The 72,089-nt window shown below is 40.2% G+C and overlaps 1 long non-coding RNA gene across 1 annotated transcript; it reads right to left on the bottom strand.

Annotated features, from left to right (window-relative positions):
- Positions 1–46,704: 46,704 nt before the first annotated feature.
- On the bottom strand, positions 46,705–67,709 carry LOC120532135. Its single transcript, XR_005634214.1, has 3 exons — positions 67,646–67,709; positions 57,327–57,376; positions 46,705–46,748 (listed from the first exon to the last, which is right to left on the bottom strand). It is a non-coding gene; the product is annotated as an uncharacterized LOC120532135 (long non-coding RNA).
- Between the last annotated feature and the right edge of the window lie 4,380 nt (positions 67,710–72,089).

Here is a 72,089-nt window from a genome sequence, read left to right as displayed (position 1 = left end):
GCTTGTTTGTTTTGCAAGCAACTGAACTCTCTATTTGCAACTGAACAGCTCCACTCTCCTTTCTCCTCAATCCACTCTATAACAACAGTCTCCTGTTACCCTTTGCAAAAAACTCTTACAAATTCATCCATATCCAAGTTATTTGTTATGGACTTCTCATGGACCAAGATCACCAAATTCCTCTTTCTTTTATGTAACATGGTGCGATGATAGGGGGTTAGGACTCATGACAAAGTGGAGAAGGAACTCTCACACGATGCTGAAGACACACCAATTACCAGGGCTATAACATACAATTTATGCAACTCAGGAAAGGCTTCCTTGTACTCCTGCAGGAGTTTACACACAGTGGACAGGTTTGTTTCCTTTGAACGTTTTTTGAGCAGCATCTGTTTTGCCACAAGAACTTCATTTTTCAGACTTACAACATCTGCTACAGTGCCAGCCATCACAGCCAGAGGGTGCAACAGGGTGGGATCTAGAAATGCACTAGATTTGGGTGCAAGACTAGATATGGCTCTCATCAGGTCAATATTCTTGTGTGAAAATCTAGTTTCCATTTCTGAAATGGCCCTGTCAAGGATGTTGAGCAAGGATCTTTTCAGAGACTGATGGGGGTATATTGTAGGGTCACCAGAGTGTGTATGGCCCAAAGTTGAGAGCACAACACTTTGTCCCAGGTGTTTGCTTATTGTTCTCCTTCTCTTTGTTGGATGTGACTCATCCTCAGTAGGAGATGACACTCCCCAACATTCATCCTCACGGATGTTTTTTAATGAGTCCAGTGCTGCACTAACAACCTTAGAAGCACTGCACAGATCAACTGACTGAGACTGTAAAATAGCATTTGCTGGTTTCAAGACACCAAGCACCCAAACTAGGAACTTTCCAATCTCAAAGAAGTGATGCCTCTTAATTTGGCATAGCAGGCCTCATGCCTTGGTGCACAGGTCAACTGCAGCATCATCATCCTCTGTCATCTCAGATAGTATACTAAGGATTTGTTCTTGATTGTCCACAGTGCAACTTGTCACCTCATAGTGGCTTGTCCATCTGATCTCAAGCAGCCTTTTTAGACAAGGTGCATCATGTTTATTGAGCACATAGTGGTGGTGAAAAAAGTTGTAGAGTGAACTAGATAGGCTAAAAAATCTTTTTGCACACGGCTCACTCTGCATGGCATGCACAACCACTAAGTGCAGTTTGTGGTTGTAGCAGTGGATGTATGGGACATATCTGCCAAGCTTCTTTTGGAGCAGAGCTTGTACACCACTTCTAACCCCATCATAACATTGGCTAAGTATACTGTCAGCACTGTAGCCAACATCAGAAAGGTGTAACAGTATCTCAGAGGTGAGGTACTCTGCATCAAGTTGTTGCAAGTCGAGCAACCCAATAAGATGCTCCTCTGGCATGGAATTTCTAACAAACAGTATTATCACAGACACATTTTCCACATTGCACCTATCCCTGGTCCCATCACTTTTGAGGCAAAACCCTACAGAACATGTCGTAGAGCTGAGCGTAAATGGAGGAAAACTAAACTATCCATTATGAGATATTGAAGGTTAAAATAACAGAATACAATAACACAGTCCGCCTTGAGAGGCGCTGCTATTTCTCTAAAATTATAAACTAGACATTAAGCCTAGAAAAATAAAATTAAAAATAACGGGCGCTACAACAGTAGTGCATAAACATTTGTATGAACAGTCTATATTAAATGGCAAGGGACCTTGTATGTGGCTGTAATATGCGTCACTGTATTGTGTGCCTTTAATTTTCTCTTTCAGTAATACTGGTTTGTATTTCCATAAACTGCCTGTAATTTTCTCTGACAGTAATACAGTGGAACCTCGGTTCACGACCATAATTCGTTCCAAAACTCTGGTTGTAACCCGATTTGGTCGTGAACCGAAGGAATTTCCCCCATAGGATTGTATGTAAATACAATTAATCTGTTCCAGACCGTATGAACTGTATGTAAATATATATTTTTTAAGTTTTTAAGCACAAATATAGTTAACTATACCATAGAAAGCACAGCGTAATAGTAAACTAAATGTAAAAACATTGAATAACACTAAGAAAACCTTGAACAACAGAGAAAACTAACACTGCAAGAATTTGCGCTATAGCCTTATGACCCGCTCGCTAAAAAATCTTTTTAATGAGTTTTAAGCACAGGGGAAAAAATGAACATTTGAAAAATCTGTAATTTAATAAACAACCAAGAAAAGTAACATTGCAACAATGCACGCGCCTGTGTGTGTGTGTGTGTGTGTGTGTGTCTCTCTCTCGCGGGCCTGCGTGTGTGTCTCTCGCGTGTGTGTCTCTTAAGTGCGCGCCTCTATGTCTGTGTGTGTGTCTGTCTGTCTCTTGCCTGTGTGTGTGTGTGTGTGTGTCTGTCTGTCTGTCGCGCATGCCTGTGTGTGTGTGACTCGTGTGTGTGTGTGTATGTGTGTGTGTGTGACGCGTGCACGCCTGTGTGTGTGTGTGACTCGCGCACGCCTGTGTGTGTGCATGACTTGTGCGTGCCTGTGTGTGTGTGTGTGTGTGTGTGTGTGTGTGTGTGTGTGTGTGTGTGATGTGACTCGCACGCGCCTGTGTGTGTGTCTGTCTCTCTCTCTGCACAGGGAATGCACATGAAGAGACTGAACACGTGCTGTGTGGCCCCGCGCATCATCACTCTCAGAAGACACACACACGGACACTGCGCGCCTGTGTGTGTGTGTGTGACTTGCGCGTGCCTGTGTGTGTGCGTGACTCGTACGCGCCTGTGTGTGTGTGTGACTCACGCGCGCCTGTGTGTGTGTATCTGTCTCTCTCTCTGCACAGGGAATGCACAGGAAGAGACTGAACACATGCTGTGTGGCCCCGCGCATGCACACTACACCAGAAGACACACACACACGGACACTGGATGCACACAAGGGTTTTATTAAAGAGGATAACAATGCTAGTAAACCCAGAGTCTTATTTTCTACAATTGATCGGGTAACACAAAGGAATGCCCCCAGAATACTTCCAGTGAAACCTGTGAGGCTGTCGCTGTATTTTTCAATCAAAAATTTAATGATATTAGAGATAACAGTATATCTCCCCAACACTGCAGAACCTCCAAAGCCCCGGTACTCCATTATAAACAAATTAAATGCTTTCACCAGGATAGATTTACCTGAATTACATAGTATAATCTCTCAACTGAAACCCCTCCACCTGCGTCCTTGACCCAATACCAACAAGGTTTTTCAAAGAAATATCAGGCGTGCTAATTGACAATATTCTTGACATAGTAAATTCGTCATTAGATACGGGGGTCTTCCCAGACTGTCTTAAGACTGCTGTAGTTAAACCCCTGCTCAAGAAAAATAATCTCGACCCCTCTGCCTTTGAAAATTTTAGACCCATCTCTAACCTGCCCTTCTTAAGTAAAATTCAAGAGAAGGCAGTCATTATGCAGTTAAATGACCATCTCAATAAACATGCTATTCTTGATAAATTTCAGTCAGGTTTCAGAACAAATCACAGCACAGAAACTGCACTCGTTAAAGTAGTAAATGACTTGCGGGTAAATGCAGACAGAGGCCATTTATCTGTTCTCATCCTCTTAGATCTGAGTGCCGCATTTGACACCATTGATCACAATATTTTTAGAAATCACCTTAGTCAATGGGTGGGCCTCTCTGGCAGTATCTTAAATTGGTTTGAATCCTACCTTGCAGATAAAAAATTCTTTGTGAGTTGTGGTAATCAAATCTCAAAGACACATGATATCCGATATGGTGTTCCACAAGGCTCTATCCTGGGTCCGCTGCTGTTCTCAATCTATATGCTTCCGTAAGGTCAGATTATCTCAGGTTACAACGTGAGCTACCACAGCTATGCTGATGACACACAGCTGTACTTATCAATAGCACCTGATGACTCCGACTCTCTCGATTCACTAACACAAAGTCTTACTGGTATTTCTGAATGGATGAATAGTAATTTTCTCAAACTAAATAAAGAGAAAACTGAAATTTTAGTAATTGGCAATAATGGATTCAATGAGGTTATCAGAAATAAACTTTATGCATTAGGATTAAAAGTTAAGACGGAAGTAAAAAGCTTAGGGGTAACTGTTGACTGTAATCTGAATTTTAAATCGCATATTCATCAGATCACTAGGACAGCATTTTTTCACTTAAGAAACATAGCAAAAGTTAGACCTCTTATATCATTGAAAGATGCTGAGAAATTAATTCACGCTTTTGTTTTCAGTAGACTAGATTACTGTAACGCAGTATGTCTTATGTCTCAGGACTACCCAAAAAAGACATAAATCACTTGCAACAAGTGCAGAATGCAGCTGCTAGAATCCTAACTAGGAAAAGAAAATCCGAACACATTTCTCCAGTTTTGATGTCACTACACTGGTTACCTGTGTCATTCAGGATTGACTTTAAAATACTGCTTATGGTTTATAAAGCCTTAAATAATCTCGCTCCATCTTATATATCGGAATGTCTGACACCCTATATTCCAAATCGTAACCTTAGATCCTCAAATGAGTGTCTCCTTAGAATTCCAAAAGATAAAATTAAAAGAAGTGGTGAGGCGGCCTTCTGCTGTTATGCACCTAAAATCTGGAATAGCCTGCCAATAGGAATTCGCCAGGCAAATACAGTGGAGCACTTTAAAAAACTGCTGAAAACACATTACTTTAACATGGCCTTGTCATAACTTCACTTTAACTTAATACTGATACTCTGTATGTTCAATTCTTCATAATAACTATTCACAGTGGCTCCAAAATCCGTACTGACCCCTACTCTCTCTTCTGTTTCTTTTTCCGGTTTCTTTGTGGTGGTGGCGCAGACTCAAAGCATCATGATACTCCAACATTGATGGACTGAAAGCCAGAAGTCTACGTGACCATCATCATCGAGTCCTTCCGTGAGAACCCTAAATCCAAAGAGGACTGTTTCATTTATGTTAGGTAGATTGCCCAGAGGGGACTGGGCGGTCTCTTGGTCTGGAATCCCTACAGATTTTATTTTTTTTCTCCAGCCTCTGGAGTTTTTTTTTGTTTTTTTTCTGTCCAATCTGGCCATCGGACCTTACTTATTCTAAGTTAATTAATGTTGACTTATTTTATTTTTTATTGTGTCTTTTATTTTTCTATTCTTCATTTTGTAAAGCACTTTGAGCTACATTTTTTGTATGAAAATGTGCTATACAGTATAAATAAATGTTGTTGTTGTTACAGAATCAGCACTTTCATATTTTTTCCTGACCTCTCCAAGCACCATGTCAGCCAGTGTTTGGATAATTTCATTTTGGATGTCCTTACATGTGTATTTTGCATTTTATGGGACACCCTTAGCAATGCTTGCTAGCTTCTCATCCTTCTCTAAGGTATATTTCATCAGTTTTAGAAAAATACCTGAAGCAATGTCATCATCATTAACCGCTGCATCATGTCTCAAGGTATCTACAGTCCCACAGAGCCCCAACTCATTTATACAGAGAAGCCTTATAGCACTACCAATACTCTTGATATAGTAATGTTTTTTTTTCAAGTTGTGTTTTACCAACCAACATTGAATCCACAGTCTCCCCTCTGGCCTCTTAGCTTTTATGCTCAGTCCAGATGGTTGAAGCATGCACATAGTTGTGGCTGGACACATACCTCTGTAGCCTCTTGTCTTAATCAAGTGCTGCTTTACCAGTTAAGGTAAAAACTACATCCCTATCATTAACTGTGCTGCCATATTTCCTACATGGGAAACAGAAGCATGCATCCCTCACAACAGAGTACTCCAGCCATGGTCATGTGTGGTTACAGGCAGGATTGAATGATCTTAATGTTGTACCACCAAATAAACATTTGGGTAACTACCCAGTATTGGCTGGGATGGTGTATTACCATTTAACTCACTGGGTAGCTGAGCGGGTTGCTTTGGGGCAGCAATTGTTGGCAGAGGTACAGGAGAAGCAGTGCCTGTTGATGCCACAGGAGTAGAAATGCTAGTTGCTGTCTCTGATCATTACTACTGCTATTGGTACAGGCAGGAGCAGCGTCACACTTTTTAAAAGCTCGGGAAAAAAGATGCATCTCACAGCATTAACTTTCCCTTTGTGAACTGCTGGAAGCTGGGGAGGAAAGTAATTAAGCTTTACTAAAATCGCTGTGATTTCATCAGTATATGAAACGAGAAAACTTGAGTGCAGCGTTGAAAGCTGAGGCGGGGCTTTGTGTCGGGGTCTGATAGACAGACACAGATCCTCCATTCGGCTCTATGCAGCAGACAGGCTCACAGTTGGTGTTTGTGGGATCGAGAAAGAAACACTTCTCTACCAGACTGAAACTGTGAAAAGAACAACTAGTCCCTCATTGACTGCACAAATACAAATGTATTTTTTAGTTGTTGTTCATTATCTCACGAGTCGCTATGATTTTGACGACAGAGATTTGCTGCTTCCTCAAAGCCTCCCGCTGCTGTGCAGCCCTGCCTACTGAGAAACCTGACACCGGGTCATTTGTATACTAACAGTGATTGGATGTTTAGCTGGGGGGAGGGTGAGTGGGGGATCTCTGCCCAGTGCTGTGTGAGCTGCGGACAAACAGTGCACGCCGAGGGAAAGAGCGAACAAGAGGTGAAACCTATCATCTCATTTGTGCATTTTCCAGTGGATTTTTCAGCTACTGTAGTAAATCTTGTCCATATTCAGTTTGTGGGTTATCTATTATTTTCTTTCCCAACTTCTAAAAGTTTGATTTAGAAGGGGCAGGACGTTTGTTTAAGGGCATTGCGCCCCCCTTGCCCCAGCGTAGAGCCGGCCCCGTTCCCAGGTCCGGCATAAAAGGAACCCCATTGCCACACATGGACAAGACAGAGTCGGAAGGCAGCGGGCAAAACTAAACAGAGGTAAAGAAGAAGGAAGATCTAACAGTTTTTTGTTCATTGCATATACTGTAGGTTAGGAGCACACGCTGATACAGCGCATTGCTGCACCCACCACATGACAAACCAACTCAAGATCCCAGATTAAGATCTGAGTGCAGCCATACAACGGGTGACACCTCAGCACCACACTAGTTCAGATGGAACAGTGTGAGGTTTTTTATGGTGGCTGGAGTGCCAATTCTGCCACCAATCCCCAGGTTTGGCGGGGAGGGCCTACATGCAGGGCTTGATGGAAACTAACGTTATACCCAGAACGGGCATTGTATAAGTGTGACTTATTACTGGGAGGATTGTGAAGAGGTGCTTTGGAAGAATAAAATTCTTTATTTTATTCATTTACTGTGTGGCACTTTACTGTGTCTGTGGTTTGGGATTCTCTGGCGCCCCCTTGTGGTCACACCCTTTATGTACCTGCCTTGCTTGATGTATCTCGTTGATGGTGGTAATGTTTTAAATGGATTTAATTTGATTTCACATGGAGTGAGGCATTTTTATTTTTTAATTTTTTTTTGCACTTGGGCCTATCAGGTTCTAGTAATGACACTGCAGTATACCAGTGTGAACTGGTGGCTTTTACTAGGAGGAGATGGGTGTTGGGGAAGCAGTATAAGAGAGTGACAGAGGAAGTGTTGTGGTATAAATGAAAACACATAATGTTCTACTGAGACACTAAAGAGCAGATGACCCAACAAGGATACCTGATTGTTTCTTTCACAGTGACCTTGTCTTTAATTAACCCTGTGGGATTGCATAGAATAACTTTTAAGTAGTGTTGCTGTCATTTTGATGAGGCCAAGTGAAAAACGTCCATTTTGAACTTTATGTTCTGAAACTCGAAGGAGATGTCCTAAATTGCCCTTATGGATCCTTATTCTTCTCAGGTGTTTCCTGAAGCTTACAATTGTGTCTTTTTGCAAAAAGAAGAGGACAGTCTCTGAGATATCTGGAGTTCTCAATCCCTGTTTTACTGGTGTCTCCCGTAAACCAAGTTTTTTTTTTAAAGGTTTTATTAGGTTTCATTAGGTTTGTCCTATGTTTAAATTTTAAAATATGAAACTGCCTCCAGTAATTAATACTTTTTGTCTTTTTCTTATTCATGCCTGTTGAAGATCGACAGATTTTGATTTATATGATTGTATAAGCTCTGACAGATGTACTTTGATGTTACTTGTGTTCCATGTCATGCCATATGCTATAAGCAGCCCAGTGTTCAGATATGTACACATTTCTGGTGTTAGCATGATGAATGTCAGCAACATTCCTTCACAGTCCATACTATCTGAAGACAATGTCACTGTAGATTGTGTGTCAGACGCACCAAGGGTATAACTTCTCAGTGTGGAAGGTTTGAACTAAAAACAAAGAGCAGGCTATAGGAAAAAAGAAAGTTGTACACTGCAGTCTAGTATTCTGGCTTTGCTAAACATTTATGACATATTTTTATGCCAGAAATGCTGCTGGAGAAAAATTTAACTTTACTTACTGTATGTCCTTCATATTATTGACATTGTGACCAAAAGGGTAGCATACAGCTTTAAACTACTGTGGACTATAGAGGACGCTCTGCACACCAAACCGCAGACACAACTCTTCCACAAACTAATTCTATTCTAATAAAGTTCATGGCATTATTCATCTCAAAATGTGTATAATACTATTAATCCAGTGAAATGTCTGCTTTTTCCTTCCTTTCTCCTTCTCCTCCTTTCCAGGGGCCTCTGTGCGTATGCACAGAAATGTTGCGTAAGAACGTTTCCACATTCCAATCGCGATGTATAAAACCTAAACTTCGAGTAAAGCCTGTGATGATTATTCTTCTTCAAAAGAATGTTACACAACACAAAACAAAGTTTTGGGGACCGTCCCCATATATTGTCGTCCAGACAATTAAAGAAAGAATGATTCAAAGTCTCAAAAACAAAACAATGAACCGTTTTCTTGAGTCAAAATGGCGACTTTATACAGGAAAGGATTATGGGACAGGAAATGGTTGGCAAGAAGTGACGTTGAAAAAAGGAACCAGAAACAACGTCATCATGATGGGACGGAAGTGAGGTGGATTGATGGAGCCGGAAGTGACGTCATCATGGTTTTGGAATCCGGAAGTGGAGGAATTATTTTTCTTCAAGTTTTCTGTTGACCAAAAGAGATTCAGGTAAGTACCACGTGACAACCCTCTATCTCGTGATGTTTCACTCACCTTTAGGCTCTTTGACTGCCTCCTAATCGCACATGTGTGACAAGCCACACACATTTCCACGGTACCTCATACCCTGTCGTATGCAAGTTCTCTGTTCGGTTTTGCAGATTGGCGGCACCCAGCGTCAAAGCAGTACTACTGTTCCTGTGTGGTTTATCTTTCTTTTTCAGATCCACATCCCTGGCGCGGCTTTATAAATACACTGAAATTAACTGCATATTGTTTATTAGTTTAATGCATCTGATTGTAATTAACCAATAACAATATAATGGTCCACGGAATGGTCAAATTATTCCAAATACCATAACTGCTTTAGCGTTGTTACTCTCACTGGTTGTTACTCTCACTGCACCTTCTTTTACTTCTTTCAGCTGCTCCTGTTAGGGGTTGCCACAGCGGATCATCTTTTTCAATATTACTCTCACTGCACCACTCAGAGCAACTGATTGGAAAGAGAATTATCGGTGTACAGCATCAAGCACACGCGGCCTCAGCCATGCGTCCTATTTGAACTGCTCTCATACGACAAACTCTTCAAACCTTTCCTGTACGGACCTCGTGGTTCAGAAACAGTTTCATCCCAAGAGCTCTAAACGCACTCAATCAGTCCATCAACTGCTCCTTGTAGAACTGTTTGTACATATAAGTACAATCACCTCACTTTAAACTTGCACTACAACCACACGCTCATTCAGGAAGTGGTCCCCTGAGGCAGAGCAAGCTCTGAGAGACTGCTTTGGAACTACGGACTGGGATGTCCTGCTGGGATCTTATAGTGAGAACACTGAGGAGGTTGTTGACTGCACTACTGACTACATCAACTTCTGTATGGACATTGTAGTTGAAGTAAGAACAGTAAGCTGCTATGCTAACAACAAGCCATGGATTCCAAGTGACATCATCTTTTGAACCAGAAGAAAAGGGCTTTTAAAGGCAGTGATCAACATGAGCGCGTGCAGAAGGAACTTCGAATCCAGCTCAGGGCGGCGAAGGAGCAGTACAGGAGAAAGCTGGAGCAGAAGTTGCAGAATAACAGCATGAAGGAACTGTGGGATTGGCTGCAGCTCGAAGTGGGGTGCCACCATCGAGAGAGACGTGGAGATGAACAACTTTTTTAACAGGTTTGACCACCATAACCCACTCTCGCCTCAGAGTACTGCACCCTCCACCCATCCTTCTGCTGATACCAGCATAGGAGAGAGTTTTCCCCCACCCACAATTACAGCAGCCCAGGTAAGCAGAGAGCTGAGGAGACTTTGAGCCAGCAAAGCAGCGGGTCCAGATGGAGTATCGCCATGACTGCTGAAAGCCCGTGCATTGGAGCTGGGGAGTCCTCTACAGCGTATCTTCAACCTGAGCCTGGAACAGGGGAGAGTCCCGAGGCTTTGGAAAACATCTTGCATCACCCAAGTCCCAAAGGTATCACGCCCTAGTGAGCTTTATGACTTCCGGCCTGTCGTTCTGATGTTACATGTGATAAAGACCATAGAGCGGCTGCTGCTTCACCACCTGAGGCCACAGGTCCGCCATGCCCTCGACCCTCTGCAGTTGGCATACCAGGAGAAGGTGGGAATGGGATGCCATCATCTATATGCTACACCGATCCCTCTCCCACTTGGACAGAGGGTGCTGTAAGAATTATGTTTCTGGACTTCTCTAACGCCTTCAGCTCCATCCAACCTCTGCTCCTTAGGGACAAGTTGACAGAGATGGGAGTAGATTCATACCTGGTGGTTTGGATTGTGGACTATTTTACAGACAGACCTCAATATGTGTGTCTCGGGAACTGCAGGTCTGACATTGTGGTCAGCAACACAGGAGCGCCACAGGGGACTGTACTTTCTCCGGTCCTGTTAAGCCTATAAACATCGGACTTCCAATACAACTCGGAGTCCTGCCACGTGCAAAAGTTCGCTGATGACACTGCTATCGTGGGCTGCATCAGGAGTGGGCAGGAGGAGGATTATAGGAACCTAATCAAGGACTTTGTTAAATGGTGCAACTCAAACCACCTACACCTGAACACCAGCAAAACCAAGGAGCTGGTGGTGGATTTTAGGAGGACCAGGCCCCTCACGGACCCCGTGATCAACAGAGGTGACTGTGTGCAGAGAGTGAAGACCTATTAATAACTGGGAGTGCAGCTGGATGATAAATTGGACTGGACTGCCAATACTGATGCTCTGTGTAAGAAAGGTCAGAGCTGACTATACTTCCTTAGAAGGCTGGGGTCTTTCAACATCTGCAATAAGATGCTGCAGATGTTCTATAAGATGGTTGTGGCATGCGCCCTCTTCTTCATGGTGGTGTGCTGGGAAGGACAAACAGGTGAGGAAGTCAGGCTCTATTGTAGGCACAGAGCTGGACAGTTTGACATCCGTGGCAGAGCGACGGGCGCTGAGCAGGATCCTGTCAATCATGGAGAATCCACTACATCCACTGAACGGGATCATCTCCAGACAGAAGAGCAGCTTCAGCGACAGACTGCCATCACTGTCCTGCTCCACTGACAGACTGAGGAGATAATTCCTCCCCCACACTATGCGACTCTTCAATTCCACCCTGGGGATAAACGTTAACATTATACAAAATTATTGTCTGTTATACCTGCATTTTTATCACTGTTTAATTTAATATTGTTCTTTATCAGTGTGCTGCTGCTGGAGTATGTGAATTTCCCTTTGGGATTAATAAAATCTATCTATCTATCTATCTATCTATCTATCTATATTACAGAAAATTCTATGGACAGCGTGAAATTTTATTTTTACTGCAGGATATGAAGACATTATCTATGGACAGATATGCAATGATAAAAGCATCATGAATTACATATTGCAAAGTTACATGAGCCATGGTACACAATAATAAACACTATAGAGCAGAAGTACAATTGTGTTCATAAGAATTACTTACAAATGCTTTGAAATCATTTTTTTCTCTTTGGCACCACCTGACTCACCAGTAGCAGAAGACCCCATATATATATATATATATATATATATATATATATATATATATATATATATATATATATATATATATATATATATATAATATGCTGTTCAATTCATCATAATGTCCAGTTGTGAAAAAGTTCGAGTTTTTTGCTGTATTTTTGGCCCTTGAGAGTTGAAAAACTAATTTTTAGGCCATTTAAGGGCTATATTTTTGTGAAGGAAATTACACCCTCATGATAAATAATAAATAGATGGGTGTCTCCAGCCAAAATGATCAGAAGGACTTGAGGTAGTGCATGCTACATCAACCAAACCCCAGAGATTCACCACATAACGGGATATGTGGGATCAAAACTAATCCTATTCACAAAAGAAGAAAATGGGGATCAGTAACGTAGGCATGGGAAGTGTCCTTTTATGCTATTTCAAGGTTGCTGATCATGAATATAACATTTTAATAACTGATTCTTCGCCGGTGGTCCTCGTCCTCTAAGAGCCACTCCCAGAAGATTAAAAATGACAAATTTCAAAAATATGCATGTGGGATACTGTTTAAGACAATTTCAAAGTCAGTGATTATGAATATGTTGTTATTTTGATCCTTTACCAGGGATCTAGCTCTCTGTGGACCTCCATCAGAGGGTGAAAATGACAAATGATCATTACAATGAAGAATATTTAGAATTTTAACATTTAAACTGAAGAACACATTTTAACATTTCAAATATCTGACATGGATATTCTTGTTTATTATGTACAGTACTTCTACCTCTTTAAGTAAATCACTACATTTCTGATTAACACCCCAAATAAGAGTGAATCATGTAAATTCAGACTTTTTAATTACTATATTTAATTTATTTGATAATGAAGATGTACATCATCCTGTGGAGAGGGATGAAGTTAGTTTAACTGTAGGATCCTTCCCAGAGTTAATAGAGGATTGAACTTCTGGATGCATGACAGAGCAACAACAGTTAAGCAAAATAACGAATTAGATACTCGGGCAAGATGAAAGAAATGTAGAAAAGGTTTATATAAGGCTTGATTATTTTGCACATCAGCAGTCCAAAGATCTTAATTTGTTTTTTTGCTATCACCTTCAACAATCCCCAAGACAGAGTTATTGTGGATGTGGTAATTGTGACTGGTAAGCATGGCATTATCTGTTAAGGGTTATGGTGAGCGGCTGGGGCTGTTACCCAGCTGGGACGCCCAGGAGGACCGGAGTAGGGCTTGCGCCTCCTCCAGACCACAAGGGGGCGACTGCCCTGGTGGCTTTGGGGACCACAGGTACAGAGCTTTGAAGCTCAGCCCTGTAGGGTCCCGTGGTCACCACCAGGGGGCGCCCCGATGCCTATGGAGCCCTGGACCTCAGCACTTCCACCACACTGGGGAGTGTCGGCAGAGGCTTGTCAGGACACATCTAGAGCTCGTCAGGGTGTGAATAAAAGGGGCCGCCTCCCTCCATTTGTTGGCTTGAGTCGGGTGGAAGAAGAACAAGGTCTTGGAGGAGAGGCATTGGTTGTGAGGCCTGGACTTTGGGGGTTGTGGTGCACTTGTGTAAATATTAGAATGTATAATAAACGTGTTGTGGGTGATATGAACATGTCCGCCTGTCTGTGTCCAGGCCGGCTTCCACAGGGTACAAAGCTGAAGCTACATATACTCTACAAGACATCTGCTTGAACGAACATGAACATGAGCACATTGAAAATAGCAAGAAACAACTGATTAAGGAGTTGTTTGTCTCATTTCTTTTCTTAACAGTTACAATAGTGGCTTATAATATTGCCCACCCTACACCAGCCTCCCTGGTGCTGGTGGTAGGCTGGTCTGTATTATGTCACTTCAGGGCTGAAAGACAGTCCCACTCTGTTCCTGCCACCAACCATTTTGACTGGGATGCCATGCCACTCCACACCTTCTTTTATGCAAGACAGCCAAAGTCTTCTGATAATGCAAAGTTTTTTAGAGCTACTGCAACTTCTGCTAGCTTGGCCCATCACTGAAACCTTCAGAAAGCTGAAGTCTCTTTAAAGTTATGATTGTTAACAAAGCAGCTAAGCACCAGGGATTTCTGGACCTCCATCCTCTCACAGTAAGTCATTTAAGCCTTTAAGAAATGCTTGTTTATACTGCCAGGCTTCTTTTTTTAGGATGCTTCAAAATGTGCTGGAAGCAAATTCCCACAATTCCCTGAAACTTACTCTGAGGGCATCACTGAATTCTATTGAACACTGGCTGTCTGAGGGAGAGCTCTGTGTTGTGAAGAGCCATTGCTATGTTTGCTGTTTTGTTGTGAATTAGATTACCTAACTTTTCTGTATCTTGAGAATGCAAACGTACAAAAGTAGACATTGCTGAAGAAAGCACCCCAGGACCCAGAGCACTTAAAATACTGACAAATGTACTGCGTTGTGACAGGCAAATTCTTAAAGTTAATTGTTCAGGAGAAGGGTATGAATACCATCATACTTTGTTTTTTTGTAGTCAGAGGGGTTTATTATAAATGGATTCTCTATTATTTTCTGAAGCCAGCAATGCAAGTATCTCTGCAACATCTGATGACTTACTACAAACACATTAACAAATCAAAAACCAATATATTTACACAGATGGCATCGTACAATTTTTTTTTTTTTTGTTTCTTAAAACCTGCTTTATATTATTTAAAAAATAAAAATAACCTTATCCTAATCCCTTGACTTCAGGCTTGATTTACCTGTAATATGCAGATTGCAAATCCTGATTGCTTGATACCATATTAGGGGATTATATTTTTGATACAGTTTTTAAATAAACAGGTTAGATAAGCATATCCATTTTTTTCCATCTGACTGCCAGATTACAACGTAATAGTTGATAGTAAAGCTCTTGTATTACAACCTGGACAAGATATTTAGGAACATCTGTGCAGAGGTTCACTAAACAATGTTCAACATTTTAGATATTGCCCTAAATATGTGAATTTAGTAGTATTTATATTATAAATAATTTGGAAATTATCAAATATGAATAAAAATATTTTTTTCCTTCCCTGAAGCAGGCAGTTTCAATGTAGATACTATGGAAAAAGATCTGTATTTTTACAAGGTGTAAATCTGAATATCTTAATAATTAATAAATCCATCCATCCATCCATTATCCAACCCATTATATCCTAACCACAGGGTCACGGGGGTCTGCTGGAGCCAATCCCAGTCAACACAGGGCGCAAGGCAGGAAACAAACCCTGGGCAGGGCACCAGCCCACCGCATAATTAATAAATACACACAAATAATTTTTACTTTATATAGCACCTTATATCAGTGGACACCATTCTAAGGCACTTTACAAGTAAAGACAAATTATGCCATTGTTCACATACATATCTTCTACAGTTGGAGCGCAGGCACCATAAGCTCAAAATGACTCCGTAGGATGGAGGTAGGCATCAAACTAGCAATCATGATACCTGCAACTAATAGGGCACCCTGTCCTCTTAATGCGTCTGCATGAAAGAAGATATTGGAGTTAGCAATCAATGTCTTCAAGTTTTTATAATACATTGTGTACAAAAAGTTGTCTATAAAATGTATTCACCCCTTAGAAGGTTTCCAATTTTGTTGTTTTACAACATTGAATCACAGTGGATTTAACTTGTTTTTTTTTTGACATTGACCAACAGAAAAATACACTTTAATGTTAATGTGGAAATAAATCCCTGCAATGTGGTCTAAGGTTGGTACAAATATAAAATGCAAAATAAATCATCCTTTAAGCGTTTTTCCCTTTAATATGACACACCTAAATTATCACTGGAGCTACCAAATGGTTTCAGAGGTCACATGCTACAAAATAACAGGAATTGTAAATAAAATGTTTTAATAACTTTTACTTACTGAAAGTTCAGTATCCTTCAAAGCACTCTCCATATGAATGAATCCACTTGTCCCAACAGTTTTCCCACTGGTGGAAACATTTTTGGAATTGCTGAAGGAACGTTGTCGAATTAATGCAGCAATTTTTTTTTACTTCCTCCGCGGTATAAAAACCTTTCCTTTGAGATCTTTTTTCATATGCAGAAATAAGAAAACGTTGCATGGAGCAAGATCCAGGCAAATAGGGAAGGTGGCAAGAAGTCCAAGATACACAAGTCAATTCAGAAATCTCTTTAATTAATGTTTATGCACCTAATGTCGATGATAAGGAATTCATACAAAATTTATTTGCATCCATTCCCAATCTGAACACTCCTAAAGTTATAATGGCTGGGGACTTTAATTGTGTTTTAAATCCACTTTTAGATAGGACTTCCTCCACAGGGGGAACGGCATCTAATACCGCAAAGATAATTACAAAGTTTATAACTGACCACAACTTATCAGACACCTGGAGGTTTTTAAACCCAAACTCAAGAACATATTCTTTCTACTCACCAGTACATCATTGCTACTCAAGGATTGATTACTTCTTTATAGATAATAACTTCTTGCCTAAGATTAAATCTTGCAAATACGATGCTATTGTTATTTCTGACCATGCACCTATGATCTTGGAGCTAAAATTACTAAGCCCCATACACTCACCCCGCAGATGGCGTCTCAACCGCTTCTATTAGCTGGCGAGAATTGTACTGAATTTATATCCAAACAAATCAATTCTTTCTAGAGACAAATACATCCCTGAGATCTCTGCAGGAATACTCTGGGAAACTCTTAAGGCCTTCTTAAGAGGACAGATTATCTCATATCTTTCCCACAGAAATAAATCCGAAGCCAAGAAAGTAGCAGAGATAAAAAGCGAAATTACTAAAATAGATGAAGAACATGCCAGACTACCAAGCAGACTCTACATAGGGAGGCAGGCTCTACATTCAGAATTAAACCTCTTGACAACTAAAGAAACTGAACAACTAATTTACAAATCCAGACATCATTACTATGAACATGGAGAAAGCTAATAAGCTTTTAGCTCAACAAATTCACAAGCAAGAAGTGCATAGCGCAATCTCGTAATCACTAACCTAACGGAGATAAAATCATCGAACACAAAAATATAATGCACACTTTCAGAGACTACTATAAATCCTATATACTACTGAGTTTAAAGAAGACAATACACAATCTAATGCATTTCTGGATACATTACAGATACCACAAATAGACGTTTTAGTGTGGAGGAACTTGATAAACCTCTGTTATCAGAATTACTAGATGCTATAAAGTCACTCCAAGGTGGGAAAGCAGCAGGCCCTGATGGCTACCCTGCAGAATTTTACAAGAAATTCTCCGCTCAGCTAGCTCCCCTCCTATTAGCAACATTTACAGAAGCCAGAGATAACCAATCTCTTCCACAAACCTTTCGCCAAGCACTAATCACTGTCTTTCCAAAACAAAATAAGGACTTATTACAATGTGCATCATACAGACCAATTTCACTTCTGAATAACACGTTAAAATACTCTCTAAAATCATAGCTAGAAGGATGGAGAAAGTGCTCCCTCGGTAATATCACAAGACCAAACTGGATTTATTAGGGGCCGACACTTATCTTCAAATTTTGACGCCTGTTTAATGTAATATACTCACCAACTAAATCAAACACCCCAGAAATATTATTATCATTGGATGCAGAAAAAGCATTCGACATGATTGAATGGAAATACCTTTTTACTACATTGGAGAAGTTTGGGTTTGGCCCGAACATTTGTGCATGGATTAAATTACTGTATACTAACCCAGAAGCTTCCATCATTTGCTCAGACTACTTTAAACTAGAGCGTGGCACTAGACAAGGATGCCCTTGTCACCGCTGCTGTTTGCAATTGCCATTGAACCACTGGCAATACATTGTCGAAATACTGATCAGATAAAGGGGATTAGCAGAGAAGGACTGGAACAGAAAATCTCATTATATGCAGATGATATGGTACTGTATATATGGACCCAGAAAATTCTGTGCCTGCAGTCTTAGCAGCACTCACAGAATTTCAAAAGATCTCTGGTCTCAGAATTAATCTGAATAAAAGTGTACTCTTTCCAGTGAATTCTCAAGCATATAATATTAGATTAGACACCCTACCTTTTATCATTGCAGAACAGTTTAAATACCTAGGGGTAAACATCACAAGTAAACATAAAGCTCTTTATCAACAAAATTTCGCGTCTGCATGGAAAAAATTAAACAAGACTTGCATAGATGGTCAACCCTTCATCTCACACTAGCTGGAAGAATTAACACTGTTAAGATGAATATTCTTCCTAAGCTCCTTTTTATTTCAAAACATCCAATATACATTAATAAATCATTCTTTAAGCAATTAGATTCAACAATAACCTCATTTATTTGGAATTCAAAACATCCACGCATCAAAGAGGACCCTACAAAGACAAAAGGCAGAAGGCGGCATGGCTCTACCTAACTTCCAGTTTTATTACTGGGCAGCAAATATACAGGCGATAAGAACCTGGACACAAATAGAAGAACATACACATTTGGACCAATAGAAGTAAAATCCTGCAGTACTTCTTTGTATTCCTTGCTCTGTGCTCCAATAAACACACGTTATCGGCAATACACTAATAACCCAATTGTGCTCCACTCACTTAGAATCTGGAACCAATGTAGAAAGCATTTTAAGACGGAGAAGCTTCTATCTGTGGCACCTCTGCAAGAGAACCACCTCTTTCAACCTTCACAAACATATGCAGTTTTAATATCTGGAAAAATTTGGAATTAACTTGCTTAGAGATCTTTATATAGACAACGTCTTTGCATCCTATGAACAATTACATTCCAAATTTAACATTCCAACTACACATTTCTTTCACTATCTTCAAATCAGGAACTTTGTTAAACAGAACCTTCCAGATTTTCCTCATCTTGCACCCTCATCCATGCTGGAAAAATATTGCTCAATCTCAAGGACTTAGACTCCATCTCTACAATATATAAAATCATTTTACAATCCCTCCTTTCAAAGATCCAAGAGGACACTGGGAAAAGATCTCTCAATTAATATATCAGAAAAGGAGTGGAAAGTAGCAACGCAGAGAATTCACTCGAGCTCCATATGCACAAAGCATAAAATTATACAACTCAAAATTATATATCGAGCACATCTGTCTCGACTAAAACTCTCAAAATGTTTCCAGGGCATGATCCAACCTACGAACGCTGCAAACAAGTCCCAGCCTCACTGGGTCACATGTTCTGGGCCTACACCAAATTAACATTATTCTGGACAAAATTTTTAATTACCTTCAGACAGCCTTGGACTCACAATCCCTCCTAACCCATTAACAGCTGTGTTTGGGGTTCTTCCAGAGGGCTTAAAGTGGAGAAAGACAAACAAATTGTGATTGCATTCACTACACTTTGGCACGCAGACTTATTCTGATAAACTGAAAGAACCCAAACTCTCCTCTTTTAAGTCAGTGGGAAAATGATGTGTTATACTTTTTGAAATTGGAAAAATCAAATACTCAGTTAGAGGATCGTACAGACTTTTTCAAAACATGGCAGGATCTAATCAGTAATATTTTAAAATAATTCATAAAGCACAGAGAATTTATTAATTTAGGTATGTTTATAGCCTTAAATTTCATGTTGTTTGGCTTGCTCTCTCTCTCAGGGGTGGGGATCGATCTGTTCTTAACTCAAATTTTCTTTATGTAAAACTTGATTGATTTGTATGGAATGCAATAAAATTAATAAAAAAAAAAAAAAAAAAAAAAAAATCTCTTCAATAGTCCGGTGATGATTTTCATAAATTGTATTGTGAACTTTTTCAAGATTTTCGTCATTCCTAATTGTGGAAGGTCGGCCAGATCTTGATTGGTTTTCCAGTGCCATTTCCCCTCATTTGAAACGCAAAAACCATTCATAGACCTGTGTTTAACTTAAAGCTTCCTCTTTACAAGCTGTTTCAAGCATCACTACAGTTTCACCAGTTGTTTTCCCTAAGAGAAAACAAAATTTAACGGAGACTCCCTGTTCTTTATGATCACCCATCACAAAAATTGCAGAATACATTTAATAAGCACCAATAAAAACCAACACAGAATGCCGTAGAAAAATACAGAGCAATGCCACTTGGCAGTCTGCCATTGAATTCTGTAAGTATGCTACACCTAGCAGCAAAATTCGCAACTAAGTCTAGATTGTGTGTCAGGTACAGATTCTGGTTATTTTTGGGTACCCCCTCACAATTACTTCAATGTCTGTTGTCAGGGGGATTAAATTGATTGTAGCATAAATACACTTTATCTGGAAGGTCCAACTTGAGATAAGTCAGTAATGAAGACAAAAGAACTTAGTGTAACGGTGACTGAAATGCACAAGTCAGAAGATGGAGACATTAAAATATCCAAGTTACTGAATATCACATGAAGAACAGTGAAATCAGTCATGACGAAATAGAAAGAATATGCACAGCTGTATATCTGCCAAGAGCATAGTCATCTTACAAGAAGAGGACCAGTAAGGGAGGCCATCAGGATATGTATGACTAGAGGAAACTCACTGGCTCTACAGGCAACTCTGAACATAAACTAACCATTTAAACAGCAGATAACAAGAGGCTATTACATACATGCAAGACTCAGAACTGTATATAAAATATATCTATGTAATATACAGTGTCTCTAAAAAAATTGTGTCTTTATGAATTGCTACTTCAAACTTTCTATGTTTTCTATTAACCTGCCTCTTTTACCACAAAAAAAACTTCTCTTTTTGGAAAGTTCTTTCTCCCTAAATTTCAGTCAACACAAGTTTTTCTGTTTATACTGGTAATCTCAGATTTTCTCTGTTTTATTCTCTAGTGTGGCGGATGGCCGGAACCCTTGCCTGGACGGGACACCTTCTTAACGGAAGGACTGGGAAGAACCATGCTCAATGCATTATCTCCCCAAGATCGCTAGATAGCAGCCCCCAAGGGTTGCTGCAGCACCACGGATTCCCACAGGGCACGTTGAGAGAGTTAGAGTTGGGTTCTGAGGGTACCACCAGGGGATGCTGCAGCTACTACTGAGCCCTACTTTGTTGGGATCCCGCCTCACCCGGAGTACTTCTGGACCAGGCTTATAGAACATTGGAAGTATTCCCAGGAGCAGCATAAAAAAAGCCAACTGTGGCATCTCTAAGAGCCAGAGTTAGGAGAAGAGGAGATGTAGCTTGCTGGGAAGAGTGGAAGCAGAGAGAAAGAGAAGAAGAAAAGGAAAGAGAAAAAGGGCATTGCTGTGTGCTGCTTTATTGCTGTACTGTGTTGGTGCTGTGGGAAACGCTTGCTGAGAAAACTTTTCACACAAATAAAAGCCTTTGTTGGCAGAAACTTGTGGCTCTGTCTGTCTGTGTAGAGTTTGGGGAGCTGGAGCACCCACTTCAGGCCACACTGGCAGATATCTTGCCTCACCATCGCTCTACTCTACTTGAGCTCTCAGTGGCAAGTATCAGTAGAGCTTCTGCTGCAAATTTAAGAAATAGAAATCCTTAGCACAGCTGGTCAGGAACTGGGTGCCCAGTGGTCCTCATTTCAATCTTGATTCTAAGTGTCTGTTCACATTTCTTGTTTCACATATTTTATCCAGTTTCATGTCCAGGGCCATACGTGTTGCCCCTCTCGTCTCTCTCTCCTTGATTTGCTCAATAATTTGATTTCAGGTTCACCCTTTGTAGGCATGGGTTTTTGGTGGGAAGAGAAAAGGTATCAGTGGGGCAGACTGTTTTTCTTTCACATTAATATGTTTGTTTGATTGACTTTAGTAGAAATCCAATCATAAAATAAATAAATAAACAAATAAATAAATATTGGGACCAAGCCAACAAGACCCTGGCAAGAATGAAGATGAACAAGATGTAATTAAAACATTTAACAAGTGAGTGCAATAGCACCTCTTAGCATACTGACTGATTGAGCCACTGACTAAAGATGCTCAAGGACAACCAGTCATGGAAAGTATGGGACATATTAGTGATGCCTGCCTCTAGTTTTGCCACCTTGCTCTTTTCTGCCATTATCAACACTGAGTCAAGAGTCAGTCCTGCCATGCAGCTGGCCTTCAGGATCAGTTTATTCAGTCACACAACATTCCCTGAGGTGTTACTCTGTCAGCAGCAACAGCCTACAACAGTACACTCACCACTATGGAGTGGTAGAATACCTCAAGCAATTTGCAACACATATTAAAGGAATGCTGTCTCCTCAGAAAGTAAAGCCTGCTCCGGCCACATTTAGAAATCATGTCTTTGTTTTGCATCCAATCCACTCTGCCCTAGGTATTTATAATGCTTCAGCCACCTCCAACTACTCCTCCTCCTCCTCCTGGATTTTTGTCTAATGACAAAAAATCTTAATGTTGTTCTCATCAGTCCATAGCAACTTTTTCCTGCTGACTTTAGAATCTTCTGTGTGCCACCTGGCAAACTGTAGTTGAATTGTCATATGTGTTTTGTTTTTTTTTAATACTGGGTTTCTCTTTGCCACTCTCTTATAAAACTACATCTGGTTATGTGCACGGGCAACAGTTGTTGTCTGCACGGTTTTTCCAATCTTATGCACTGTAGCTTGTTATTTCTTCAGAGTTATCATATGTCTCTGGGCAGCCAGCCTCTCTAGCCTTCTTGCATGATCGTTTTTGTGGATGGCCTTCTCTAGGCAGCGTGTGATACTCTTTCCATTTTTAATAATTGATTTAACTGGACTCCATGGGGTATTCAGTGACTTGGATATTTTCTTGTCTCCATCTTCTGACTTGTACTTTTTATCAGCTTGTCACAGAGCTGCTTGATGTTATTCTTTTGTCTTTGCTGTGTAGGTTAGGCTACAACAGTGGATCACCATAAGTTAGACCTCCCAGATCAGGTGCTTTTAAATCAATTGAAACCCCAGATAGGTGATCTCCATTGAACTATTGTGTGACTTTCAAACTAATTGGCTGCACCAGTGAGAATTTATGGGTGCCGTTTTAAAGGTGGTGAAAACTTATGCAATTAATTACTTTGTGTTTTATATTGGTGATTAATTACTGGTAATGATAAAACACGGTGGAGGCAGTGTGATGGCTTGGGCGTGCATGGCTGCCAGTGGCACTGGGACACTAGTGTCTATTGATGACTAGCAAAATACCCACGCTTCGCAGCGGCGAAGTACTACCTTACAATTTTTATTAAGAAGAAAATTAAACCTTTTTAAACTGAGGGAAAATATACCAATAATTATTTGTTAAGGATCTCTTTGTATACCACGTTGTCAGTTCGGCCCTCCGATTGTAATATGACCAAGCTGTGCGCTGAGCATACTCTTGAGCATGCAACGTACAGTTGGCCATGAGAAAAACAATCTTGCCTCAGATCAATGCCATCCTTTTGTAGGGTCTGTCCCTGAGACTTATTAATTGTCATTGCAAAGCAGAGCCTTACTGGAAATTGGAGGCGTTTGAATTGAAATGGGAGATCAGAGGGTATAACGGGGATGCGAGGAATAAAACTCTCTCCCCTAAGCCACTGCCAATAAAAATAGTTGCCTCAATTAGGTTCTTTTGCAGACACGTGACCTGAAGTCTCGTGCCATTACAAAGTTTCCCAATGTGTACTGTTTTGTCAGATTCAGAATGTATGTTTGGGTCATACGAAAATCGACAATCGTCTTTTTTGAGCCAAATCTATTGTTTTTGTATGAGCCGCTTTTCATTATTGGGATCGTACCTAGAAACAGAAGCTCTATTAACTTGTGGATTTGCCTGCGAATATTTAGCGGCAGCATCTCTATTAACTTGTGGATTTGCCTGCGAGTGTTTAGCGACAGCGTGTCTTTTAACTTGTGGATTTTTCTGCGAGTATTTGGCAGCGTCGTCATGAAGTTATTTCCATCTAGCTGCAACAGAAAATGTACCACGACGTCTGACACGCCTCCTTTTTACTGTTTTCTCACGGCTTGGATTGCTGCTGTCATAATCGGTTTGAGTTTCATGGTTTGTTTCAATTACGTTAGTATTTACAGGACTTGTTGTGTTGAAGTGACATTCGGCATCTGTCAAGCGTTGTAAGCATACAACCGGTTTCATCGATAACTTCGCATCCAGCTTTTGAGAGTTGAAACATTCATTAACATCAAAGTGACCACTACTCAAATCGTCACCTGTGAATCTAAGATGTTTAAGAGGCATTGGCGGTTGTCCAAAGGTGTAAAATATTTGGCAATTTTCGATACACTTGAAAGCAACAACTGAAGAATTCAGCGGCAGCCATCAACTCACATGCCGAACCATAAGTGAAGAGCTTAAGCATTTCACTCTTATAGTGCTCCTGTGTAGTATAATTATCTCCTGTACCATCATCAGTCCTCACTTTGAACCTGTCCCAGTCATTCAATACATAAGACACAATGTTCCTCCGGATATCAAGAGTGAGCCTGATATGGCCGTGCAATATGTAACATAGAGAATGGAAAAGGCAGGCACCATCTCCGGGCATGGAAACCACTCGGTAAGTGACATTTCTTTGATCGATGGTGATCACCTCGATAGACATGTTAATGGGGTTACGGTTGAAACGATAAAGGAAATGGGTACCTGAACAATGTAAACTAAGTCTAAAATACCTACACAATAACTATAATTGTAATAAACGAACAATAAAACAGTGGAGAAGCCGTGGATTAAATACAAAAGGCTGCAGTTATCAGCAGGGAGATATGAATACCATGGTGAAGCAAGGAAGGGAATGAAGAGACCGGAGCGACGGACGGTCTTATATAAGCAGGCAGCCAACTACGTGGGAGGCGTGGGGATGGGGGACCCAATGCTGCCTCACATAGTGACCGAGCTGCAGGCTATGGACGCATATACGTATATATGTACGTAAGTAGGATTCAGTTAGCGTTGGGAACCCGCGTACCAAATTTCTTGAAGATGGGCCCATATGTGTGAATTTCCCCTTGGGATTAATAAAGTATCTATCTATCTATCTATCTATCTATCTATCTATCTATCTATCTATCTATCTATCTATCTATCTATCTATCTATCTATCTATCTATCTATCTATCTATCTATCTATCTATCTAATTAACAAAGACCATTGGAAAGTTCAATATGGTGGCAGATAGTGGGGTCATACCACCGAAATAAGTACGTACATCGGTTTCGGTTAGTGCAGGGAAGCCGTCTACGAAATTTCGTGAAGATGGGGCCATAAGTAAGAAAGTTTAACATGGCAGACGTTGTCGACCGTTATGCATAGAATTTCGAAATGAAACCTGCTTAACTTTTATAAGTAAGCTGTAAGGAATAAGCCTGCCAAATTTCAGCCTTCTACCTACACGGGAAGTTGAAGAATTAGTGATGAGTGAGACAGTGAGGGCTTTGCCTTTTATTAGTATAGATGTGACACAGGATAGAAGCAGCCGAATGAATTCTGAGGTGTTCAGAGACATACTGTCTGCTCAAATCCAGCTAAATGCAGTCAAATTGATTGGGCGGCGTTTCATGATACAAATGGACAATGACCCAAAACATACAGTTAAAGCAACCCAGGAGTTTATTAAAGCAAAGAAGTGGAAAATTCTTGAATGGCCAAGTCAGTCACCTGATCTTAACCCAATTGAGCATGCATTTCACTTGTTGAAGACTAAACTTCGGACAGAAAGGCCCACAAACAAACAGCAACTGAAAGCCGCTGCAGTAAAGGCCTGGCAGAGCTTTAAAAAGGAGGAAACCCAGCATCTGGTGATGTTCATGAGTTCAAGACTTCAGGCTGTCATTGCCAGCAAAGAGTTTTCAACCAAGTATTAGAAATAAACATTTTATTTCCAGTTATTTAATTTGTCCAATTACTTTTGAGCCCAGGAAATTAAGGGATTGTGTTAAAAAAATGCTTTAGTTGCCTCACATTTTTATTCAATCGTTTTGTTCAACCCACTGAATTAAAGCTGAAAGTCTGCACTTCAACTGCATCTGAGTTGTTTCATTTACAATTCATTGTGGTAATGTACAGAACCAAAAATAGTAAAAAGTTGTCTCTGTCCAAATATTTATGGACCTAACTGTATTTAATCATTCTCTGTAGTCGCAAGGTGGAGCTAAGTGTTCAAACTACACAATATAAAACTACAGTACATAATTTTTTTCCCAAACTCCTCAGGTCAGAAAAATGTCAGCAAAGATCATAATCTTATCATTGGAAAGAAGCTTCACCAGACATGGCTTCTAGTGAAGTCTGTGTTCAAAAATTCACTTGTGGGGAAACAGTTTTTAGTGCTAATGAAGTGATGTGTGCTGTGTGAATCAATTGCTTGAAGAGCAGCTCAGAAAAAATCTTCTGGGCAGGGTTTAAAGCTTTAGAACATCAATGGACCAAATGATTTCTACCTGAAGGGGACTGTTTGGAAAAATAACAGCTTCCTCAATGTCAGTCAAGACTTTCTGTGTCAGCTCACTGAATCTTCAATCAATCTTTCTAGTTCTATCATTCTTGACACACAAGACTTTGGATACACAGTGAAAACCATATTAGAATATTTGCAGCTCTCCTTAATTCTCGATAGGGAATGCAAATCAGAAAAATAAATAACTGCATACTGAAGAAAAAGTTATTTTATATAGCATTCAACCTTTTATATATCAAATATACTCAGTTTTTAATATATATGAAATTATAACCCTGTAACCATTATTTGACTTTTTCTTCTTTCTTTTGTACACTGCAGTCTATCTATCTATTAATAAGTCAATCTGTAAATTACACTGCACCAGTTTCAGAGTGCACATTCATAAAAAGCTTGTAAAATAAATAAAATTAACATAAATGCAGCAAAGGGCAATACAGGATAATTCTAAGAATTAAAGAATGAGCTCTGTATTTTTAAGTCAAAGTTATTTCTTCACAATCATTGTGTATATTCATTTGCCACATGAAACTGGGTTTCTCAAATGTTTTATACATTTTTTAAAAATAACTAGCCCACTCTTATGTTTTTTAATGAAGATAATTTGCACCTGGGTATCAATGTGAAAAAAAAACTGAAACTTGCTTTGAAGCAGAAAAGTTTTCAGTTTAAGAAAGTGTGATTTCCTTGCTTTGGAGGCATGCTTGTGACAGCAAAAGCACACTGGAAAAAACAAAAATGACCATAGATTCTTGGTACCGTTTTTTTAAAGTAAGTATTGTAAGAAACTCGACTCAGAGTCAAAAAAAAAGGTTTGGGGCAGCCACCCGTATAATTGATTTCCTGGCTGTAAAGTTGATCAAATGAATACCACACTGATGTGCACAAAACTGAATCCAAAACAGAACTGAGGGAATAGGGAAAAGGTGGAGGCTTTTAAAGGGGAAGACAGGAAGTGAGGTCAAAGGGGTCGGTCTCATGAAGGTCTTCAGCCATAGATTTGAGCCCGGTCGTGACATCACAGGGGCCGGAGTTGGCAAGGTCTCCAACCATAGGCTCGGGCCCGGAAGTGACGTCAAGAGGGCCAGGTGGGATCTTCCATGAATGGTCTACAGGAAAGGGAGAAAAAGAGTCAGTACACTCTGCCACATCCCAGTATGACTTGGAATTGCCCTTACTCAAGCCCTTTAGCTGCCTCCCATGCGCACGTGTGTGACAGTATATATATAGTGTTTCTTCTTCAGCAATTGGGTGCTATCAGGATTGCAGGGTCTCTCTTTTCACTTCTTACATAGTCTTACCATGAGCCTATCCTTCTCCACGAAAATCTCAGTCACTTTCTTGTAAATGTTCTCCCTGTTTTCCTTTAGTTTTAAAAGTCTTAATCTTTCATTTTGGCAGTCAGTCAGAACGAAAAATAAATGTAAACGGACCGCTGCTGTGCACTTGACTTTCTGATATCGCTAACTTATTGACGTCTCTGCGTAGAAGAACAGCAGCAACAAACACCTGTTGGGCTCACATGCACCCCCTTCAGTGCGAAATGGTATCGTCTGCCTCGTGCCTTTTCACTGCGGTTTTTATGTCCGATCAGCAAGACTGAATATGTCATACACATTCATTAAAGATATTAGCCAGACTGTGGAAAGTCAGGGTGTATAATAAACATATCTGCAAACATTATATTGATGACATACAGACAGACAGCAACAGGCACTCGTCAATTGCGTGCATCAACCCAATGTGTGAGGGAGAGTGTAGTCCGAGGTGAGATGAGGGTGATTTTGACTATAAAAATGCTCAAAATTATTGGAATCATATAATATAATATCATAATCATGGACAAATTTATTTTATGTTATCATTATTAACAGGCCCAGTTCTGCCAGTCGTGCGAAGGGTGCATGCACGAAGGCGGCCAAACATCAACAAAACGCAGGCTCGGCATTGGGCTCGTCTTTTCCCATCGAATGTCGGTAACTTGCTTCAAAGAAAAACAGGCAAGTCACAACACGTGAATTGTGGCAGCTCAAGTACGCAGCACATCAATCAAAAGTTTTTGTAGTGTTAATCAGAATTTTACTGATAAATTAATTAAACTTGTCGCTGATTCGTTAAAGGCATAAGTCAAGTTTTCTTCTACTTAAGAAGAAATTTTCTTTCATTTTTTTTTTTACATTAAGGAAATTGCGAAAAGTTTTAATTTAAAGTACACTGGTTTAGAAAATGAGTGAAGGTATTATAGGGTGAGGGGGAGGCTGAAATTAAATGGCACGATGGCAGCTTCGCCTGTAGAACCAGGCCTGATTATTAGTTTTTTTACCTTTCACGATGGCCCCTGACTGTACGTCCCTTAATTGCAGCTATGGCACCAGAGAAGTGCTGGACTTCTACTAAGTACTGATCCAGCTGGTCCTACACTGAAACTCAGAGAATCTTTTCTTCTTCTCGCATGCTATATTTGCTTTTATTATCATCTGCACTGTAATTAAAGTATTTCCATATGCTACTTTCTCACTTTCTACCTGCAAACATCTGTGCAAAACTCGCCATCACCAAGCACACATGCTTACTGCTTCAACCCAATGAGCCAAATGTGCTCCACATACAAACAACAGTCCATTACAGAAGTTGCCCCACGTGACTATATTAAGCCCAAGTTACAAGATCACTACATAGTAAACAGCGTAACATAACTGAAGGTTCAGGGCGACCTACAAACAACTCCTCTGCATGACTGCACCGGACTGAACAAAAATGCTATTGATGTTTTTTCATTTTTACTCAATTTTCATTCTCATTTTAATTCGTTCACATATCACTAATTTTTATTTTTATTTAGTTTTAGTTTCTTTGTTTGCCTTAATTTCAGTTCTCATTCTTTTAAAACAAAAACAATATTTTTAGTTCTAGTTCTCGTTTTCGTTATGAATATATCACTGGAGCAAACTCCATGCAGAACCTAGCACTGTAAGGCATGGAATGACAGACACCTCTGCCTGTGCTACCACTCTGCCTATGCTAACACATTTGTACTAAAACTGCATCTTGATTAAAACTAAATGTATCCTTATACTGTATCTGTTCAGTTCTTGACACTTGATTACATACTATGGGAATGCTCAGTATTTCACTCTCTAGACCACTGAAGCACATGCATACTTTATCATTCCAGCAGCAACAGGCAATATGTTTACGAAATAACTAAATACATTTCTGTATATTGACTTCAAAAGTACTTCTAGCACACAGCCGCGGGAGACTTGCATGCTCTCTTGGTAGCCTGTGCAAATTCTCTCTGTGTCTGTGTGGACTTTTCTCAGGGTACACTAGTTTTCATCCAACATCGCAAAGATTTGCAAGTTATTTAATTGGCAAGAAAAATGTGGCACAATATAATTAATGTTAACGTTGTCTGCTTGTCATATTGTCCACTGCTGCTGGGATAGTCTCCAGTACTTCATGACCCTAAAATTCACATTAAAAGGGTTCAATAAATGGATGTGCACTATAATGAACCGTGATAAAACGCACAGTTAGAAGAGCCTACAAAGTATACAAAAATTCAATTAAGAGCTAATTATTGTATAATAGACTTAGCATTAAAAACGGCAGGCAAAGAATAATTACAAATTTAAGACAACTAAGGACAGAAATTTTAAAATGCAAAAGAAAAAATATCAAATTCCATCAGTTTCAGCATTTATTTATGGTTTGTTTTTCTTTATCAGTGTGAGTTTAACTTAATTTGTGTTTTTATGTATGTAAATTTTATACCATTTAATAATCAACTGTGAATGCCTGATAGTTGCAAATACCGTATGTGTAATTTTTCTGAATCTGTACGCAGTGTGTAAAAAAAAATTTAATTGACTCAGATATTATAACTATTAAAGGCTTATGCTTAAACTTAAAAAAAATCATCTAAAGGAGCTGAAAAGCTTTAGCACAAAGGCTTTGGAAAGGAAAGATTACTGAATTCAGAAGATCTTGGGTGTCTTGAGGGGTTAATGCTGACTAAACAAAGTTGACTAATAAATAGAGAATTGCAATGTTTGGATTCACAAGTCAATAAAGGGGTTTTAGTTATTTGGCATTGGAAACAAAGTAATGTACTCAAATCAGTTGAATACTGATGTGTCTTTTGCTCTAGCAGATGGTCAATAATGTATTGGTGGTATATCGGATACCACTTACAATGTGAAGCACAAAAAAGTTATTCAATGAGCTCTAAGAATCCAAACATTTACACCGACTCATTTTACCATTGTAGGAATAAAGCAGCATCTGAGAAGCAAGATGTGGAGGCCTGACATGGAAAGGGAAAGAAACTAAGACATGTTTTATGTTATGCAATGGGTTTTGGATTGTTACATACCATGTTACACCAGATCCAGTAATGACAGTGTCCCTTTACACTGGCACTGGAAGGTGCTGCTTTAACGTATTTGGCCTACTACAACCACTCAGTTCTACTAAGGTGATACTGCGCTTACCATTACAGGCGCAGAAAAGATCACAGACATTTTGAAAACAACATTCATCCTCTTGTTGCTTTGAAATTTGACAATTATCTGCAATAACACTAGAGAAATTTTGGATTTACTATAACAGACATGGGTTCATACACCTGAAGACAACACAAATGGGATCACACTAATGGAGAAGTGGGATATGAAAGTGTTGAAGCCTCTGATGCTTTGTTTGTTCTTGGTCATGTTAACAGTTGTCAGTAATTACTTTTTAAGTCATTCTGTTCACTAATTGGTATATAAAAACATACTACACTCATTTCTATTTTCTCAGTAATATCTTTTTGTCATTGTTTTCTATTGTGATGTGCTGTTTACTGTACTGGAGGTTGTCATGGATAATGGCTGTTGAAAATGGTTGCCTTTCAGAAGTCAGGGCATTCTATTCAGAAATGAGATATGAAATGTAGTGTGCTGCATATTGATTAGCACATGGAAGTACCAATTTCATTGTGCTCTGTACACATAACAATAATGACCCTATAAATCTTGAAAAGGCAAAAATACAGTGTGTTATTACACAAGTAAAAAGAATGGCATGCCTTATTCCAGTGGTTCTCAAATTGTGGGGCGCTGTACAAGGGTGGTGTCGAATAGATGAACAAGACATCAAAATTAATTTTTTACATTTTTATTTCAAGTTTAAATTTGCAAGCATATAATCACAATGAATGCATTATAACTAAAATGAAAATAAAACATTTCTAAGGCATAGATCTAATGACTAACTGACGAGCGACACCACTGCTGATGCTTTTATAGTTGCGTATTTTCAATCCAGAAAGTTCGAGACGTATCGGTATCTGTCACAAACATTCGGGTAATGGTAGATCAGATGATAATGCTGCGCGACTGCACCACATTGGCAGCGTATCCAATATTGTCCAATTGAGTTAAATAATTTACTGTGTATTGGGTTATTTTCATGATACAACTAAAGCGGTATATTTGTTGGATGAAAATACAATCGTCTCGCGCAGATTGACTTCATCGTTGTCCTCATTTATGAGATTTTTAAAAAATAAAACATATGTAATCGTTTCTTTACATAAAAAATAATTAAATAAGAATAAATAATTTATTCTTCTGCCTTATTCTGATCTTCAGATTAATTAAATGGAATCCATGCCATAACCACAATACTTAATTTGTTTGTGTATGTACATACTTGTTACTCTGTATTTCTCACAATGTGCAGGCAACTTTAAAATTTTTTTTTAATGTGATAGGCTTACTGAGTTGTTTTTGATCAACTCTTCCATATTAATTGTTTAACACCAGCATACTACTTTAACTCTTTCAAATTGGGCAAAGGTCTCCCTGTTCAAAAATGATTCCCGGGTGAGCACAGATTTCCATTTAGTTGTAATGTTTAGAGGCGTTCACCCCAATATATATGTGTAAAAAATTGTGATTCTAAAAATCATAGATTCTAGTATGCCATCTTCTTCCCTTAATATTCTATTAATTAACAGAAGATCTGTTGCAGTTGTCAGAATAATATTATATTAAAAAGTTACAAGTATGCAGGTTTATACATCTTTATAATGTAGTTTTCAATAAAAAAACAAAAAATGTATATTTTTATCTTAAACAATCCAAGTGGAAAAGGGTGTAAATTCAAACAGGGAGGCTGGAACAAAAAGCAAAATCTCTACATTTTCTGAAAGTGCTCTTAACTGATGAGAATGCCATTTATTTGCTTGTGGGATTTGAGCAAATATACATGTGTGAAAGGGAGAGAGAGAGAGAGAGAGACTTAAAAAATAATACAATATGTATAATATAATCTGAAAGGTGACTACTTGGCTCACACTGATGTCATAAAATTGAATTGGAACATTTTACGTGAAATCATACTATATGTCTTAAACCTGGAGATAAAGGTGCTGTATTACTCAATATTGGCAGGTTTATTTCTTAAGAATTATAGCTTAAAACTAATATCATTTAAAATATTATGATCTATTAATTTTGGATGAACTAATTTTTCCATAATTGTTTGAAGAAAAGTTCTTAAAGTGAACGACTACTAATACTTTACTAATACTTCACTTTACTATTTTTTGTAAAGATATGTTATTATATATTTGGCTGAAATGTCAAGAGGAACCTACAATATCAGTATGCACTATCTATAAAAAGTATGTGCCCCCATTGAAGTGTTCACAATTTATTGTTATACAACATTGAAAACTGAATCACAGTGAAATATTTATCAGAACAAAAAGACTCTTAAATGGTCTAAATTAACTACAAATACAGAACATAAAATACTGATTGCAAAATTAATATGACCTAAATCATCACTGGTGCAGCCAACTAGTTTAAAATGTCACATGATTGGTTAAATGGAGATCACCTGACTGTAGTCAATGGGCTTCAGTTGATTGTGGTATAAATAAACCTGTATCTGTACCACCAGATTGTGGAGCCTTACTATGGTTGCCTAACCTAACACTCCAAGCAACTCTGTGAAAAGGTGATTGAAAAGCATGATCAGCAGATGGATACAATAAAATTCCCAAGTTACTGAATATCCCTTGAAGGCCAGCTAAATCAATAATTAAAAAATGGAAAGTGTATGGCACAGTTGTAACTCTACCTGGAGCAGGCCGTCAGTGACATATACAGTTGTAACTCCAAAGAAGTTTCAAGCTGCAGTGGATTAGATTGGAATGACTGTGCATACAACAACTGGTACACAGGTACTTCATGAGATGCAGTTTCATAGGAGAGGGACAAAGAGAAAGCCGCTGTTAAAAAAATGCATATGACCTCAGGGCTAAAGTTACACATGGGAAAATTGGAAGTCAGCTGGGAGAAGGTTCTATGTTTGGATGAGAACACAACTGCCCTTTTTGTCTATTGGACTAAATGCTATTTTGGCATAAGCCAAAACAGTACACTACAAAAACACACCATCCCTACAGTGAAGCATGGTGATAGTAGCAGCAGGCCCTGAAAGGCTTGTGAGGGTAAGGGTGTCACACACGTGCGCTTAGGAGGCAGCCAACAAGCCTGAGGTGAGTAAAGTATCACGAGAAGAAGCATTGCTTAAGGGTACTAACGTCTCTCACTCTTTCTTCAGACCCAAAGAAGAAAAATAAAACATTTACGTTTACACCTACCTCCATTACAGCACTTCAAAATGGCCGCTCTCCACATCCACTTCCGTCTCCCAGTTGATGATGTCATTCCTGGTCTCGCCAAATCAACGTCATTTCTGACTCCCTGTATTTGACGTCACATTCTATTGCACCATTTCCTGTCACCATTTTTTGTTTGCATATAGCAACCATGTACTTTTTGTCAAATTTTGCATCTGTCCTTTGGATATTATATGGGATTATTCCCCAACTCTTTGGACGTGTTGGCGTCAGGTTATTTTGATTTATTACAAGGGTTTGCAAAAAAGCTATGTATTGGGAAAAGACTTGTTTACCAGCAAAACATCACAAAGTAGAATTAAATAATCAACTACAACTGTAGACTTTGAGTGCATTGCTAAGGGCTGATCAAACTCAAAGTATAAGAATCTTTCAAAAAAAAAAATTCCATGAAGCACTGCAAATACTGTCCTCTGCTGTTCATCAATTAATGACTTGATAATTATACTGTTCACATTCACTCCTGTTCCTGACATGCTAAAAGTTATTCATAGCTGAAAGAACCGACAGCATGCATTAATTGGAGGGTGATATTGTATTAATAGGTTAACTTTGTGAGGATACAGTAAACAGAAATCATGAGTAGGTGTTTAGAGTTGAGCATTATGCTTCAATTTGTTTGAATTTTGCCATTATAACTGGCTAATCTGTTTAAGCCAGCCACAGGGACTTTACAAACCAGTGTGTTTCTTCGTGCCGGTCCCAAGCCCGGATAAATGGGGAGAGTTACATCAGGAAGGGCATCCGGTGTAAAATTTTGCCAAATCAATATGCGGAAAACAATACAAATTTCCATATCAGATTGGTCAAGCCCCAGGTTAACAACGACCTCTACCAGTACTGTTAGCCAACAGGGTGCTGGGGAAAACTGGGCTACTGTTGACCGAAGAAGAAGAAGGAGAAGAAGAGGGGGGAAATGTGTCTGAGGGCAGGAGGAGAGGAGGAAGGTAAAGAGAGTGGAACCGAGGGTAGGAACTTTGAATGCTGGCAGTATGACTGGTAAGGAGAGAGAGTTAGCTGATATGATGGAGAGAAGGAAGGATGGTATATTGTGTGTGCAAGAGACTAAATGGAAGGGAAATAAGGCCAGGTGGATCGGAGGTGGATTCAAAATGTTCTATTATGGTGTGGATAGGAGGAGAAAAGGGGTAGGGATTATTCTGAAGGAACAGTATGTCAAGAGTGTTTTGGAGGTGAACAGAGTGTCAGACAGAGTAATGATTATGAAGCTGGAAATTGGAGGTGTGATGATGAATGTTGTTCGTGCATATGTCCTGCAAGTTGGGTGTGCAATGGATGAGAAAGAAGATTTTTGGAGTGACTTGGATGAAGTGATAAACAGTGTAGCCAAGGGGTAGAAAGTGGTGATTGGAGCGGATTTCAATGGACATGTTGGTGAAAGGAATAGAGCAGACGAGGAGGTGATGAGTAGGCATGGTGTCAAGGAGAGGAATGAAGAAGGTCAGATTATTATGGGTTTTGCCAAAAGGATGGACATGGCTGTGGTGAATTCATATTTTAAGAAGAGGAAGGAACATAGGGTTACATAGAAGAATGGAGGAAGATGCACACAGGTAGATTACATCCTATGCAGAAGGAGATTGAAGACTGCAAAGTGGTGGCAAGGGAAAGTGTAGTTAAGCAGCATAGGATGGTGGTCTGTAGGATGACGTTAAAGATCAAGAAGAGGAAGAGAGTGAGGGCAGAGCCAAGGATCAAATGGTGGAAGTTGAAAAAGGAAGACTGCAAGGTTGAGTTTAGGGAGAAAGTGAGACAGGCACTGGGTGGTAGTGAAGAGTTACCAGCTGGGAAACTACAGCAGATGTAGTAAGGGTGACAGCAAGAAGGGTGCTTGGTGTGACATCCGGACAGAGGAAGAAGGAAAAGGAAACCTGGTGGTGGAATGGGGAAGTACAGGAGAGTATGCAGAGGAAGAGGATGGCAAAGGAAGTGGAATAGTCAGAGAGATGCAGAAAGTAGGCAAGAGTTAAAGGATATAAGGCGCAAGATGAAGAGAGAGGTGGTGAACGCTAAAGAAAAGGCTTATGATGAGTTGTATGAGAGGTTGGACACTAAGGAGGGAGAAAAGGACCTGTACCGATTGGCTAGACAGAGGGACTGAGCTGGGAAAGATGTGCAGCAGGTTAGGGTAATAAAGGATAAAGATGGAAACGTACTCACAAGCGAGGAGAGTGTGTTGAGTAGATGGAAAGAGTACTTTCAGAGGCTGATGAATGAAGAGAACGAGAAAGAGAAGAGGTTGGATGATGTGGAGATAGGGATCAGGAAGTGCAAAGAATTAGAGGAAGTAAGGACAGCTATGAAGAGGATAAAAAATAGAAAGGCCATTGGTCCAGATGATATACCTGTGGAAGCATGGAGGTGTTTAGGAGAGATGGCAGTTGAGTTTTTAACCAGATTCTTTAATGAAATCTTGTAAAGTGAGAGGAGGCCTGAGGAGTGGAGAAGAAGTGTACTGGTGCCGATATTTAAGAATAAGGGGGATGTGCAGGACTGTAGTAACTACAGGGAGATAAAATTGATGAGCCACAGCATGAAGTTATGGGAAAGAGTAGTGGAAGCTAGGTTAAGAAGTGAGGTGATGATTACTGAGAAGAAGTATTGTTTCATGCCAAGAAAGAGCACCACAGATGCGATGTTTGCTCTGAGGGTGCTAATGGAGAAGTATAGAGAAGGCCAGAAGGAGTTACATTGCGTAATTGTGGACCTAGAGAAAGCATATGACAAGGTGCCTCGAGAAGAGTTGTGGTATTGTATGAGGAAGTTAGGAGTGGCAGAGAAGTATGTAAGAGTTGTACAGGATATGTACAAGGGAAGTGTGACCGTGGTGAGGTCTGGGGTAGGAGTGACGGATGCATTCAAGGTGGAGGTGGGATTACAGCAGGGATCAGTTCTGAGCCCTTTCTTATTTGCTGTGGTGATGGACAGGTTTACAGACGAGATTAGACAGGAGACCTCGTGGACTATGATGTTTGCTGATGACATTGTGATCTGTAGCGATAGTAGGGAGCAGGTTGAGGTGACTCTGGAGAGGTGGAGATATGCTCTAGAGAGGAGAGAAATGAAGGTCAATAGGAACAAGACAGAATACATGCGTGTAAATGAGAGGGAGGTCAGTGGAATGGTGAGGATGCAAGGAGCAAAGTTGGTGAAGATTGATGAGTTTAAATACTTGGGATCAACAGTACAGAGTAATGGGGATTGTGGAAGAGAGGTGAAAAAGAGAGTGCAGGCAGGATGGAATAGGTGGAGAAGAGTAATCTGTGGCAGACGGGTATCAGCAAGAGTGAAAGTGAAGGTCTACAGGATGGTAGTGAGACCAGCTATGTTATATGGGTTGGAGACAGTGGCACTGAATAGAAAGCAGGAGACAGAGCTGGAGGTTGCAGAATTAAAGATGCTAAGATTTGCATTGGGTGTGACGAGGATGAACAGGATTAGAAATGAGTACATTAGAGGGTCAGCTCAAGTACGATGGTTGGGACACAAAGTCAGAGAGGCACGATTGCGTTGGTTTGGACATGTGCAGAGGAGAGATGCTGAGTATATTGGGAGAAGGATGCTAAGGATAGAGCTACTGTACCAGGGAAGAGAAAAAGAAGACGGCCTAAGAGGAGGTTTATGGATGTGGTGAGAGAGGACATTCAGGTGATGGGTGTAACAGAACAGGATGCAGAGGACAGAAAGATATGGTAGAAGACGATCCGCTGTGGCAACCCCTAACAGGAGCAGGTGAAAGAAAAAAAAGAAATGGCTAATCTGTTTAGTCAAGGAACTAAATATACTCTATATGGCTACAGCTTATGGAGATGCATAGTGAAATTATAATTATCCTGTCATCATCACTGTAAGCTACCTAGCAGTCTGGTGTGTTAAAGAGAACTACTCAATCTTATGTTTGTTTATAATGGCATTTAAAGTTAATGTATTTTTGCACTTATGTGACATAGATTTGAGGTTTTTTGCAGAAATGTCAAATGCAAAAATAAATAAGTAAATAAAAGAAAGCCTGCTATTACAGCTCAAATGCTATGTGTTTTCTGCAATGTCACGCCCCAAATGTGTTTATTTCTGAGAGAGTTTACACACACATTTTGCAGTGATGATTCCACTCAAAACATCCTTGAATACTGACCATCGCGAGCTGGCCAATTCGCAGATGTCCGGCACTGTAAAGAATTTCAAACCAGCATGTAGCTGCAATTCATGGTTGTCTATTAGTTTGCAGCTGTCTGATGAATTAATTTATATTAATTTTACAGGCTCAGGAGAGATATCGGTACATACTGTAGTTATATTAGATTTGAATCACTTGCAAAGTGGAATAAAGGTACTATTGATTGCAGTGTGAATGTAGCTCCAGTAGGCTATAGAATCAGAATTGACTTATCAACTTATTTTCTCATTTTTATCATCTTGACTTTTTTCTATCATCAGTCCAGCAGGATTGCATTTCTACAGAAGGCACCTATGGCAATATGTAAAAACCAAGAAAATTAATAAAATTACCATGATTTGCCAAGTGCCTTCAAAATGCAAATGTTTTGTTTTAATTCATGGACATTTGTATATGAAGGAGTTACAAACAGCAAAATTTTACACCTTTAAGATGAAATGTTTCTCTATTTCTTAAATATAGTATATAAATAATGCACTGGATGTGTATGTATTTCTTAAGGTACACACTTATTTTTTTATTTCATAACATTAAAAAGCACTTATATGGAAATTCAGCCCCTATGAAAGTTGTCTTGTTGCCTCCCACCATGAGGTGGCCCAGAATAGGTTTTTGCTACCTGCCACACAGAGTTGAATTAAGTGTTGATTCAGAATGATTTTCAAGTATTAAAATAACTTTTCATTTGTAAATCACCACATAGCTGTTATGTTGCTGTAGTATAATTTAAGAAATGGGTTTTATCTTTATATACTGTAATACGCTACCGTGGCTGTCCGTTTGTCTGTCCAGGATTTGAAATCACTTGTAGCTCACAAACTGTTTGACCTATTGACCTGAAATTTGGTACCCATAAGTGACGTCTACTATCCGCTTTCGGTGTGATGATTGACCTCCAAGGTTATTCCTCTTTTTATTTTTATTTTATTTTATTTTAGAATCAACTCTCAGTAGCGAACAGCAGGGCAGCCATGCGGCGCATGTGTAAGGGTGCCATTTTCATCCCTACCACCTTCGCCGTCCCTTCGCCCTACCTCTTGAGGCAGATTGAAGATTTAAGTGCAGGCTTAAGTGAAAAATGAAAGAAAACGTACCAAGTAATTGCAACACAAACACTAACTTAATCAGTTTTAACACAAAAAAATGCAGACGAAAGAAGAGGGCCGCCAGAGTGGAGAAAACAAGAGCTGCTCAGCAAGCAGCAAGCGCACCATCTCTGAGCAAACAAATGCTAAATGTACAGAAAAAGAGTATGAAAACTATGAATGCTCAAGTCAATTGTATTCACTGCACGTTATCGTGCAGTGCACCATTACTGGTGAAATATAAAACATATTAAAGTCTCTTCCTTTCAAAGATCCCAGGGTACAGTGGAGAAAGGATTTTTCACTTAATATCTCAGAAAAGTAGTGGAAAGCAGCCATGCATAGAATACACTCTAACTCCATTTGCGCAAAGCATTCAATCATTCAACTTAAAAATCGTTTATTGATCACATGTATCTTGTTTAGTATTGTCCAAAATGTAACCAGGACAAACATCAGTCTGTGAATGTGGCAATCTAGCACCGGCCCCACTGGGCAACATGTTTTAGAAGTGCAGCAAATGAACATAATTTTAGACAAAAATCTTTGATTGTCTATCAGACAGCCTTGGTGGAACAGTCACTCCTAAGCCATTAACAGCTATGTTTGCTGTACTTAAAGTGGAGAAAGACAAATTGATTGTAATTTGCCTTTACCACACTACTAGCACGAAGACTTATCTTGCTCATCTGGAAGAATCCCAGCCCACCTTTTATGAGTCAGTTGGTAACTGATGTTAATATACTATTTGAGATTGGAAAATATCAAATTCTCATTTAGGGGATAAGCATTTATAGCAATGAAAAGGACATTCTCCCTTCTTTGTTGTTTTTAAAGATTTCCTCTAGCTGTTGGCTCTCCTCTATTTCTCTCTGGTTGGGATTGAATTCTGTTTTGTTAAGTTCAGTTTGACTGTATGTAATGTTATCTTCTTGGCTGTATAAGGTAGACTTGATTGTATGGAATGTTATTTTCTTAAAAATAAGAAAAAAAGTAAAGGTGCTGGGGCCTTAGTTTCAGTAGTATTGGCTGAGATACAGAATATGTTCTAGCTGACTGCTTGGAACGTTTTCTTTCTAAATTGTACAGATTGATTACTTCATGTAAAATTGTGGAGTCAGAGACCTTTAGTACAAACACAATATTTAATCACAATTTAAAAGTTTGTTTAAGAATATGTTTGGTGATGGGCTGATGTTCCATCTAGAGCTGGTTCCTGCTTTGTTTTCACTATTATGGTAGTAAAGCTCTGCTCGTTTAAAAAACTAAAATGATCTAAATAGGCAGCAACAAAAGCTGGATGAATGACTGGTATTGGCCCCTGTAATATTTACAAGTACTGTCAGGGATTTTCTGTTTATTAAATAATCAGTTGAAGCTCTGGATGATTCAAAGCTCCTTTATTTATACCAAGATACCAAGGACAGTTATCTTAAGCAGGTTTCAGGTTGAACTGAGACAGTACTAAATTGCATGGGTATTTAGAATTCTTAAACATTGTGTGGCATTTGAGTTAATCAGTGTCTGTTAGTTAAGAGCCTTCCTTCTTTTTATATCAGTGTGTCCTGGGCAAACAGTTCTGTTAATCTTGTTGAATTCTAGAGTATAACCTTTTGCACTAAGTATAATGTAAAGCTTTGTTAATGTAAAATATTCTCCATCAGTGCTTCATTTTTAATTTTCTTGTTATGATCTCTTTTTAATTTTGCCTTTTTTAAAAGAGTTTATAATAGTGAAAATATCCAGAAATAGGTAGAATGAATTAAAATTGTTCCTTCCACAGACACAATGAGTGAACTTAAAAAAAAAAACAAAAACAAAGCAAAAGAACATCTCAGTGATCAACGCTGACACCAAGTTGGGTGTGGTGTATGGTTGTCCTTTGTCCATCCATCCATTGTCTAACCCGCTGAATCTGAATACAGGGTCACGGGGGTCTGCTGGAGCCAATCCCAGCCAACACAGGGCACAATGCAGGAACCAATCCTGGGCAGGGTGCCAACCCACCGCAGGACACACACAAACACACCCACACACCATGCACACACTAGGGCCAATTTAGAATCGCCAATCCACCTAACCTGCATGTCTTTGGATTGTGGGAGGAAACCGGAGCGCCCGGAGGAAACCCACGCAAACACGAGGAGAACATGCAAACTCCACGCAGGGAGGACCCGGGAAGCGAACCCGGGTCGTTGTCCTTTGTTTTCAGTTGAATTCTGACACTGATTTTTATTGTTTTTTTTTGTTAAATACCCATGTAGTCCTCATTAATATTACAGTCTCCAATTCCAAATAAATAAAGCTATTATTATAAATATTTTTTCATTTATATTCAGAAGCTAAAACAGTATCTTCCAAAAATAACACATTAAAATGGTTTATATACTGCAAGATCGTTTTTAAGAAATACAGCATCTTAAATCAAGATTAGTAAGGAGTTTTTTTTTTTTTTAAATCGACTCTAGAATTACTTCACATTTATGTCAAATTTCAATACACAGGTCTTAGACCCTTGCAGTCATTAAATATAAATCTTGTTGGCATTTTAATTTTCATGCTGGGATTCTTGCTGGTGCTCATGTATTAAGGATTATAGTTCTCTTTCATTACTACTGTACTTATGGAAGCAGCTGTTTTACACACACAGTTTACTTTGGAATATTATGGAAGAAGCAGAAAGATATTAAGTTGTTTCACCCATGTGATTTAGTAGATACACTGCAGGCAATCTTATTCATCTGTGTCTCAGTTATCTATCCTAAATGTCATCTGCATCTGTAGCCCAGGCTGGCTGGCAGTATTAATTCACTTTTATCTGTATCATTCCCTTGAGTCTTTATGTTGCACATTTTCTTTGTAATAAGGTTGCATGAAGACTGGCAAGCTTGTATTTTATAAATGATTTTTTAAAGTCTTTTAGTTCTACAGTTCTACAAGCTGGTAAAAAAAAATCAGAAATTGGAAAACATCTTAATTAACATTTGACACTGAATTAATGCAGTTGAGCATCAGTTTAGCAAAGTAGATGCTAAGCAGACAAAAGTTATTCCAATTAGCAAAACTATCCCAACAAAAGATGTAAAAAATAAAATGCCTAATAATTTAGCTGAACTTTTTTGACATATAGGAAATGTATTATCTCAAAGACTTTTATTCATTAATTTCTTGAATCCACTTATTCTCCTACAGAATCACTGAAGCTGGAGTCTGTTCTACCAGCATAAGGCACAAGGCTGGAGTCATCACTCATATAAACATCCATCCATCATCCAACCCGTTATATCCTAACTACAGGGTTACAGGGGTCTGCTGGAGCTAATCCCAGCCAACACAGGGAGCAAGGCAGGAAACAAACCCTGGGCAGGGCGCGAGCCCACCACAGGGCATGACACACACACACACACACACACTAGGGACAATTTAGAATCACCAATGCACCTAACCTGCATGTCTTTGGATGGTGGGAGGAAAACGGAGCACCTGAAGGAAACCCACGCAGACACGGGGAGAACATGCAAGCTCCACGCAGGGAGGACCTGGGAAGCGAACCTGGGTCTCCTAACTGCAAAGCAGCAGCGCTACCCACTCACCACCGTGCCACCCACTCATATAAACAACTAGTAAAAATGGACAAATTACACCTGGGTAGTAGACAAGACAGAATTTCCATGAAGAAGTTGTGAAACAGCAGTGCTGAGGAAAACAAAACAAGTTTTGGTAGGAAGTCTGTAAAACAGTATTCATTTCCTGGCGTCCCTGCTCTGGATAGGCGGGTTATGAAGATGGATAAACAGATGAAATAATTTAAACTAACTTTATCCTGGAATATTTGATTGATTGATGTTTTGTCCACAAGGCTAGTTATTGGGCACATTTAACTTCTGTGAACATCTACAATCTGAACTGAATACATGATCAGTAAAAACTAATCGAATGCCTAATAATTATAATCAACCTCTGTATCCTTAAGGCAGAATCATTTTATAATATAAAGGATCACTGTCTTCATATACTGAAAAACAATAAAAAATAAAAAAAAAAAACTAATCCCAATATATTCAGCATTATCTTCATTACCTTTTGACCTACTTGGTTTTTATCTATATTGTCTACAGTTTATTCCATGTATAATCTCCAAGGAAAGAAGTTTATTTTGATTGGATTATATCAAACATTGTGCATTCAGTTCTGTCTAGTTATTTCCTAAAGATGTGTGCCCATATGTGAAGCCGTGCCTTGCGTGGTCAGCATACTGATGGTTTCAAAACATTATGTTTATTTTATACAATTTTATTGAGAGAAACACACAAGATTTACTTTGGCAAAATGCTTAAACTCAAATTTAACTTTGTGACCATAATACAATATATTTTATTAATTGTTGATTGTTGAGATATCTGTTGTTGTTGTTTTTTTTTATTTTATTGATAGATATCTATTGTTTAATACTGTGATTTGCAGTTTTGTTTTTGGTTCTGATAACTTTGTCTGTAGGTCTAGAGCTTAATCTTTGGCATCCATTTGACTAGTCTCCTAGAAGGCCCTTTCGATAGTGTTTACTTTATCAGTCACAAACAAATACACTTTGTAAAAGGTCCTTTTGGACACTTCCCATTCCAAATTTCACAACACCAAGCATAATTCTAAAGTGTGTCATCCCAAATGAACAGCACTATCTACCATGGGCAGAAGATTATCATTTTCATTGCACTCGTAGCATAGATGCTGTCACTTTCATAGTAGTTTCCTTGCTAACTTTCTTCTTACCAACATCAATTGTGTTTTGGTCTGGGATATTTGGCATATCAAAGACCATCTTCTAAGCATTGCATTTGTCCTCCTGATAGGCCACAAGATTACAGGGAAATTATGGCATGTCATGCCACAGATTTCATTTTACCAACCAAGAAGAGCTTATACATTAATACAATAAGACCTACAGTACCTACAAAGTATGAATCTTGAAAAATAATACACTAGTGATGCAATGATGGAAAAAGGAAGCACTTAAAAGAAGAATTCTTACCTTAGTGTCTTATAACATCAAACATAATAGAACGATTCTGACTGTTGCATCAAAAGAGGGAGACAGAAACCAGAACAGCCATATCATCAGCAGCAGGAAGTAAGTAGTATGAGTTGCCATTCCATTATTCTAAATGATCAGTATCAGTTCAAGCCACAGGGGATCCTATAAAAGTGGCAAAGCACAGTCACCGTTTTAATGTATCAAAGTGAGCCAGCCTTTATGATCCAGTCTCTGTGTTCATCCATTAGAAGTGAGATTCAGTTGAGTTAAAATGAAGTTAACAGCTACAAATACAAGCAGCATAAAAGATATATGAAGGACAGGTTCCTAATAGATGTCATGTTCCTTACCCTTCAAACTGTTCTGGCACCATGCATTAAAAATAAAGTATCACCGCAGAGTTCAGAATTTAATACAACTTAGATGTAGGACACAGACCCTAGCATCTGCAGACTAACAACATCACTTCATTCACACTGATCCTCAATAGTCTGCTGAGACCACTGCTGCATTTCATGTTAATCTATGGCTGTGTGGGTGAATACGGATGCAAGTCCATCATTACATTTATGAATAACAACACCAAAGTAGGCCAGATCAGTAAAAATCTCTCATTTAGTGTCAGTAAAATTGATAAACTGATTAAAGGTGTAAGGAAGAAAGGCTAAAACCACGGTTCAATCTGCATTGGAAAAATACTGTAAAGAGTGTCTGCAGGTTTACATTTCTTATAGTAACCATCACTGCAGTGGTGAGCAAGGGTTTTGAAATGAGAGGGGTATGCTCACTAGTGAGCCCCCTCTCAAGCCCCCCTTGCTGTTATATTAATGTGTTGCGGTGGTTAGTTGTGTAGGATGGTTTCCTCTTAGTAGACTTTGGAGTATGGTTGCAGAGGCTGGTTTCTGTGAGTTGGGATGTTGGTTGTAGAAGGTGGGTTCTTCGATATTTTTTGTCATGTTTCTGGGCACCTCATTTGGGAGGAGCCAGGAGGTAGATAATGTGCACAATGCATTATGGCTACCATCAGGAAAGCGCATCAAATGCTTTATGTCCTCAGATGTCTAAGGAAACTTTGAATGTCTCCATTAATGCTCATTAATAGTATAGATCTACAGTGGATTCTGTCCTTATTGGCAACATTACATTCAGCCACCTGTTCAATACAGGAACAAAAACATTGATACTTTAAGGTAAAAAAAAAAATACTGGTGCACATCTCCCCACTGATCAGGATAAATATGACACCTGCTTCCTTAGAAAGGCTTACAGTCTTATTGAATACCTTGGCTATTATGCACAGTCACTTTTTCCCTGTTCCATTTTGAAAAATGACACACTCAAACCACTAAATGCAGGGATAATTTTTTTATGATCAGTCACTAATGAGTGAACGTTTCTTGCATTTATTTCTTGATATTGTATGTAATGTACAAGGCTGTATTGTCTGTATTGTGTTTATTGTCGGTATTGCACTACTGTCAGTTGTCTGCGGGAGACATGCGTTATGTACACTTGAGAATAAAGCTGAACGTGAACTTGACCTTTCTCTATTGATTACAGAGAGACTAGATACTAGGCATACACACCAGAAAATGTATTGTTCTCAGATGGCATCTTGTTGCCAGGGCACACTACAGCATCTGGCCGGCATGTTATCCTGGGTCACACTGACGAACAAGGAGAAATAAAAGCAGCTCCCTGTCTGTAGCTTATACTGCCAGGATGTAATGCAATCATCAGCTCTTTCCCACTTAGTAAGTAGCCATATTGGACAGGATAAGACTGTAGTAAAATTATTACCTGTACAATTTTTCCATATCTATACTAAAACTGTCCAGAAAGATGAAGCTTTAGTGCTCATTAAAATGTAATCTAACACAAAGCCTATGTATTTAAGAATGGCTGCTGAAGCCACTCAGGTCACCAAGATTTCCCTTTTTATCTATTAAGCTGATAAAAACAAGACATATTGAAAAGGAGCTCAAGAAAATGAAAATTTTCATCTGTCAGATTATACAGACAGATGTTTAAGAGATGTTATGTTTAAAAATAAATAAATAGATAAACACATGGTAGTGGTAATGAAAGGATTTTCCCTGTTTGAAACAATTACTGAAAAGCAGATTAGATTTTTAGAAGGCCATGGAGGTCTGTTTGACAATTCCTTACCACACTATTGTTTATTTTCCTCCTCCTTCATCTCCTCCACCTCTTTCTCTACTTGTCACCTCCTCCAGAACTTCAACCTGTACAATGAGATTACATGATTTATTGACACTCACATGTACTTACCTCTACACCATCTGAGTTGGTGTTGCAAAGCCAAATGATTTTTCAGTGTTTCTACAGATCACTCACTGTACTGTACTGTAAATGTTGGTATAAGTACACTGTACATCAATGGGCGCATACCATTTCACACATTTCCATGTTTTTATAACCCAGGATCACACCCAAACCTGATTACATTCCAAATGTTAATATATACCTCAATATTTTACTTTGTCTCTTGGAATTCCCATTTTTTCCAAACAAACACCTTTTAGATGCTCATGCTAGAATAATAGGCAATGCCTGATAACAAAGAACAATATAAATTTACAATAGAAATTGATAGATACTTCAGAAGCAAAATAGAATATACATACGTCATGACAAGGAACTGAACCCACAACTTCGCCTTTAAGGGCAGATATGCTAACCACTACACAAACACTTCTTGTTACTTTCTTGGAAAAAATACCACAGTTTTCTATTTCTTCAGAGCTACACACTGGGCAAAATAAAATTATACCATAGTTTGTAAAGTTATTCCACATATGAGGTCCACTTCTACATTTATCTTCAACCTCAATCCCTTGATCTTCTTCAAATCATACAGTATGATGCACAGTATCAACTGAGAAAGACCCCCTGACCAGGTTTGGTGGTAGCATAGTGGATAGCATACATGCCCATCAACCAGGAAGCCTGAGTTCAATTCCCATTTATGACCTTAAATGTTTCCTCTAAGTAAAATAAAATGATATTGAATGCTGCTGCTCATCAGGTTTTCAATGATGCAAACTTTGCTGCATATGCTTTACTTGTGTCAATAACAAAGTGATTCTAATTATTTCACTTAAGGCTTCCATTTTCGACATTTATATCTAAACACTTGCTATTCAAAGTAAGAGGCCAAAAAAAAATAGTCTCAATAACATCTCTCACACTTCAAAAGAAACATAGGTGCAAAAGTGATTGTTTTCCTACTGCCACCTTATACTTGCTTTTCAAGTAGAATTGGTGCATACAATACAGATAAAGAAGATTGTTTCAAAAATATATAAAAAAAACCTTTCTATCTTTGACATGAACTGAAGCCTTTGCTTTTCATTTCCTAACCACTACACCACAGTTTCTGAAGTTATTCCACATGAAATCCACTTCTACATTAATCTTCCACTTCAATCTCTTGATCTTTGTTCCAATCATACAGTATGATGTACAGTATCAACTGAGAAAGACCAACTGACCAGGTTTGGAGGTAGCATAGTGGATAGCACACATGCTCATCAACCAAGAGGCCTGAGTTCAATTCCCATTTATAACCTTAAATAGAAAAATAAACCAAAAACATTTATATAGTTGTCAATATTGTACGCTACTGCTCGTCAGGTTTTCAATGATGCACACTTTGCTGCATATGCTTTACTTGAGGCAACAACAAAAGACATAAATATTCGACATTTATATCTAAACTCTTGTCATTCAAAGTGAGAGGCTAAAAAATGCATTCTCTATAACATCTCTCACTAAGAGTTCTATAAACTAGAAACCTCGAGCTGATAGAAGATGGAAGACAGCAGTCACAAACAGGGTCTATTAAATTCATGTTATTATGTTTTTTCAATATTTAAGAAGCTCAGATTTGCACTTGAATTGATAAAGTTTCCAGGATGAAATGCATGTGTGTGATAATACATACAGTACAGTGGCTCTGTGTATTACTCTGCAGTGTGGCTCCATTTACATTCGTTTACAGTTCTTTCTCACTTTTTACATATATTTTCTAAAACTACAGCTCATCTTATACAAACTCTATACACAATAGCCACAAACACTCACATAACCTAAAATATGTCACACACCTGACAACAAAGTACATACTGCATTCAAAACCATTCTAATCCAAAAAAAAGTTATTTTTGCATCAAAACTGTACACACAAACCATCACATGAATAGCTTGTCCTAAACATCAACTACGCACTGATAGGATAAATGATAAACACTGCAGTTCATTTTGCTGTTTCAGTGTGTAGTGGCATTGTTGGCCAGTACCATACTTACTATTGCAATCTGTTGGTCAGAAACAGATAGGCTGCCTCTCCCTCCTTCAGGGTCTTTTTACAATTCTGAAAATACACACATTTACTCATCTTGTTGTATTTCTTGTGAAATGTGCCATATCTCGATCTACATTTACCTTAGGTCTACCGTTACTGTACCCGTTTTAATTTTCAAAACATCATATTATACCAGCCACTGTGAAATGTGGCACATGAGGCTACACATGTTGACCTGCTTCTCTCATGTTCAGGTCATAGTTGATGATATAGTCAACTAGTGTTGCCTGTATCTCATTTCACACTGTTTATTTCCTTCAAAGAGCCCTTCTTCTTGCTCTGTCTATGAGCCTCACCCCACTTGCCTCCATGATGCTACATAGGGTAGCAGGTAGTCACTAAAGCCTCTTCAGTTTCCTTTATATTCAGCTGACTACTCACATGGTGTAACAATGTGGAAACTCATTGGTTGAACCCTATCTGACAAGCGTGTCTAATTCATCCATTGTGTGCCTTTTCCCCTTATTCTGTATATGTACACTCCAAAGATACAATCTGTTGTGATAGCGGGGTTGTAGCAGCAGTAGCCATAGCCTAGTGGTCAAAATACTGTAAAAAATACTTGGCAATGTATGGTTTTTCACTATTTCTCCGTTACATATATTTAATGTAATTTCTATATAAGCACACCACACATGAGAGCACATTCCATTTTACAGTTTGCAGTTTAGGAACAGTCCCGGATCACAGCCAATCTATTTAAAATCCAAGTGATAAAAATCTACCAGTTACTTGGTGTCCAAAGGATTACAATGATACTTTCACACTGACACCTCATACCTGCTTCTGCTGATAGATAAGGCCCCATCCACTGATAATATAGACAATAATAAATATAAAGAGAAACAAGTTTTACATGGGGCACGGTGGCGCAGTGGTAGCGCTGCTGCCTCGCAGTTAGGAGACCCGGGTTCGCTTCCCGGGTCCTCCCTGCGTGGAGTTTGCATGTTCTCCCGTGTCTGTGTGGGTTTCCTCCGGGCTCCGGTTTCCTCCCACAATCCAAAGACATGCAGGTTAGGTGGATTGGCGATTCTAAATTGGCCCTAGTGTGTGCTTGGTGTGTGGGTGTGTTTGTGTGTGTCCTGCGGTGGGTTGGCACCCTGCCCAGGATTGGTTCCTGCCTTGTGCCCTGTGTTGGCTGGGATTGGCTCCAGCAGACCCCCGTGACCCTGTATTCGGATTCAGCGGGTTAGAAAATGGATGGATGGAAGTTTTACATGGCTGGGAACTGAACCGATTACCACTGCTTTAAGGGTAGGTACCCTACTCACTACACCAACTTTACAACTTTCAAAATTTTGTCAAAAATATAATGGCCTCCATCTGCACCCAAATAGACTATACGTGAGGAAAGAACTCGAGACAAATATGAGGTAAAGTTAAACAATTAGCTGCCACTTCAATGTCTTGTTCTTTATTCAAGCACGATAGTCTGATGTACTGTATCAACTCAAAACGAAGCCCAGGCCAGTTATGGTAGTGTAGTGGTTAGCATAAATGGTTATCAATCAGGAAGTGTAAGTTCAATTCCAATGTTAGACAGACAAATTTCTCTTTAATAACAAATGTACCTTCATATCTCTTGAATAAGCCTCATTCTACATTCACAGCTCAATGATTTTCACAATGTGTTTCTTGTTAGCTCAAAGCAAAAGTAGACCATCCACATTTATCAGCACAATCATGATATTCACAGTGAGCAGCCACCAGAACCAATCAAGAGTATCTCTTATAGTTCAAAAAGCAGAGCAGACCACAATACATGCAGATGGAGTCCTTGAGATGTTAAGTATGAAGCTGATGGGATCATTGGTGTACTACAGTAGAACTTGAAAGGGTTTACAGTTTAATTGTCATAAATTAAAAATCCTTCTTCTAACCCTACCTATCCAGAAACAGGGATTCAGAGAAGATGGAGTGTATCCACACAAGTAATGGGAACAAGGAACAATCACTGAACAAGGCACTAGCCATTCCCAATGAGCACACACATCAAATAACAATTTAACATCAACAGTTCAATGATTCTGCATATCTATGGACTATGAGAAGAAACCAGAGAATCTGGAGAAAACCGACACAGGGAAAACATGCAAACTCCACAAAGGGCACAACCAGTATTTGAATCTCACCACTGAATGGATTTCCCACAGTTACCAAAATAGCCTTTCCTGTTCCTCTCTGCCTCTCTCCTCTCTGACACTGTCAGTTGCCTCAGTGGCGCTCCATTGTGTACAAGTCAACTAAATATAAAGAAGCCTCTTCAGTTTCTTTTGTATTCAGTTGACTACTCAAGCGGAGTAACAATGTGGAAACTTATTGGTTGAACCCTATCTGACAAGCGTGTCTAATTCATCCATTGTGTGCCTTTTCCCCTTATACTGTATATGTACACTCCAAAGATACACTCTGTTGTGAGATTGGGGTTGTAGCAGCAGTTCATGTAGCCTGGTAGTCAAAAAACTGTAAAAATGTTTGGCCACGTACATTGTTACCCTGGAAGTCATGGGTTCAATACCCTCTTCTGACAGTTGATGGTTAATTCTTTTTATATTTCAGTCTAATGCCTCTTACTGTATTTGATTGATATCAGGAAAACAACTCCTCTATGAGGTTTAGAAAGGGAGAATATGGTGGAATGGCAACAACAGAGAAGGTTGGGTGTTCCAGGAAGCAAACCTCAACGTCTGCCACCCCATAAAAAGATACATTGACAAGCGTGTCTAATTCATCCATTATGTGCCTTTTCCCCTTATACTGTATATGTACACACCTAAGGTACAATCTGCTGTGATAGTGGGCTTGTAGTAGCAGTTCCTGTAGCCTAGTGGTCAAGTGACTGTAAATTGCTGGCCATGTACATTATGACCCTGGAAGTCATGGGTTCAATCCCCTCTTCTGACACTTTGTGGTCAATTCTTTTTTTTACTTCAGTCTAATGCCTCTTACTGTATTTGATTTATATCAGGAAAATAACTCCTCACTGAGGTTCAGAAAGGGAGAATATGGTGGAAAGTCTACAACAGAGAAGGTTGGGTATTCCTCAATGTCTGCCGCCCCATGAAAAGTTACATTGAAAGGCGTGTCTAATTCATCCATCCACCATATATATGTATGCATACTCTGAAGGTACAATCTATAGTGTGTAGTGCGCTAGTGGTAGCTTAGCAGTCGCCTCACTGTCAGTATTTGGATATATACATTGTAAGCCTGGAGGTCATGGGTTCAGTCCCTCCTCTCGTCACCTTAACATATTTTTTTTCTTTAATTCAGTCTCATGCTTCATGTAAATATGATACAATTTTCACATTGGATAGCATTGGTAGAGAAGTGTGGGGAAATGATCTGCAGTGTTTGCTCAGTGGAGCTCTGTGTTATGTTTGCTGATTTCCTAATGTACACATTATCTAACTTAGAATTATGAAAATATAACATGAGAGTTGATCATGAAATTTGTGCGTAGAAATTGAACACTATGTGATGTGTTGAGCAGGACGTGTTTAAGGGATGAGTGGCAGGCTTATTCCTTACAGCTTATTTGCAAAAGTTAAGCAGGTTTCATTTTGAAATTCTACACGTAACAGTCATAACGGTCGATAATGGTCGACAACATCCGCCATGTTGAACTTTCTTATTTATGGCCCCATCTTCACGAAACTTGGTAGGCGGCTTCCCTGCGCTAACTGAAACCAATGTATGTACTTATTTCAATGGTATGACGCCACTGTCAGCTGCCATATTGAACTTTCCAATGTCACTAATTTTCCAACTTCCCGTGTAGGTAGAAAGCTGAAATTTGGCAGGCGCATTCCGTACAGTTTACTTACAAAAGTTAAGCAGGTTTTATTTTGAAATTCTACATGTAACGGTAATAACGGTCAACGACGTCTGCCATATTGAACTTTCTTATTCATGGCCCCATCTTCACGAAATTTGGTAAGCGGCTTCCCTGTGCTAACCGAAACCATTGTACGTACTTATTTCGGTGGTATGATGCCACTGTCGGCTGCCATATTGAACTTTTCAACAGTCTTTGTTACTTATAGGCCCATTTTCAAGAAAGTTGGCACACGGGTTCCCAATGCTAACTGAATCCTACTTACGTACATATATACGTCCATAACCTGCAGCTCGGTCACCATGTGAGGCGGCTATGAGTCCCCACCCCAACGCCTCCCACGTTGTTGGCTGCCTGCCTATATAAGGCCATCCGTCGCTCCAGTCTCTACATTCCCTTCCTTGCTTTGCCACGGGATTCACGTCTCCCGGCTGATGACTACAGCCTTTTTATTTAATCCACAGCTTCTCCGCTGTTTTATTGTTCGTTTATTACGATTATAGTCATTGTGTAGGTATTTTAGACTTGCTTTACATTGTTCAGGTTCCCATTTTCTTTATCGTTCCAACCGTACCCCCATAACATGTCTATCGAAGTGATCACTATTGATCAAAGAACTGTCACTTACCGAGTGGTTTCCATGCCTGGAGATGGCACCTGCCTTTTCCATTCTCTTTGTTACATATTGCACGGCCATATCAGGCTCACTCTTGATATCCGGAGGAACATTGTGTCTTATGTATTGAATGACTGAGACAGGTTCAAGGTGTGGACTGATGACGGTACAGGAGATAATTATACTACACAGGAGCACTATAAGAGTGAAATGCTTAAGCCCTTCACCTATGGTTCTGCATGTGAGTTGATGGCTGCTGCTGAATTGTTCGGTTGTCGCTTTCAAGTGTACCGAAATGGCCAAATATTTTACACGTTTCGACAACTGCCACTGCCTCTTAAACATCTTAGATTCACAGGTTACGATTTCAGTAGTGGACACTTTGATGTTTATGAATGTTTAAACTCTCAAAAGCTGGATGTGAAGTTATCGATGAAACTGGTTGTATGCTCACAACGCTTGACAGATGCCGAATGTCACTTCAACACAAGTCCTGCAAATACTGTCGTAATTGAAACAAACCATGAAACTCAAACCGATTATGACAGCAGCAATCCAAGCTGTGAGATTTGAAACAAGATTACTGTTCACATGGCCAACTGTATGTTGCATGCTCAAGAGTAAGCTCAGCGCACAGCTTGCTCATATTACAACTAGAGGGCCGAAATCACAATGTGGTATACAAAGAGATCCTTAACAAATAATTATTGGCATATTTTCCCTCAGTTTCAAAAGGTTTAATTTTCTTCTTAATAAAAATTTTAATGCAGTACTTCGCCGCTGCGATATATATATCCTCTTTAATAAAAGCCCTGTGTGTGTCCAGGTGTCCGTGTATGTGTCTTCTGGTGAAGTACGTATATATAATGTGTGGGCTGCGTATATATATATATATTTATATATACACATCGTATATATATATGACAGCAACACCCATGCGCATGGCACCGTGGACACACACATTATTTTCAAAAGCTGGTACACAGTGAATGGCCTAGCCGCAGCAGCGCATGATAAGCAAATAAAAGACATCATTGCTGGGGAGAGTGCTGATTGGGTAGTCGCGGCCGCGCACATAAAATCCGTTGCTGGGGAGATGCCACACATACAACAATCAGCTACACGCCAGCACAGATTAAAATACTTGCTAGGGAACTGCACAGTACTTGCTAGGGAGACGACACAGTCATGATTATCAACTGCACGCCACACATTACATCAGTTGCTGGGGACACTCTGCTTATTGCCCACTGTTGTGACAGAAAATTAAAGTCATATTACGGACATCAAAGCCAGTATTACTGTCAGAGAAAATTACAGGCATTTTACGGAACTACAAACCAGTATTACTGCGAGAGAAAATTAAAGGCACACAATACAGTGACGCATATTACAGCCACATACAAACCAGTATTACTGTAAGAGAAAATATTATGGACATATCTACTAACAACATGCCACCCAAAAAAAAAAAGGACACGTCAAGTAGGACAAAAGACACAGGCAATCAAATCCTATATAAGCAACATCTCCTGGAAGAACGGTCAGCTCAACAAGTAAACATCAACAAAAGAAAGCTGAAAGACAAAGAAAAATACGAGCAAATAGATCGATTGAAGAAAAAGAAAATGAGTGTCAGAAAAACGCTAAAAAAGAAAGACTCAGAAGAGCAAACCTTACAAAAAGTTGGCATTTACTTGCCAGAACCAGTATTCAGCCACGGTCAGTTATATGTTGCATTATCAAGAGTTAGAAGTTTTCCAGATGTTGTAGTCAAGGTTGTAGAAGGTCCTGAAGAAGGCAAGCTCTTGCCAAACTCAGACAGAATATTTACAAGAAATGTTGTCTATAATGAAATTTTATAGAAAAATTTCATGAGGTAAAAAAATAGAAATTTTTTCCTAAATATCTTCTTCAGATATTGTGTATTACAGATTGTTACACAGTTTTACACTAAGGCAATATTAATTATACTTGCTGTATTGTCATATACATTTCGATTTTATTTATAATAATATTTTAACTTAGGCTTCTTGCAAAAATATTTTTGACAAAAAAAAATTAAGACAAGAAACAGAATGAGGTGAAGGTCCCTTGCCATTTAATATAGACCGTTCCTACTAATGTTTATGCACTACTGTTCTAGCGCCCATTATTGTAACGGGCTTAATGTCTAGTATACATATATATACACACAGTATCTCACAAAAGTGACTACACCCCTCACATTTTTGTAAATATTTTATAATATCTTTTCATAGGACAACAATGAAATGTCAATATTTTGTGTGGCCACCTTTATTTTCCAGCACTGCCTTTACTCTCTTGGGCATTGAGTTCACTGGAGCTTCACAGGTTGTCACTGGAATCCTCTTCCACTCCTCCATGATGACATCACGGAGCTGGTGGATGTTAGAGACCTTGCGCTCCTTCACTTTCCATTTGAGGATGCCCGACAGATACTCAACAGGATTTGGGTTTGGAGACATGCTTCGCTAGTCCAGCACCTTTACCCTCAGTTTCTTTAGCAAGGCAGTGTTCGTCTTGGAGGTGTGTTTTGGGTCGTTTTCATGTTAGAATACTGCCCTGCAGCCCAGTTTCTGAAGGGAGGGGATCATGCTCTGCTTCAGTATGTTACAGTACATATTGGCATTCATGGATCCCTCAATGAACTGTAACTCCCCAGTGCTGGCAGCACTCATGCAGCCACAAACCATGACACTCCCGCCACCATGCTTGACTGTAGGCAAGACACACTTTTCTTTGTACTCCTTGTCTGTTTGCCACCACACACACTTGACACCATCTGAACCAGATAAGTTTATCTTGGTCTCATCAGACCACAGGACATGGTTCCAGTAATCTATGTCCTTAGTCTGCTTGTCTTTAGCATACTGTTTGCGGGCTTTCTTATGCATCATTTTTAGAAGAGGCTTCCTTCTGGGATGACAGCCATGAGGACCAATTTGATGCAGTGTGCGGCATATGGTCTGAGCACTAACAGGCTGACCTCCCACCCCTTCAATCTCTGAAGCAATGCTGGCAGCACTCATATGTCTATTTTCAAAAGACAACCTCTGGATATGACGCTGAGCACGTGCACTCAACTTCTTTGGTCGACCATGGCGTGGCCTGTTCTGAGTGGAACCTGTCCTGTTAAACCGCTGTATGGTCTTGGCCACCATGCTGCAACTCAGTTTCAGGGTGTTGGCAATCTTCTTTCAGATCCTCAGAGAGTTCTTTTCCAAGAGGTGCCATGTTGAACTTCCATTGGTGAGAGAGTGTGAGAGCAAAAACACGAAATTTAACACACCTGCTCCCCATTCACAAATGAGACCTTGCAACACTAACGAGTCACATGACACCAGGGAGGGAAAATGTCTAATTGGGCACAATTTGGACATTTTTCACTTAGGGGTGTACTCACTTTTGTTGCCAGCAGTTTAGACATTACTGGCTGTGTGTTGAGTTATTTTGAGGGGACAGCAAATTTACACTGTTATACAAGCTGTACACAAACTACTTTACATTGTATCAAAGTGTCATATCTTCAGTATTGTCCCATGAAAAGATATAATAAAATATTTACTAAAATGTGAGGGGTGTACTCCTCCTATCCTAACTACAGGGTCACGGGGGTCTGCTGGAGCTATCGCAGCCAACACAGGGCGCAAGGCAGGAAACAAACCCTGGGCAGGGTGTGCACACACACACATACACACACTAGGGACAATTTAGGATTTCCAATGCACCTAACCTGCATGTCTTTGGACTGTGGGAGGAAACCAGAACGCCCGGAGGAAACCCATTCAGACACGAGGAGAACATGCAAACTCCACACAGGGAGGACCTGGGAAGCGAACCTGGGTCTCCCATCTACAAGGCAGCAGCACTACCCACCGTGCCACCCCTGATGGTACAACCTATTAAATAACTTTCATTGTCCAAGACAACTGTGGAGTGAGTCTCTTGTCTCTGCTTACCCTCCTCTGCTCTTCCAGGCCTCAAGAAGGGACTCCTCCTGGACTTGAACCTGTGAGATGAGATTGCATGAATCACTGAGAATCAATGACGACTTGCCTCTACACCACCTGACCTGGACACCATGGTTTTTCACTATTTCTCCATATCTATTAAGTATATTTAATGTCATTTGAAGAGAAGCACACCACACATCAAAGCACACAGTACATGTCACAGTTTTCATGTCACATTTTGATAATAGTCCAGTATCACAGAAATTCTATTGAAAATCCAAGTGATATAAATTTAGTCTTTAGTTACCTAGTGTCCAAAACATTACAATGATATAATGAAACGTCATACCTGCTCCACAAATAACAATATTGTATGCAATTCCTTATAGAACATGGCCTTACTCACTTATAAGATAGACAATCATGAAAACTTCTTAAACAAAAACAAGTTTTAACATCATGGCTGGGAATCGACCCCATTACCACTACTTTAAGGGCAGGTATTCTACCTACTACACCACATCTCAATGCTGGCTTGGGTTGGGATATTTCACACATTTCCATTTTTTATCAAACACAGAAAAGCCTCTGTCTGCCCTCAAACAGACTGAAAGAGAGTTGAGTAAGAACTTAGCACAAATATGAGGAAAAGTTGAACAATTTGCGTCCACCTCAATCTCTTCTTGTTCTTCGTTCAAATGTCACAGGATCAACTGAGACAGAAACCCATGCCAGGTATGGTAGTGTAGTGGGTAGGACATACATCTCTCAACCAGGAAGTGTAAGTTAAATTCCCATCCATGACTGACAAGTTTTTCGTGAATATAAAATTACCTTACATATACCTGTCATTACTCCATGCCACTTCTGGGATTTTCCATAACTGTAACAATATTTCTTAAGGACAGTCTAAGGTTCCTCAAGGATTTTCAAGAAATTGGCAGACCATGCACAGTCCTACGGGGCTCTCAGCATTGATGTGATTTGCTATGTATTTTATGTAACCAGAGCCATCTGTATGAAAGTCATCTCTGCCAGTACCAGACCACACTTCCCTAGTTTGGAATGAGATCTTCAGTTTTACAGGCAAATCCTCAATTACAAAATAGATCACATTTAGTGACAAAACAAAGCTATATGTACTATTATAAAAATAATAATGAGCTTGAACGCATTTCATTATTGAGGTGTGCAATTGTCCCTCTTTACCACTAAAACCACCACACAATTCTCTAGTACAATAACTGCCAAACCAACAGCAAGTGGCATCTGTTCTCACTAATGGCCCATCGTCGAGGCATCCTCATAACACAACGGCCATCAACTACACCAAGAACGCTTAGAAAAAAATGTTTGCCTAAACCGGTCACACGATTCATTTCCTGGAATATATTCAATGAACAAGGTCTCCGGAAAATGCTGCATATTCATTTGAAAAATGCTTTGCTAAATCTCACCAATGAACACTAAGGGTGAACATGTATATTTCACCTCTTAAACTCAAATGTCATTTTTATTTTAACGTTTATTATTATGGTGTTAATGTACATGCTTTGTGCATCGCTCAGAATGGGCCTATCCATGCAAATGAAGGGATGGATAGACCACATAAATAGCACCACTAACCAATTGTTTGAACATTAAAACATTAGAACACTCTAGACGAGAACAGGCCATTCAGCCCAACAAAGCTCGACAGTCCTATCCACTTATTTCTTCCAAAAGGAGTTTTGGAATGAAAACTAAGAAGGGGATGGTGATCCTGACAGGAATAAAGAGACAGGATCATGATTGGCATGTACAGTTAGGTGTGAAATGGATGGACAAAGTTCAGAGAAGCTCAAGGAAGACACAAAGCTCAAAGGTTAGTACTCGCTGTAACACTCCAGTGATGGTGCCAGGTGCTGTGGCTGTGAGTGTAGACATTTTTTCACTAGAAGAAAAAAAGGAAGGAAGAGAAAAGAAGACACAGAAACAATAATACTTGCCTAATGGTAAAAATAAAAAAAATCCACAAACATTGTATTAAGAAAAGTTCTTACTTACACAGCACTTCTGATACATCTGATTAACAGCACTACAACTAACACCCACTCTCATATCAAACACCAAAGGCAAGGCTACAAAATAGAGCTAGTTTACAAATAAGAAGTCTTATTCTATGAAACAGGGGCTTCATGTATAAATGGTGCGTACACACAGAAATGTTGTGTATGAATGCTTCCACGTTCAAATCGTGATGTATAAAACCTAAACTTGGCGTAAAGCCACGCAATTTTCCACGGTACCTCATACCCTGTCATACGCAAGTTCTGCACTCGGTTTTGCAGACTGGTGGCACCCAGCGTCAAAGCAGTGCAACTGTTCCTGTGTGGTTTATCTTTCTTTTTCAGATCCACAATACTAATGCGGCTTTATAAACACACTGAAGTTAAGCGCATATTGTTTATTAGTTTAATGCATCTGATTGTAATTAACCTGTAACAACTGTGACAGATTAGAGCTCCTCTTGACCCCTTGAACCCTCAGACCATTCGTCAGACACCAGGTAATAGTCCAGAATTATTATTTATTATAATAATAATGTGCACAAAGCACGCTCATCTCCACAATTCTCAATAAATCAATACTCCAATCACTAAACAATAATCAAATCACAATCCTCCACTCTCAGACGCTTAGCCACCCTGCCTCCCAACTCAGTTTGCCGTCTGGGAGCTCCCATAATCCTTTTATATTCCCTGACCCGGAAGTGTTCCAATCCCCAGTCCATGTTCTCCTATCATTTCCGGGTCAGATAAAAAAGTCCTTTTCTTCACCCCGGAAGCACATCATTCCCCTTGTCCATGTGACTCGGACGTACTTCCGGGGCGTAGGGAAAATAAACACTGTTCCTCCCTGCAGCGTCTCCTAGAGGCCCCCACAGTATCCAGCAGGGCTGTGAATAAAGACTCCAATGTCCCTGATGCCCTGCTGGTCTTCGGTGGCACCTCCATAATGCAGGGAGGGCTCCACCTGGTGGCGTGGGGGTATTGGCCGGGATTAACAGCCGGACATACATCACACAATATTCTTCGTTCGTCCGTTGAATCGACAAGGACCATCTAATCATCTGGTTAAGGATGGGTTGGGTGTGGGTGGGTGCGTAGATGGCTTACTAGTCTGATACGTGCTCGGAATAGTCTCTGGCAATGCGAACAGGAAATGGTTGCGGCAGACGATGGTCTAATGCTGTCTTTTCTGACTTGTCTGCGTTGTTCAGCTGCCGCGGTCCTGCTGGTTTCATAAGATTGAGCCCCCTTCTTGACAGCTGACCTCCATTTGGTTTTGTCCTGAGCTGTCTGTTCCCATTTAATAGGATTGATGTTGAAGGCTTTCAGGGCTGCTTTGAGTGTGTCTTTATAGCGCTTACGTTGACCTCCTTGGGAGCGCTTGCCTTGCGTGAGTTCACCAAAGAACAGCTTTTTAGGAAGCCGATTGTCACCCATACGGGCTATGTGTCCTGCCCATCGGAGTTGAGATTGCATCAAGGTGGTAAAGATGCTGGGTAGGTCCGCTCTGGCAAGAACCTCCGTGTCAGGCACTTTGTCTTGCCACTTGATGCCGAGAAGCTTTCTGAGGCAGGTTATGTGAAAGTGATTTAATTTCTTGGCGTGACGCTGGTATACTGTCCACGTTTCACATCCATAGAGCAATGTAGAGAGGACTGTTGCACGATACACCTTGATCTTGGTTTCTTGTCTGATACCTCTCCTGTCCCACACGGTGCTGCGGAGTCTGCCAAATGTTACATTCACTTTTGCCAGTCTGGCATTCATTTCGTCGTCCATTACAACAGTTCTGGAAAGGGTGCTGCCCAAGTAGGTGAATTTGTCCACAATGTTTAGACGCTGCCTGCTGATGGGTTCCACGTAGGGCTTCCTGGGGGCTGGTTGATACATCACTTCAGTTTATTGTGAGACCAAAATTGTTGTTGCAGGCCTCGGCAAAGATATCAACGCTGTGCTGCATGTCGTCTTCTGAGGCAGCGTTGAGGGCACAGTCATCCACGAACAGAAGCTCGTTGATGGTGTTACATTTGACCTTGGTTTTCGCTTGAAGCCTCTTAAGGTTAAAGACTGATCCATCGGTACGGAAACGGATTGACAAGCCCGTAATGGAGTCCTTGAATGCGTCAGCCAGCTTTGCAGAATACATGATACTGAAGAGTGTGGAGGCCAGGACACAGCCCCCGTTGTCCTGGATTGGGCGAGCATGCCATCATGCAACTGTCAAATGATGACCGTGAACTTGTCAGAGCATCTGTACTTCTTCATGATTTTCCACAGGCCATCTCTGCTGACCGTGTCGAAAGCCTTGGTCAGGTCAATAAATGTAGAATATAGGTACGTATTTTGTTCCTGGCATTTCTCTTGGAGCTGCCTGGCAGCAAACACCATGTTGATAGTCCCACGTTCTTTGCAGAAACCGCACTGACTCTCGGGTAGGAGACCTTGCTCAAGATGTACAATCAGGCGGTTCAGTAGGACACGGGCCAATATCTTGCCTGTGATGGACAGTAGTGATATTCCACGGTGGTTATCGCAGGCCTGGCGGTTTTCCTTTGCGTTTATACAGGTGGATAATGGAAGCATCTTTGAGGTCCTGTGGGACAATTTCGGTCAGCCAGATCATCTGGATTAGACAAAACAGTTTATCCTTCAACGCTGGTCCACCCTCTTTGTAGATTTCGGCAGGAATCATATCGGAGCCAGGTGCTTTACCACTGGACAGCTGGCAAATGGCTGTCTGTATCTCGTCCAATGTTGGAACAGCGTCCAGTGCCTTGTTCGCTGGAACCTGGGGCAGTCTTTCAATGGATTCATCGTTAATAACGGATGGCGTATTCAACACACTAACAAAGTGTTCCACCCATCTTTCTAAGATTTTTTCCTTGTCTGTGATGAGTGTAGTGCCGTCTGCACTGAGAACAGGGGAAGCTCCTGATGTAGTAGGGCCATATATTTCTCTTAGGCTTCTGTAAAAGTTCTTCATGTCTTTCCTGTCTGCAAAGCCCTGAATCTCATCAGCTTTCGCACTCAGCCAGGAGTCTTGCATCCGGCGCAGTTGCAGCTGGATGTTGCTGCGGATGCTTCTCGGTGCGACTTTCTTTGCTGTTGATGTTGGAACGTCATGTAGTGCCTTGTATGCCCATCGTTTTTGCTGAAGTAGCAGTTGGATCGCTGTATTGTTTTCATCAAACCAGTCCTTGTGTTTCCTGGTAGAGAGTCCGAGGCGCTCAGCGGCTGTGCTACAGTATACACCATCTCACGAAGTGTGGTCCACGCCGTCTCCGCGTCCTGGTTACCCAGTGTGATGGAAGCAAGGCGTTCATCCAGGGTGTCAACAAAGGTCTGTCTGACATCGGGGATCTTCAACTTGCTGATGTTAAGGCGTTTCGGAGCTTTAGTGGCTTGAGGACTTCTCTTAGGTTGGATGTGGATTTTCATCTTTGAGACGATGAGGCTGTGATCCGTCCAGCATTCAGCTCCGCACATGGCCTTAGTCACCTTCACGTCCTGTCACGTCTTGTTTCTGATGATGACGTAATCGATTAGATGCCAGTGTTTTGAGCGGGGGTGCGTCCAGGATGTCGTGTTGTGTGTGGGGAGGTGGAAGACTGTGTTTGTTATTAGAAGGCCATGTTTAACACAGGTCTGAAGGAGCAGCAGGCCATTGCTGTTGCACTTTCCAACCCCATGCTTCCCCATCACCCCTTCCCAGGGGTTGTTATCACTGCCGACACGTACATTAAAGTCTCCGAGAATGATGAGTTTGTCAGAAGTAGGAGTGGAGGAGATGACGGTGTTCAAGTCTTCGTAAAACTTGTCTATGGTTTCTTCTGGGTTTGTCATGGTGGGTGCATATGCGCTGACAATGGTGGTAGCCTTTGTTCCATGGATGAGGGGGATTTTCATCGTCATGAGACGATCATTGATTCCTTTCGGGGAACTGGAGAGTTTACTCGCAAGAGAGATTTTTATAGCAAAGCCAACTCCAGCTTCTCGCCTTGAGTCGGGGTCATGTCCGCTCCAGTAGAATGAGTAACCAGCAAGCCTTTCTGTAAGTTCTCCTACACCGGAGAGCCTGGTTTCACTGAGAGAGGCGATGTCTATGTTGTATCTGGCAAGTTCGTGGGCAATGAGTGCCGTGCGTCGTTGGGGTCGGTCTATGTTATCCCTGTCAAGCAGGGTGCGGATGTTTCATGTGGCAAGTTTTAGTGAAGTAGATTTTGTTTTTAAATTTCGACCGCATAGTTGGGTCCCCGCTGACCACGGCTAGCCGGCCAGGGTAGAAAGGAGCAGGCAATGTTTGGGGCACCTTTTCTAGCCCCTTCCTCATCCATGGAGGTGAGCAGTGCTGTCCTGAATAGGGCTGCTCAGACACTCAGGTGGCTGCTGAACTCCACTTCTGCTCCGGTAAGTGAAGAGCGACCCTGTGGCCTGAGTCGCCTGTGTGCAGGCTTGCGGCTACGACTCCCAGTGCACCACACCTGTTGCTTCATTGCTTACCCGTCGCCACAGGGCTTGAAATATGATGTGAGATTGATGACTGATGACTTGCACGGCTGCCTTTGTTTATAGTGAGGAAGAGTTGCGCAGCGTCGACCTCACTCTCTCGTCTGGGACCACCTGTATCCAGTGGCAAGACCTAAGTCATGACGACCAGAGATGGGTATGGATGCAGTGCATGACCAAGATGTTCTACGTGCCTCATCTTGCTCTATGCACTCCACGGTGCATTGCTGTAATCACCTTCACCTCCGATGTACCTAAATGATCTCTTCCGCAGGTTCCGCAGATGTCCAGACTTCGCATGCGTAGGTAGGCAGACCTAGTTCACCGAGGGTTTGGGCCCATCGGCTACCCTCACCTGGTTTAGCCGGCCAGTGGAAGCCGTTGTCCGGGGTATGGCCACTGTTGCATGCTCACAGCTGCGGGGAGCCACAGGTGAGAGCTGAGTGACAGGTGAGGACCAAAGCAGACGAACTGCTCCCGGGAGCACCACGTGTTTCCCCATCTGAGGTACTACCTCTTCCTGTACACTCCATATACCCCATCACACAATATAATGGTCCACAGAATGGTCAAACTATTCTAAATATCATAGCTGCTTTAGCGTTGTTACTCTCACTGCACCTTTTTCTTCTTCTTTCGGCTGCTCCCGTTATGGGTTGCCACAGCGGATCATCTTTTTCCATATTACTCTCACTGTGCCACTCGGAGCAGCTGATTGGAAAGAGAATTATTGGTATACAGCATCAAGCACACGCTGCCTCAGCCATGCTTCCTATTTGAACTGCTGCTCACACGGCAAACGCTTCAAAACCTTTACTGTACGGACCTCATGGTTCAGGAACAGTTTCATCCCAAGAGCTCTAAACGCACTCTATCAGTCCATCAACTGCACCTTGTAGAACTGTTTGTACTTATAAGTACAATCACCTCACTGTAAAGTTGCGATACAGTTATAATATTGCACAACGTGAGCCACTTTATAAAGCGCATATTCACATATGATGACGATATCATTTTTAAGATGAAATGCAGCAAAATATGTTTATTATATTATAAAGATAAAACTTTAACTTCATTTAAATAATCTATATTGCTAATAATTAAAGGACATGGTGTCGCTACGCTAGCAAGGATCTAGCGCTCCGTTCACGGATTGTTCCTGCCTCGCACTGTATGCTTCACTGGGACTGGCGTGAAGGATAGAATAATTAAACATGTACTACAAAGATATTTCAAGGTTCCTTTAAAGTTCAGAAGAATTGGTGTTATAAGCTTACAGATGGCTTAATGTCTATTACAGAGCTGATTGTGTGGCGATTGGGTATTTGGAGAAAGAAAAGGAAGGACAGGAATTGGAGGTTAGTAAGTACTGCTGCAATGAATTATGTCATCGAAGGTCGCGGACAATCACTGTGCCACCGTGTTCCCATGTTTAATAACATGCTTTAACTATCATCATGAAAATTATACCACGTATACATCTTAGTATTTTAGTTATTCAGAGAGCTGTAATATCATGAATGTAATGGATTTTGTGTCCTGTCGGAGGAAGAGAAAGCTGGTTGTGGACTATGCCCAGCAGCTTATCCCGGCCAAGACCCCCAAGCCGCCAGATGGAGCCCTCTCTGCAATGTGGAGATGCCCCGAATTCCAGCAGGGCATCATGGACTTTGGAGTTGTAATACACAGCCCTGCTGGATAACGTTGGGGCCGCCAGAGGCACAGAGACGTTTGGTTTTCCTACAGCCCAGAAGTACTTGCAAGTCACGAGGACGGAAGGAATAAAGTGCTTCAAGGCTGATGAAGAAAGAAGAGTTTTGATTTGACCCGGAAGTGCTAGGAAGTCACATGGACTGCAGGTTAAGGAGCACTTCCGGGTCGTGAACTATAAAAGGACTGTGGGAACTCCCAGATGGCAAGCTGAGCTGGGTGGTAGGAGAGCAACGTGTCTGGGAGTGGAGGATTGATTATTGATTTATTATTGTGTTTATTTGTGAGTATAGTGTGGAGTGGAGGGTGCTTAGTGCACATAATTATTATAATAAAGAATTATTGCACTTTTACCTAGTGTTTGATGTGGTACCTGAGGGTTCAAGGGAGTGATAGTGCCCCCTACTGTTACACGGTTTTAAGTAGCAATAGTGATTCACACACATAGAGCACATAGAAGATCAAATACATAACAAAGCATTTAACGTGCTACTATAGTTACAATGGGATTTGAGAAACTAATAAATTAAACAATTTTAAGATGAAGTTTATGATGATCTACTTTAATGACAAAATAAACTACGTGATTAAAGTGAAAATTTCGAGATTAAAGTTTGCATTTCGTGCTTTTTTCCCACTGTGTGCCTTTTTTTTCTCTGTACCCTAATAAGCTTTCATATGACACTCACCTTTTCATGGTGACTTTGATATCTGACAACTTCTTTTTTTATTTCGGGCACTGTGCGACTTTATGAACTTGAGCTTTCGAGTTTCTCCGACACTCTATCACTTGATCAACTTCCTTTTGTTGATTATACCACTGTGTAAACCAAAAATAGTATGTTTTATTCTTTGCCTCCACTTGGTATTCGCTGAAATTCTTATATTTCCCCCCGTGCTTTTCCCATTGTCTTTTCACAGATTGCTGAGTTTAATGGCATATTGATTTGCATATTCAAAGAGGCGTAATGCTGGCAGGAGTTGGGGCGGGACAGCAGGCGCGTGCACGAGCATTACTTTTCATGCTGACCGGGATTTATGTAGCGGAAGAACATGGAAGTTGGCGAACACACAGAAGTATATTTTGGCTTTTGTGCTTACGTCATGTTATAGTGGGAATTCTACACACGGCGTTATGCATGAGGCCCCAGATATTTACCAGAGTTTTATTCTATATAACTATTTGTAACTGTGAGATAATATTCAAGAGTCAGGTCTGTTTGAAGACCATACCATTTATCTGTTCTTTGATCAGTGTAATGAAAATGCTTTATAGCTGTGTGATGTAAATGAACCCAACTTGTAAAAGAGGCTGCTGTTGAGACAAGTGAGTCTGCCATGCTGCACTAAACAAGACACAAAGTGTCACTCTTTAAAGTAACACAAGAACATCCATCTTTGGATTCATTTTTAACAGTGGCTCATGACTATTCTTTATTTATGGAGCATTTCCCCCAACATAACCAATCATGGAATCCCATTAGGTTTATTTTCTCCATAAATCCTGTTCACTTCTGTTAACTGAAGTTTTTGTCTACTCTGTTCAGACTAACGTTTCTTTACTACGCTGTTTTTTGGAGCTAAATCCTTCTTATATACATCTCATATTGCATTTTTAGTACAATATGTTTGTAGTTATTCTGTTTGTTTGGCATCAGCAATGTGTTGTTTGTGCTCACTAGTGATGAGCGAACCTGGCTGAATTGTTTTTTCCTTCAGTTTGGTGAAATTGGGGAAATTTTCGGGAACTTTGCAGAATTCAGTCAAATGCATTGAACTCAGTGGGCAAGAAGAAATTTAACTTGAGTGGATTATGAAGGTGCAATAGTCCTTTAAAAGTTTCTGAAGTCTACAGAAGTGTTTGCAAATTATTCTAGAGCAAAAATTGTGTCCAAAAATGTGACCTGAGTTGTGAGGCTGCAGTGCCAACTACTGCGCCACCAGGCACCCCTAGAGATAACATTAATAATTAAATTTCAGAAGAGGAAAAGTTCATGAGGACAGGAAGGATGAATTCACTAAGTTGTGCTCCTGAAAAATCTGATAGCGGGTACTCACCTCCCTCAAACTCAAAACTGCACTTTGTTTGGTTTCTATGATGGGACTGCTCACGCAATGCTGCTGCTACCAAATAGGCACAACACTAAAGCATGTGGACTCTTCACTTCTTCCTGGTTGATCAAACTGCACAGCACCCTGGGTAATACTATTAAAGGGCAAGGCATACATATTGGACACAGCTCACTTATATGTCTGTACATAACACACAACCTTTAAGACACAAATACACCAACACATTTCCAAATTTCCTTCAACTGCATGTTTAGTGATTACAAATTATTGCAAGTTTTACAGTCATTTTTAGTGTACTATTAGGATACTTGATTTAGTGCACAATGTTTACACTATATTTACAATATATTTAGTGAACTATTAGGATAATTGAGGGGCTGTCCCATCCAACATCAACATTGGCTGTTAAAGCTCTGTTATATCACAATGGGGTATTAGGAGATAAAAGTGAGTCTAAGCTGGCCGTACAATGAGTTTTCAGGTCACCAGCAAACATGGCATATTTGCTGTGAGAAACACTTTGGCGAATTTGTCCAATGAACAGCAGTGATCACAAACAGTAATACTAGTCACCCAAGCACTTGCACTGACCATTTATTACCACACAGACAACGTAAAAAATTGCAGGTTTCATAACAAAGCTGCTCATTTTACCTATGCAGAAAAAAAGATTTTTATTTTTTCCATGCTGTTGAGTTTAATTGCATAGAATATCTGGAAAGGAAAGGGTGATCGTCTGGATTGCAGCAACTACAGGGGGATAACGCTGCTCTCAGTGCCGGGTAAGGTCCTTGCTAGGGTCGTCCTCAATGGGATCCGTGATCACTTGCTCACCTACTAGCGACTGGAGCAGTCTGGTTTTACGGCTAAGAAGTCTACCATCGACCGCATCCTGGAACCGAGGGTTCTCATGGAGCGCAAATGCGAATATTGGAGTTTCCTTTGAAGCCTTTGTCTATTTTCATGAAGCGTTTTTTAAAGTATTTAAACTCATCTGACTCAGTTGATCGAGCTACCCTGTGGATCCCCTTGAGGTTGCTTGATATCATGACCGGCCTGTACACTGGTACTGTGAGTGCTCTGCAGAGTGGAGGCAGAACCTCTGTGTTTTTCCCAGTTGATTCTGGGGTTCTTGATGGGTGTGCTCTGCTCCTACTCTGTTCAATGCTTGTATGAACTGGGTGTTGGGCAAGGTCGTGGGGTCCAGTGGCTGTGAGGCATCTGCTGGTGAAGAAAGATTCATGGATATTGACTTTGATGACGATGCTGTGATCTTGGTGGAGTCAATGGAGGGTCTGATCGGGGCGCTTGAGAGACTGAGCGAGGAGTCTGAGTGTCTGGGCTTGAGAGTGTCCTGGATATAATTTCCAGAATGATATGCATGTGTATGATAACACTAGAGTACAGTGTCTCTAAGCATTATTCTGCAGTGCAGCTCTATTCACTTTTTTTTTTCGGTTCTTTCTGACTGCTTACACTTGATTTCTGAAACTACAGCTCATTTTATCCAAACTCTATACACAATACTCATAACCACTCACACAATCCAAAATAAGTCAGACATCTCATGTAAAGCACACACTTCATTCAAACCATACTAACTCTTTTAAAAATGGTATTTCTATATCAAAACTCTACATCAAAACATCACATGAATAGATAATTCTAAACACCAACTACACACTGATAGGAAAATGCAAAACAATTTGCTTTTCAGTCTGCAGTGAAATTGTTGGTATCCACATTTAACTCTGCGGTCTGCTTCTTTTGGATCAAATACAAGCTACCTCTCCCTCTTTCAGAGTATTTTTGCACTTCTGAAAAAACACACATTTACTTATCTTTGTGTATTTTTTGTAAAATGTACTGTGGTATAGCGGGTCCACGGCTACAACAAAATATGGCTAGGTTTTAAATCCATAAAGCTGTGTCAGTCTCCGTGGGCGTCTGATTAAGGCGCTGTGCCCACGAAGACGAGTGTATATATACGGGCCGGCACAAGGGGAGAGAGAAAGACATAATAGATGTAAAAGAAGGAGAGGGGAAAGAACGGGACGGATGATGGAGGTTAATAGATAGTGAAGGGCAGTCAGAGAGAGACGATTGGGCCACCTGTTTGGAGAAGGCAGATCGAGCTGGGGCTGGTTTGCCCCACTTACCAAGCATGTAGAGTGGGGTGAGTGAGACATAAGACCTCCCAGTGGATTCGAGGAGCAACTGCGTGCGCGTGAAGGAAGACGAGAGGTGTGCCAGCCTCAGACAGTCTGGCTGCGCAGTGTGGCGGCAGCCAAGACCGGGGTCGACAGAAAGGAGTTCGTGCTGCAGAGGCTACGAATATGATGTTTGAGCTGGGGTGATAGAAGGTGGTGGGTTGTGATCGGGTAAAGAGAGACTGCATTTTAACCACTATTTTAACAGATTTATTTATTATGGATTTTATCTACACGTTTCACTGATTTTATGGATTTGGTTTTTTTTGATCACTGTACAATAGACATTTTTGGTTTTACTTTTGTTTTGGATTGTTTTTTTTTAATTAAAGCACCTGAGCATCTTACACCATCCACTAGCGTCAATGAGATTTGTCCTCATTTGTGAGCTCATCTCGGTCATAATGGCGTTGGTTTCAACAGACTCCCATGTGGGAAGTGGGAGTCTGTAGGGGACCAGCATCGTCACATTTACCACATCTAAATCTACAGGTACTATAAGTATTGCACTGCAGAGGCCATAGTTACTGTACCCATCTTCATTTCCAAATTATTACATTATGCCAGCCACGGTAAAAATGCAACACATTGGCCAACACATGTTGACCTGCTTCTCTCATGTTCAAGCCATGGTTGATGACATGGTCAACTAGTGTTGCCTGCATCTCATTTAAGACCCTTTGTCTCCTTCAACAAGACCTTCCTCTTGCTCTGTGTCTTTGCCTTCTACTCTACTCCCTCAGTTGCCTCCATGGTGCTTCGTTGGGTAGCAGGTAGGCACAGAAGCTTCATTACTTACCTTTATATTCAGTTCACTGTTCAGGCTGAATAACAATTTGGAAACTCATTGGTTGAACCCTGCCTGACAGGTATGTCAAATTCCTCCATGGTGTGGCTTTGCCTTAAATACAGTATATGTTACAGGCCAAACCCATAAGATAAACTAATTTAGACTAATATATTACCAACCAAACCCAATTTTAGGTCAAAATATGCATATGCATATATATATACTACCACTCAAAAGTTTTACAACACCTCAGTTTTTATCCACATTTAATCAGCTGAAATGCAATCAATGCCAGAGGTTTACATTTTGAATTTAGCATCGCAAACACTGAAAAATAACAATATCAGACTATTACAAATGGGCCTTCTTCAGGGACCTACTAATAGGTTACCACCTAAAGATGTTCTGCAGCAATTATAGTAAATTAAACCTTTCAAATTGAAGCAAACAATTTGCACAGATGTTTCAACTTCTGTTGATTATTTCAAAAACTTCTGTCTCTCTTAAAGCAGAGTTGGAACAGACTGTATTATTACGCCTTCTGACGTACTGTTTGGACAATATTACATCGACAGTAGTGTATATACACACTCTGAATGAACTATCTGTTATGTATAGTGCAGCAGTGTTCACATTATTGTACATATTTGGCCATGTACCTTGGGGGCCTGGTGGTCTGTTGCCACCTTTATTTATTTGTTTTTTCTTTTCTTTTTCATTCTAATGCTTCTTACAGTAAATATGATATCATTATCACATTCAATGGCACTGGTAGAGAAGTGTGTAGAAAAGCTCTGCAGTGTTTGTTCTGTGGAGTTCTGTGCTATGTTGCTGATTTCCAAATGTAGGTGTTATCTAACATATCATTAAGAAAAGGTGATATGAGAGTTAATCATACTTTGTACTTAGTGATTGAAATCTGTGCAATCAGAAAACATCATCGCACTAATGCAGGGGGGGGCAAAGTCATTCCTAGAGGGCCGCGGTGGCTGCAGGTTTTTGTTCCAACCCAGTTGCTTATTAAGAAACATTTATTGCTCAAGTAACTCTTCTGCTTCATTTTAGTTGCCTCGCTCATTAGGATTTTGAACCCTATAAATTGATACTCAGTCTAACGTTTTTAAATATGTGATGTTTCTATCAAAGGATGGGATAATCTGATTAAATAGAAACATCAAATTAAATGCAGTTGTTTCTGACACTTAAATGTCTCCATATAATGATCACAGCACAAATTTTCATCTTACCTGGTAAACTAGCATATTATAATAATATGCAGAATGGGACTCAGCAAGCTATGTCATGATGGGAATGTAAGTCTGAACATTTAATCAAACGTCAACTGAATACACTAATATAATCTGCTGTTTAGCTTAGGGTATCTTACGCAGTGGTTCATTAAAGGCACCTTAAATCCCATATGTTAAAG

The sequence above is a fragment of the Polypterus senegalus genome, chromosome 7, assembly GCF_016835505.1.
Source record: "Polypterus senegalus isolate Bchr_013 chromosome 7, ASM1683550v1, whole genome shotgun sequence".
Taxonomy (NCBI): Eukaryota; Metazoa; Chordata; class Cladistia; order Polypteriformes; family Polypteridae; genus Polypterus; species Polypterus senegalus.
The sequence above is the reverse complement of the archived record's forward strand: the minus strand, read 5'-3'. Positions and strand labels throughout refer to the sequence as shown.